The sequence below is a fragment of the Zingiber officinale genome, chromosome 2A, assembly GCF_018446385.1.
Source record: "Zingiber officinale cultivar Zhangliang chromosome 2A, Zo_v1.1, whole genome shotgun sequence".
In the NCBI taxonomy this organism is placed as follows: Eukaryota; Viridiplantae; Streptophyta; class Magnoliopsida; order Zingiberales; family Zingiberaceae; genus Zingiber; species Zingiber officinale.
The window spans coordinates 83,004,538-83,076,626 of NC_055988.1; the positions used below are offsets into that span (position 1 = coordinate 83,004,538).

General features: G+C 38.2%; 1 protein-coding gene across 1 annotated transcript; it reads right to left on the bottom strand.

Annotated features, from left to right (window-relative positions):
• Positions 1-25,540: 25,540 nt before the first annotated feature.
• Positions 25,541-27,211, bottom strand: LOC122039746. The gene is made up of 2 exons (XM_042599207.1): positions 26,217-27,211; positions 25,541-26,139 (listed from the first exon to the last, which is right to left on the bottom strand). The coding sequence occupies exons 1-2, from the start codon at positions 27,141-27,143 to the stop codon at positions 25,690-25,692; spliced, it is 1,377 nt and encodes a 458-aa protein (XP_042455141.1). The 5' UTR covers positions 27,144-27,211; the 3' UTR covers positions 25,541-25,689.
• Positions 27,212-72,089: the final 44,878 nt, after the last annotated feature.

Consider the following 72,089-nt stretch of genomic DNA (forward strand, 5'->3'; position numbering starts at 1 on the left):
TTTGAGTTAGACTAAGGTTTGATAATTAGTCAATTAAATATTTATTTCAATAATTGACTTCCAGACTGTGGCGAGACACTAGGGCTTCTTAGATATTGGATCATCAACCACTTCTAAACAAAGTCTTTTAAAGAAATTTAATATTTAATTTTCTTCCTGAAAATTCTAAGTCTAACTAGTCAAGTGTTAATCAAGACTAAGTCTTTATCTACCCTAGTCTAAGCATATATGATAAAAGCAGTAAATCAAGCATCAAACAAATCTATTTACTAATAAAAATAGTCTTTTTATTTGCTCCCCTGGATTATAGTCTCGATAAAGTCTGTCAAGGTAATGAATTTGATCCTTAGGGATCCAATATTGATTGAGTCTAACTTGATTAATCAGATTGGACTTGGTGACCTATGCTTGGACTAAGTTTCTATTTGATCGATTTACTAATGATAAATACGATCTAAATCTTTGTTTGGCCTTGTATCCAAGTCCAATTCGGTTGTATACAACCCTCTGTTTTCCAAGAATCAAATCAAAATTCTTGGAACCCACGATGAACCGTTCCAACGTGCCTTTAAGTCCTTTAACTTGAGTTTTCAAATTAGAATTTTCTTCCTCAAGTTGTTGGACTTGGTTGAACTTCCACTTTAAACTGGCTCAGTTAAAGGACTTAGGTTAGTCTCCTCCTTAAGAATTGTTACCTCCTTTTGAAGTGACTTGACTCGGAGGTTGAATTTTGTCAACTTTCTTAACAAATATGAAACTAAATTTTGTAATTCATTTATTTTAGTACCAGAAATTAGGGAACTTACAATACTATTTGGCCCTTTGGAAACCGATACGGATCCATGGCTTTTTTCGGACTCGGTTTTCGATTTAGCTCTGATTTCTTATCCAGAATCTATTTCGGCAACGTATGCCTGTACTGGTAGAGCAAGGAAGCTTGCCTGCTCATGTTCTTCGTCACAATCTTTAGAGGATTCAGATCAAGTTGCTTTTGAGGCCTTCCTTCTTCGTTGCTTCTGGTTTGGACACTCCGGCTTGTAGTGTCCCTTCTGGTTGTAGTCGTAGCAGGTAACTCCAGACTTAACCTTCGTATTCGATTGAGTCACCTTCTTCTTTTTGCACATTTTTTGTACCAGTTTTACGAGCTCGGTGGTAATTTAGTCATCTTCTGAGTTCGATTCATCTTCATACTCGGGTTCGATTCGACGCTTGATTTTTAGTTCCCGTGTTCTACATGTTCCTGCAATCAACGCAATACCTTTCTCGGTCCAAGTAGTATTAGTTTGTTCATGAAGTTCAAATTCAGAAAAAAGCTCGTCTAGTCTAATTAAAGAAAATTCTTTGGATACTTTGTAAGCATCTACCATTGATGCCCACAAGGTATTCCTCGGAAAAGTATTAAGGTTATGTTTGGTAGGGTGTAATCTGCCTTGATTACATTACAAAACAGATTATTTTGTTTGGTACAATTTTAAACTTGTAATGTAATATAATCTGGATTACAAAAGGTGATGAAGTTTTGTAATCTGGACTACAAGGCTAACACTATGTAATCCGATTACATTACAAGGTCATTGTTTAACCAAAATTTAAATGTCAAATATACCCCTAATCCATTTTTTGCATCAACCAGTCAGTCACCAATGTCGCTTCGGTCGTCGGTCGCTGCCGTCAGCGACAGGCGACAACCACCAGTCGTGGGCGGCCGGTGGTGATCGACAACCGACGGCCACCACCGGACGTTAGTCGTCGGCGACGGGTGGTGACCGACGACTACCACCGGCGACCAGCAACCACCACCGATAACCGGCGACCACGACCGGCGGCCACCACGGCCGGCCGCCGGCGGCCACCACCGCCCGCCAGCGACCGGCAGCCACCACCGCCAGCCACCGGCGACCAGCGGCCCACCACCGGCCGCCATCGACCGCCGACCACCACCGGCGGCGACCGACGGCCACCACCAGCCGCCATCGTCCGGCGACCACCGCCGGCGGCCATCACCGTCGGTGACCGGCGACCACCATCGCCGATCACTGGAGGCAGTCACCGGCCGCCGACGGCCACCGGCAAACGGCGGCCACCTACCACCGACGGCCGACGGCGGCACCACCGGCCACCGACGGCCGACGGCGGCACCACCGGCCGTCGTCGGCAGCCGCCTCTGGCATAGGTTGCAGGATATTTTTGTCATTTTATAATAATACAAATTACATTCTTTATAAAAAATAATGGACACCAAACAAAAGAATATAATCACCCTTGTATCTTTGATTACATACATTACATTACCGAACGTAGTAATGTAATAAAGATTACATTACATTACAAATTTGATTACATTACAAGCTCTATTACATTATTACACCCAGCCAAATTTGATTGCAATCAAGTAATACCTTTCTCAGTCCAAGTAGTATTAGTTTGATCATGAAGTTCAAATTCAGAAAAAAGCTCGTCTAGTCTAATTAAAAAAAGGTTCTTGGATACTTTGTAAGCATCTACCATTGATGCTCACAAGTTATTCCTCGGAAAAGCATTAAATGCATACCTGATGATGTCGCGATTTTCCATTTTCTATCCAATCGGGTGGAGGTCGTTGAGTAGATCTTGGATTCGAGCGTGGAGTTGACTTGCCGACTCTCCATCCTGTATTTTTATATTATACAATTTATTTAATATTAAATCACGTTTGTTTATCTTAGTATCGGAGGTCCCTTCATGTAACTCGATTAGCTTCTCCCACAAGTCTTTGGCACTTAAGAAGACTAGCAAACCTCTTGTATTGTCTTGTATTTCATTTTGTTATATGTACTTAGAGATTTTAGGATTTAGATTCAAAAAAAATCCTACCGAAATTTTTGTTCACGCTGATCTAATGTTCATGATTTCATGATGTCTATTGTTTCAGAGCCAAAAGAATCTTCATAAATAAACTTTTGATTTTTTTAGCATTGACTACTAACTATGGACTAATTAGCAAATGAATAGTGATGTTGATTATGGCTTTTGGCCGTCTCAATTTATTTGTATTGAAAATTATGATATTGTATATTTACTTGTTTCATGTTTTGATTTGCTATATTGTCTCAACAAATTTAGTTGGTTCGTTAATCTGTATAAGAAAAGCAATTCATTTCATATAATTTGAAGACAAGGGAGAGCAAAGGGCATGCTATTAACAAGAGGATAGAGGAAGACATTATTGAAAGTAAAGTAAAATTAAAACTCATTATCAGTTAAATTAGGCAGAGGAAAGAAAAGTTTATCGAATAAGGTAGGCAAAGAAATCATTTATATCTAAAAGGATTTGGTCCTTGTAATCTTCGTGATAGACAATATAAAGATTAGATTACTTGTGGTGAGATTTAAACTTTTATATAGTTATTTATAGTTTGACTAATTGTTAAATTTACTTGTATGATGTAAATATTTATTTATCTCAATGTTAATTATATGTTGATTAATCAACCAATTAGTTCTTTTTAATATTTTTAATTTATTTGAAATGTATGATTGTTTTTAAAAAGTAATATATAGATAAGAAATATAGAAATAGAATATAATAAAATTATGATAAATTTAAAAACAAAATTATAAACGAATTTATAAATAGAATTGTAAATAGATTTATAAACAAATTAAGATTATATTTGACATGTTATTTAAGACGGATTAATTATGATTTTTTTTTAAAAAAAATAGAGACTGATTTTGCATTTGAAATTAATTTTATTTAGTCACTTAAAAACATATTATAAATAGTTTTTAATCCGTTTATGAAATTAGAGACTGAATGTTTTCATCTTAAAATTAGTCACGGGCTTTCAGTAACATATTTTTGAAACAGAATATTCATCTCAAACTTTATTCAGAGATGGAAAAATGACTTTTATAGATGAATTTTTTCACCTTTGAAGCCCTATTTTTTTTTTGTAGTAAGTTATGTATTATTTCCAGTTAATTATTAGATTGCAACACTTGTATGCATCTGCCGCAACAACAAGTCACATGAGGTGTCATCATTAGCATATACATGAAGGAGATATAATGTTTCATCTCTCTCACTCATCTGTATGAAAACATCTTGATACAACATTTCGATTCTTTGTAATGGTACCACGTAATATAAGATTGATACTTTCAACAGATGAATTTCAATCATTTGGTCAATCTGGACAACAATATTCATCTTAATCATTTACATTAATATCATATAATTGTCGTCATGGATGTGCATAAAAGATGAATTTGTAACTTAGTTATTGTAACTTAGCCAATCATATTAACACCATATTAATAGTACCAAGTTATCGTAACTTAGCGGCGAAGATTTAATTTCCGTCACTAAGTTCATTCGTAACTAAGCGATAGAAAATTAATTTCTGTCACTAAATAACGTCAGCAACTAATATATTTGCGACTAGAAATATGGGTTGCTAAGTGTATTTAGTGACAGATTAGGGAGCAATTATTCAGTTGCTAATCGTGGTATTTTTTTGTATTGAGTGATCACAAAACCTCATATAATAGTATGAAAGCACTTATGATTCTAACAATGATATCGAAGCTAAAGTTATTTGATTATGAAGGGGTGCATCTAGGGTTTTATAGTAGGTGAAGTAGTTAAGATAAATGATACATAGATTATCTAAGGTTGACTAAAATTTTAGGTAGCGTTTAGTTCTCTCTTAGGAATTAGAATATAATGGGTATCATAGTATTGTGGAATGAGAATGGGTATGAGTTTGGGTATCATTCTTAAAAATAATGTTTGGTTAGTTGAATATTTTCAATCAGAATGAACCTAAATTCCTAATTTTACCCTTAGAGGAAAATACGAAAAAAAAATTAGATGGGAAAGAAAGTTGAATGTGAGATAAACATATGATGAGAGAGAATGATAAGAGAGAAAGTGTGATGAGAGAGAAAGTGTGATGGGAAAAAATGAAGAGAGGGAAAGTGTGATGAGAGAAAATGAGGAGAGAGAGAGTGATGTGAGAGATTGAGAAGAGAAAAGGCATGATGAGAGAGAAAGTGTGCTGAGAGAGAAAAAGTGATGGGAAAAAATGAAGAAAGAAAAAGTATGATGAGAGAAAATGAAAGATTGAGAAGAAAGTATGATGAGAGAGAAAGTGTGCTGAGAAAGAAAAAGTGATGGGGAAAAATGAAGAGAGAGAAAGTGTAATGAAAGAAAATGAGAGATTGAGAAGAGAGAAAGTGTGCTGAGAGAGAAAGAGTGATGGAAAAAAAATAAAAAGAGAGAAAGTGTGCTGAGAGAGAAAGTGTGATGGGAAAAAATAAAGAGAGGGAAAGTGTAATTAGAGAAAATGAGGAGAGAGAGTGAGATAGGAGAGAATGAAGAGAGAGAAAGTATGATGAGAGAAAATGAGGAGAGAGAGTATGGTAAGAGAGATTGAGGAGAGAGAGAAAGTATGATAAAAAAAATGAGGAGAAAGTGTAATGAAAGAGAATGAAGAGAGAGAAAATGAGGCGAGAGAGTATATGATGGGAGAGAATATAGAGAAAATGGTAGAGAATTTATGATGAGAGAGAATAAGGAGAGTGAAAGTATGTTGAGAGAGAATGTGTGATGATAGAATGAGGAGAGAGAAAGTATGTTAAGAGATAACAAGGAGAGAGAGAGAGCGTGAAATGAAAGAAAAATTGAATAAATATACTAAGGGTATTTTCATCCAAAACTTAATTCACATTTCCATTCCATCAAAATCCAAGGGAGGGGGTGAGTTTCATCCATACCCAAGTTTTTAGGTTTCATTCCAAAATCTTGTTTCATTCCCATCAACCAAACACAGTTTGGGATGAATCCATTCTCTCATTCTCAAACCCCTAAACCAAACACCCCTTTATTGTGCATAGATTATTTAATAATTGATGAAAACATGAATGATACGTAGATTCTATGGTTGAAATTGATCAATATTTCAAGTCTCGTTGAGAGGTTGAGAGGTCTAATATTTCCATATGGATATCACATCATTTATGCAACCCCTATGGGGTTCTCTATTTAGCATAGAGAAAAGAAAATATAGAGCTAATACAGAGTCATTTAGGGATAATAAAACTTGGGGTATCAGGTACTATCACATATGCATTGTCACATAACATCATTTTAAAGAATTTGATGAATAATTAGATTCATAGATGAAAATTTTAAGGTACATTGTACTTACTCGTGGGAGAAAATTTTATACTTTGAGTTAAGATATTTTATCAGAGAAGATGAATGCAGTTATTGTGTATATATATAAAATTCCTGCATTGATCGTGAAATTTGATTTGAAAATTTAGGACTGATGGAGTGACCAATTGACTAAAGTAGTTAAATGTACGAAGAAATTTCTAAATATATAGAATTCTTCTCGAAACTCTAAAATGGCCCTAGACAAAAGCACAAGTAGGATAATACATATGTTCATCCTTGACTACATGGTCATACTTCAGCTCAATATATGATACATGTTCTAAGATCCCATGTTAAAAGATCAATCACTCGAGTTAGGTCAACATTTCTAGAGATCGACAAGTACATAGTTTGTATTGAGGAGCTCAATGTTCCAAGTATAATCTTCCAAACTCTCATGCTCTCCGCTCTGAGTTCCTCAAACGCTTCCTTATTGAGCTTAGTTTTCCACATTTCTAATTTTTTTATCTAGCACCAAATATTCAATCATTCGGGTTGACTAATTCTAGATGATCGACTTGATCTCATAAAAATTTTCTATCGATTATCAGAGTAAATTTGAAAGTGCTCACAACAGTCAGTCCAATAATCCAACATCTTAGGTTTTAAATCCTATTAGAGGAAAATAACCTACGGTACACTATAGCTAAGAATCTAACCGTGGATATTTGGGAGACATTATCGGCGCTCTACTGTTACACCATAGCCCGAGGCAGTTTTCCACATTTCTAGAAGTTAGGAAGTAAATGCCATCAACTGTGTTGATGAATTCAATTCTCCTACTTCTCCGCTCCAAATTATTCCTTTCATGCTAGTTCCTCGAACTCTCTTTAGGTCTTATCGAGATAGAGGTATTATCACCTACGCGATTATTGGTCACCAATTCCTTTAACAGTTCCTTCACAATCATTACTTTTGCCTTAAGTAAAAGGAGACTGCCATAATTAATGACCAATAACCTATGATTCATGTCTAAAATGATTGTATAGTCCCTAAGTTCCCTAAGATCGTGGTAACAATCACCACATGTATCTAATACGCATAAGCACTCAGATAAGTGTGCCATTTAGAGGCAAATGAAACTATATTGTTTTCATATTTTAATTGTCCAGTACACTTTCAGTAACTTGAGCATCAAAGGAACTTTATCACCAATAATTTTGGATGGCCTCTTACATTTATTTTTGGGCGTGTAATTCAAACCATGTTAAACCTCCACTTTGATAGCTACTAAGTCGGCTGACATTCCCATCGTTATCTTTACCTCAGCATTTATCTTATTAGCATATTTTACAAGCATTAAAGGTATTTTAAAGCCCGTAAATCATAAATTCAACAAACTAGCTAGTCATAAGAAATGCAAGAAGTGAGTTTTAATAATGACATTGTAGGACTCAAATCACACACTTAGCAAACACTGAATGAACAGAAGAAAAAAAAATATTAAAATTTTATTTCAATGCAGTTAGTGATACTGGAGGATAGTTTGACGAGGAAATTATTGCTCTCTGCTAGTGTGACTTTTTAGCTTTTGCAATGCCACTTGCTTTAATTCCTCCATCTCCTTCTAATTCGAGGGAAATACTTCAAACATATTTATATTCTCAGGCATGATCATTTGTAATTTAATTAGCTCTACATCCATAGAGTCATCAAGCAAGTGAGCGTCGTCCCTTCAAGATGGACAGTTGGTTAATGCATGGTGGTATTGTTGTCCTGAGATCTAGGGGTCAAATCTTGACTAATAACCGGGTACCTATCCTCCCCCATGCGCTATTCAATTACCCAAAGTTAGTAATCATCCGTGATTTACCTCTTCCGTATTGACCTCGAAACGAATTGGTTGAGGCACTCGGACAAATGAATTACCTTTTACCATCATAAAACAAGCGATCGTCCTGATAAATATACCTTCTTTGTTGTCATTGCGTCCCTTGCTATTTCATTAGTGCTAAGTATATGCACAGGATCTGCACGTTTATATATCAAACTCGATATTGCACTCCTTGAGCAATCGATCTTTAAGATTGAAGTCAAGGTTGAAAATCAGGGCGTCCTCTGAATAATTTGTTGAAAAAAGGTTACTTTTTCAAAACATCAATTTAATGAATTCAACCAATTATATGAACAATATTTATGACAATTCATCCATGATGTTACTAGTATTATTTATATAAATTAAATAAATTATAGCGTATATAAATTATTTGCCTTCTCACTATCTGCTATAAGAGGCGTCTCCTGAAGTTCCATTGTTCTGTATTTATTCATCAGTTGATTCCAAGGGAACTTTGGCTGGACGAGAACGGCCAGTAGCTGTTGCAGTGGCCGGTGGAGGAGTTCAATCGGCTGAGAAGCAAGCACGTTTCTTTTGCAAATCAGGTCGTGAATCCCGCTGGCTTCTTCCAAGTAAGCAACATCGACATAGTTCAGGCGGATATAGAGGTTACATTCGAGATCAGCAGTTTGGAAAAAGCAGAGGATTTCGACCATTCGTACGTCGGAGATGCCCAAGCTTACTGCGCCAGGCACACCGCCGATGTGAAGGGAGGAGTCGGCCCGTTCGGGCTTTCCGCTCTCGCCGATTCCGCTCTCCAAGAAAGAGCCGCAGTCTTCTTCAAGGTCTTCAAGCACAAGAGGAAGCCTGTTGTTCTCTTCTGCCATGATCCCACCAGGTGAGTGGGCTCTTCAACTTATTCAATGTTTTTAAAATCGGAAAAGGAGGACTATGTGAAGCCCCCTTCTGCAAACAAATGGTCAGGATTAAGCCCATCTAGATCGCGCGGTTAATAAATCACATGAAATCCATGTCTAGTCTACTTTATGATTGACATTTTTTTTTTTTGTCTGATGAGAGCAACTCAAAACGAAATATATGAGATTATGGATTATCGGATCAGTTAGCATAGGTTATGGGTTAATGGAGAACGGATGATTAAATCAGTCTTTATTTGAGGAGTGGAAAAAGAAAGGACTTATTCATACAAAATTAAGTGATTTGAAGTCTATAGAAATCTTAAGGGTGAAAGGAAGACTTTTTATTTTATTTTTAAAGTTGTATAAAGTGTTTTTGGAGAGTTCTTTTTATTAAAATTTGTATCCAGAGAATTTTAAAAAAATCTATTGAAACTTTAGATACCACAAAATTTTCATAGAGTTTTAAAAAGACAACTTTTTAAAACTCTATAAAAATCTAATTAAAATTAAAATTAAACTTAAACTTAACTTACAAATAAAGCTAAAATAAATAAATTTATTTATTTAATGAAGGCGCCTTCGACGTCATTAGAAGGGCGGGAAATTTCACACCCCAACCAACTGAAGGCGCCTTCAGTTGGTTGAAGACACCCTCTATAACCCATGGAAGGCACCTTCCATCAACTTGAGGCGCCTTCAACCCGACTTTTTACCGCGAACAGAGGCTAACGTTGTTCGCGTTTCTTCTTCTCCATTCACGCGTTCCCATCAACCTGAAGTTCAGATGTGTGATTCCAGAAGGTGACTCTACACCTGGTAAGTAGAGGTAAGTCACTGAAGGAGAGTGACTAAGTGAGATGCATCCCCGTTCTAAGGGACAGTAGGTATCGATACAATTTAGGTCTATTTCGGAAACCTAAATTGAGACATTGACTAGATCCTAGTCTCAGGGAGACAAGATCTAATTACTACTCCTTATTATGATTGTGCTAACTTTGTCTTGCTGAGTATACTTTATATTATTAAACTAACGTGTTTTGCAGGATAAAAGGAGCACAAAAAACCTTGGGTGAACAATGCCTGAGGCACCTTTCTACTATTCATGGAAAGCGCCTTCAAGAAGACATCTTTGCACTGTTCATGGAAGGTGCCTTCAGTGCATGGAAGGCGCCTTTCACAGAATAAACTTCAGACCTCATCGCAGATAAGGACCAGGCTGTTTGAGATCAGATTTCTCAGATTGGAGGTGCCTTCAAGCTTATGGAAAACGCCTTCCACAACCTATAAGAGGGTGCTACGCCGAAGGCTTATTACACAACTCCTTTACAAGCTTCTACGCTTCCATTTGAGGCTCCGACTGCTCCGGCTTCCTGCTGCTGCTCTTCTACGACGTTGCTGCACCCAACTACTACAAAGGAGCCGAGCAACATCGAGCTTGATCCAATTATCAACAAGTGTTGGGTAACGAAGTTCTATTCGTGTACTTAATTATTATTTAAAAGGAAAGTGTAGTGTGTTACACTGCTCCTATTATTCTTTTTGTACTCAACCCCATCTTCTGGTGGTTCCAGAAGAGGTTATTAGTGGATTACCCGTCGATAGGTCCGCGAGACCTAGGTCTTGGAGTAGGAGTCATCGAAGACTCCAAACCAAGTAAAAAAAAATCAAATAGTGTCTTTTACTTGCTTCTACTTTTCTATTTTCGTGTTTTCATTCACGCTGCACTTACTCTGTTTTAAAAGAATTTTTTTTGAAAATCACGTGATTCACCTACCCCTCTCACGTGCGACTCGATCCAACACTCTGTCCTTGACAGAGGAATATATGTTATAGGTGACTTCGTTCATGACAAAGGAAATATGTGCTCAATTCACTTCTATATCTAAGTCGGTAGAGTAAGTGGTGACTCCATCTTAGATGGAGGAAATATAAGGCAACTCAGTTCGTCCGAGACAGAAGGTGAATCTATCCCTGATAGAGGATATGTCAGAGGTGATTGTCGGACACAAACAATTTATAGCCGGAGATTTTACGGGGTATTAGCTGAATTTAAATATACCGAATTTAAATTCACTTATCTGTTAAAATGACCTGAGCTGATAATCTCAGGCTGCCAGGGGCTGGTTTTCTGACCACGGAGTGGCTGAGTGAGTAGAGTGTCAGAGCAGCAAAGTCTGAGCGGACTGAAGGTCGACCGGGCCTAGCAACAAGACAGGTCGATCGGGCGAGTAGTGAGACCGACCGGCCGTACAGAGGGAGGACGACCGAGTGAGCGAAGATGCTGATTGGGCGAACGAAGGGGCCGACCGAACAGCGAGGTCGAGTAGGCAGAATGGCCGGTCGAGTGAGCAGCGAGACAGGCTGAACGGGCGAAGAGGCTGACTGAGGCCTACGAATGACGCAGTTTCTTTGAAACAGATTCGCCCACCTCCGGCTGTGCTTCGAGGCTTACTCGGGTCGTTTGTTTCCCAGGATACAACGGCGAAACCACAATCTCCACCTAGCACTGGTGGTTCCGGAGAATTGAGAAATGTTGGAACCCCAAGGTGTTTTGATGTGATCAAACAAGCTAAGTTAGGTCCTGCGTTTGTTTAACCCTTGTGTCTAAGTGTGCAGGAGCTTAGGAACACAGGAAGTCGAGCGGAAGACGCGGCTAGCGAGAAGGACGGCACGGGAGAGAGCCGATGGGCTCGGTGCGTCTGAGGGACGAGGTGACCGCGGAAGAGTACACCGGTGGACGAGAAGAGCGTGCGCGGAGCTCGAGGGACGAGAAACCGGGAAGGAAGGCTGCTCGAGGAGAAGGCCGGAACATGGGTTCGGGTGAGCCCTATTCCGGAAGGCAGAGATCACCCAAGCTAGTGGAGCCGGAGCGAACAGACCTGGACCAAAGACAAGCCGAACTGAGACGAGCTGAACCGGAGCAGAGAGCCTGGACCAGAGTCAACTTTATTGACTTGACAGGTCCGGGCGCCCGGATCAATTCCAGGCGCCCGGACCTCCGGGCGCCCGGGGGTTCATATTTGACCAGATCGAAGCTGATCGCGAGCTGACCGTTGGGGGATAAAATTTATCCCCCCGGGGGCGCCCGGAACCCCTTCTAGGCGCCCGGACCAGTACTATAAATAAAGTACTTTTCTGTACATTCAAGAACAACTACTTGTAATCCAGTGCTTTCATTTGTGTTATTTCTTTCTGTGCTTTCAACGCTGTAAGAGGCTACTCCGCCCAGAGGAGAATCAATTAGTGCGCCTTCTTTGCCTTGGATTAGCAATCCTCTGATTGCAAACCAAGTAATTCCTCTGTGTCTATTTTCTGTTTTAATTAGTCTCTGCTTTTTTAATTACAGGTTCTTTTAATTTAGTTGAATATCCGAGAAGGGTTTTTGGTTTTATCTTGTAGGGTAATTCACCCCTCCCCTCTTGCCGGCCTCCAAAGGGACCTACAAGTGGTATCGGAGCGAGGGCGCTTCAGGAGGACTAACCGCCGATCGAAGCAACAAAGATGGCCGGACCAAGCATTGTTCCACCAAAATTCGAGGGGAACTTCGCAGACTGGAAGCGTCGTATGGAGGTATTCCTAAAAACAGATTTTGAAATTCGGTTTATTATGAAATATGGTTTTGTAGCTCCAATAGATAAAGATGGAAAAGAAAAAGAAGAGAGCGATTGGACAAAGAAGGAGCAGAATGAGTCGGTAGCAAACAGCCGTGCGGAACATCACCTGCTGAGCGTGTTACCGCCTCAAGAGGTCAACCGCATCGGAAACTATTTATCTGCTAAAGAACTTTGGGAGAAGTTCTTGGAACTCCACGAAGGCACGTCCGAAGCAAAGCTCGCTAGAAGGGACATCCTCCGCAACAAACTGATGAACATCCGTCTGGAGAAAGGTGAGAAAGTAGCTGGTTTACACGCAAAGGTAAAAGAACTAGTTATTGGTCTCGAGAACCTCGGTGAAACGGTAACAAACCGGGACACTATACGCTACGCGCTCAACGCGTTTCCAAGAACTCCGGAATGGACATCAATCGTCGACGCCTACTACATCTCAAAAGACCTGGAGGTAAGCACTTTAGAAGAGTTGTTTTCTACTCTTGAATTGCATGAAACCAGGTATGCAGGAACGACAAAGGATACAACCCAGACTATGGCGCTGAACGCAACCCAGAAGGATGAACTCGAGTCAGACTCCGAAGACGATCAAGAAGCATACATGGTAAGAAATTTTAAAAAGTTTTTTAGATCTAATAATTTTAAAATGCAGAATAAAAGGAATCAAAAAGGTGGAAGAAAGGTGCGGTGCTACCAGTGTCAGAAGGAGGGACACCTAAGAGAAGACTGCCCAGAACTCAAAAAGGCCAAAAGGAAGTCTCCCAAGAAACACAACCTAAAAGCAACTTGGGACGACACTTCTTCATTCGAATCAGAAGCTCAAGAATATGTCGGAATAGCACTAATGGCAAGCTGCGATAGACAAAGTATATCAGAACCTAGCATCGATGAAGGGGGAGCGATCTCGGATGAAAGCAGTGAAGTAGGGGGAGATTCAGGCTTCAAGTCCGACATGGTAAGTGAGGTATGCCTCTTACCCCCTGATCAGCTTTACTCTGGTATCAAAGCTATGACTAAATCCATGTATAAATTATAAAATAAAAATACCAAATTAGAAAATGAAATTTTAGAAACAAAGAGAATTTTGGCAAAATCATGTCTTATAGAGGATTTTGAAAAATTGAAAATTGAAAATGAAAAACTAAAAGAAGAAATAGAAAGATTGAAAAAATCTAATGGTTCAAATATTCCTACTTTTAGAAATTTAAATTGGTATTATAGATTTCATCAAAGTCAAATTAGAAATATATCAAAAATCTATATACCTAGGAAATACTTAGTTAATCCTGTAGGTAGGAACCTTTACTGGATTCCAAAAACCTGTTTAACTTAAAATTAAAGTCAGACTTAGCATTTTCAGCAAGGAAATTAAACAACTAATTTCTTTATAAGGCTTTGTCTAAGGAAGTGGTTGTTGCTCCAATAACCAAGAAGGCCTAGTGCCTCGCCACGACCTGGAAGCCAACTATCGAAATGAAAAGTTTAATTGACTAACTGAAAAAGCATTAATTTAAATTACTTAATGCTTTAAAAGAGTTATTCAATTTATGTTAGAAAAATTAAAATTTTAATTTTTTTTAACCTAGAAATTTTTTTTATTTTTATGAAAATTGACTTAGAATTGTTTTCTATGAATATTAACTCAGAATTTTTTTTAAATTAGAAATTTTTTTTTGAATGTTGAGCTAAGTTACAAAACTTAAAATTTTTTTTCAAACGAAAAATTCTGAAAAGTGTCTTTACTAAATATTTTACACTTAAAAGTTCTTGTTTGAATTTACCTTAGACTTGTTTATAACCCCAATTTTTATGTGATCAAAGGGGGAGAAGTATGTTAAGTCTAGGGGGAGGTACTATAATTTTTCAATTGAAAAATATTTGGACTTATTTTAATATAAATTGTTTTTATTGCATATGGTTACCCTAACTTAACTTGGGTTGCTCACATCAAAAAGGGGGAGATTATTGGAACCCCAAAGTGTTTTGATGTGATCAAACAAGCTAAGTTAGGTCCTGCATTTGTTTAACCCTTGTGTCTAAGTGTGCAGGAGCTTAGGAACACAGGAAGTCGAGCGGAAGACGCGGCTAGCGAGAAGGACGGCACGGGAGAGAGCCGACGGGCTCGGTGCGTCTGAGGGACGAGGTGACCGCGGAAGAGTACACCGGTGGACGAGAAGAGCGTGCGCGGCGCTCGAGGGATGAGAAACCGGGAAGGAAGGCTGCTCGAGGAGAAGGCCGGAACATGGGTTCGGGTGAGCCCTATTCCGGAAGGCAGAGATCACCCAAGCTAGTGGAGCCGGAGCGAACAGACCCGGACCAAAGACAAGCCGAACTGAGACGAGCTGAACCGGAGCAGAGAGCCTGGACCAGAGTCAACTTTGTTGACTTGACAGGTCCGGGCGCCCGGATCAATTCCAGGCGCCCGGACCTCCGGGCGCCCGGAACCATTCCGAGCGCCCGGACCTCCGGGCGCCCGGAACCATTCCGGGCGCCCGGGGGTTCATATTTGACCAGATCGAAGCTGATCACGAGCTGACCGTTGGGGGATAAAATTTATCCCCCCGGGGGCGCCCGGAACCCCTTCCAGGCGCTCGAACCAGTACTATAAATAAAGTACTGATCTGTAAATTCAAGAACAACTACTTGTAATCCAGTGCTTTCATTTGTGTTATTTCTTTCTGTGCTTTCAACGCTGTAAGAGGCTACTCCGCCCAGAGGAGAATCAATTAGCGCGCCTTCTTTACCTTGGATTAGCAATCCTCTGATTGCAAACCAAGTAATTCCTCTATGTCTATTTTCTGTTTTAATTAGTCTCTGCCTTTTTAATTACAAGTTCTTTTAAGTTAGTTGAATATCCGAGAAGGGTCTTTGGTTTTATCTTGTAGGGCAATTCACCCCTCCCCTCTTGCCGGCCTCCAAAGGAACCTACAAGAAATACCCGAATGTTATCACCAGGGTTCTGTCGAGTGGAAGAAAGAAACGACAGAGAAGAAGAAGAGGGAAAAGAAGATGGATGGAAAGATTATTTAATCTTTCTTTTCCTTATGTCTTTTCCTCTCATGCTCAAGGCCTTTTATAGGATGCCTTGCGTGAGGCTACTTTTCCATTTGCTAAAGAAACGCCATATGCATTATATTAATATGTGTTTCTTATTTAAGCATTAATGAAAAAGAATAATCCAAGTGGCAAAATGTCGGTTAATTTATTTGGGCGTGCATAGGTCGTGCTCGCACACTAGCAAACTTGGTTCAGTGCAATCCGGACCCTGGATTTGCACTCTCCCTATGCAGCCACACACAAGAGCAAGCTTCTACTCATTTATTTGTTCACAACACACATTCTTGTGAAACAATATAAACCAACCATCAAGCCTTGAAACTTCCAATGTGGGACTAAAATCTTCTTCATAATGGAGTTTCTTTCTTCTTCCCTCTCTTCTCCATTCACTCATTTTCAACAATTTCTTACATGAATGGAGATAAAGTAAGTGATAACATCCAGCAGTTGAGTCAAGTATAGGATAGGTAGGTTTTACCCTTTGGACCCTCCCTTGTGAAGATTTGGTTGCTTACTGGCTGATAGTAGACACGATGTCCTTGAACTATATTGTCGTTTGTGTAAGCAGTGAAAAATCTCACCCAAGACTCTCCCTGATACAACTCAGTTCTCATGAGTGTGTTTGTTCTTGGCCATGAACACGCCTGGTTCTGTGAGAAGCTCTAAGAATTGTGCCTCCAATTCTCTTCGATGCGGCCTCACTTCTTTTTCACATAAGTGATCCCTCAAGAGTTGTCATCTACTCTTCTTGATCATTAAAAGTCCATCGGCTTACCCTGGTCTAGTCACTGTTTCATTGGGCTACCCCCCCCCCCCCCACAGTGTGTCTAGTCAGTGCAGATTAGTTATCCCTTTGAACATAGTTCTTGGGATCTCCAATCAGCATAGGTTGGATGTCCTCTGCACTAATCGCTAACAACGACATCAAGCTCATTCCTCGTGATGAGCTTGCAACTAACTCTCGATTTAACCCTTTGGTTAGTGGATCTGCTAGGTTATCCTTTGACTTCATATAGCTAACAGTGATAACTCCCGTTGAGAGTAGTTGTCTAATGGTATTATGTCTACGACGTATATGTTTAGACTTACCATTGTACATATGACTCTATGCCTGGCCAATTGCTGATTGACTATCACAATGTATGCAAATTACCGGCATAGGTTTCGACCATCTCGGAATATCTTCTAAGAATTGTCGTAGTCATTCAGCCTCTTCACCATATTTGTCAAGAGCTATAAACTCAGATTCCATCGTGGATCTAGTTATTACGATTTGCTTAGAAGATTTCCAGGAAATGGCTGCACCTGCTAGAGTGAAGACATATCCACTCGTAGACTTAGAGTCTTTTATATCAGATATCCAACTTGCATCGTTGTATCCTTCGATCACAGCGAGATATCTTGAATAGTGCAGTCCATATTTATAAGTATACCTCAAGTACCTCAATACTCTTGTTATCCCTTTCCAGTGCTCAACACCGGGATTACTCATGTATCTACTCAATTTGCTTACTGCGTAGGCTAAGTCTGGTTGTGTACAACTCATTAAGTACATCAGACTTCCAATCACTCGAGAGTATTCTAGCTGAGAGATACTTTCACCTCGATTTTTCGATAGATGTTGGCTCGTATCTATCAGCGTTCGTGCCAACGTAGTATCACCTTTAGTGAATTTCTCAAGAATCTTGTCCACGTAATGAGACTGACTAAGAACAAGTCCTTCTGTTGTTCTAAGAATTTTGATCCCTAGAATCACATCAGCTAGGCCCATGTCTTTCATGTCGAATCTTGAGTTTAACATCCCTTTTGTGGATTTGATTATCTTATCATTACTCCCAATGATAAGTATGTCATCTACATAGAGGCACAAAATGATATAGTTACTCTCTGTGGCTTTCATGTAGATACATTTGTCACATTCATTGATTTTGAATCCACATTCCTTCAAGACATTATCAAATTTCTCATGTCACTGCTTTGGTGCTTGTTTCAAGCCATATAATGACTTCACCAATTTACCAACCTTATTTTCCTGTTCTGGCATAGAAAACCCCTCAGGTTGGTCTATGTAAATTTTCTCTTCTAAATCCCCATTTAGAAAGGTTGTCTTTACATCCATTTGATGTATTTCAAGATTTCATAGAGCGGTGATAACTAACAATACTCTAATGGAAGTTATTCTCGACACCGGAGAATACGTATCAAAGTAATCAAGGCCTTCTCGTTGTCGATATCCTTTGATTACCAATCTGGCCTTGTACTTATCGATTGTGCCATCTGATTTCATTTTTTTCTTGAAGATCCACTTACAGCCTAGTGCTTTACTTCCCGGAGGAAGATCCACAAGTTCCCAAGTGTGATTTTGCAAGATAAATTCTATCTCAGATGCAATTGTCTCTCTCCAGTGAGATCCATCAGACGAGCTTACTATTTCTGAGTAACTCTGAGGCTCACTTTCCAGCATGAAAGTGAAAAAATCTGATCCGTAGGATTTTTCTACCCGAGCTCTTTTACTCCATCTAAGCTCAACCTCAACTGGTTCATTATCTTCTTCGCCTTGTGTTTCATATGCTCAGTTTGAGGAGCTAGCATCCTCTCGGGTTTTATATAGAAACACATGCTCGAAGAACGAGGCATTTCTCAATTCGATTATCAAGTTCTTGTGTACCTCTGGTATGTGTGACTTATATACACAAAATCGATATGCACTGCTGTTATGTGCATATCCAATAAATATGCAATCAACAGTTTTTGGTCTTATCTTAATCCTTTTCGGATCAGGTACCAAAACTTTGGCAAGACACCCTCACATTCGTAAATATTTGTAGGATGGTTGTCTTTCATTCCACAACTCATAAGGACTCTTATGTATTTTCTTTTGGGACACCTTATTTAAAAGGTAATTAGCTGTTAACACAGCTTCCCCCCACATGAACTCTGGCAGTCCAGAGTTCAATAGAAGAGCATTCATCATCTCCTTTAGAGTTTGATTTTTCCGCTCAGCAACTTCATTTTGCTGAGGAGTATAAGGAGCGATTGTTTCATGTCTGATCTCATGTTCAGCACATAACTCAGCGAACGGTGACATATATTCACCGCCTTGGTCACTTCGAACCACTTTAATCTTTCTATTAAGCTGGTTTTCAACCTCATTCTTATAGAGAGGAAATTTCTCTATAGTTTCATCTTTACTTTTGAGGAGATACACATAAAAATATTTTGTGTTATCATCTACAAAAGTGATAAAGTATTTATTACCACCACGTACATGTTGGTGTACCTTTTAGGTCACACACATCAGTGTGGATTAGGTCAAGTGGTTTGTTACTTCTTTCAACATGTTGAAAGGATGACCTTATCATTTTCGCTTCAACACAAATCTCACACTTGTGTTTCGGGTCAAGGTGGAATGTAGGTATGCTTTGCATGTTTATTAATCTACGCAACACATCGTAGTTAACATGTCCTAGTCTACCATGCCACAAACATGAAGACTCAAGCATATAAGTGGAAGAGCTTTCATTTTTATTTATCTTGGGCTTAATCGCCATTACATTGAGCTTAAACAACCTATCAGATACATAGCCTCTCCCTACAAACACTCCATTTTTGGACAATACAACTCTGTCCGACTCAAAAACAATGCAAAAGTCATGCTTGCTTAATAGTGATCCGAACACTAGATTCTTCTGAATTTCTGGAACATACAACACATTGTTCAGAGTGAGGTCCTTGCCCGAGGTCATCTTCAACACCACCTTTCCTTGGCCCATGATGTCCGAGGTTGCTAAGTTCCCCATGAACAGCTTATCTTCAGTGACTTCTTCAAAGTCGTGGAGCAGCTCCTTATTGCAGTAGACATGTCTGATGGCTCCAGTATCGATCCACTATTGTCGAGGGTTTGAACCCATCAAGTTTAGCTCGGAGACCACAGAGGTCATCCATTTCTGGTCCCTCGTTCAGGTTGGCCTCCTACTTCTTCATTGGCTTCCTGCACTCCGAAGATTTATGACCTACTTTATCACAGTTGAAGCACTTCCCAGAGAACTTCTTCTTGTTGATGCCTCCTCTGGGTCCTAGCTTGGAAGACTTGGGATTCTTCCGTTTCGAGCTTTGTCTGTGCTCGACCATGTTGGCTTTCACAGTAGCCTGAGAGAACAACTTCCTCTCTGAACTCTTGTTATCTTCTTCGATGAGAAGTCTGACTATGAGTTCCTCCACATTCATCTCCTTCCGCTTGTGCTTCAGGTAGTTCTTGAACTCCTTCCAGTCGGGAGGCAGCTTCTCAATGATAGCTGCCACCTGGAAGGTTTCACTCAGAACCATCCCTTCCGAGTGGATCTCATGCAAGATCACCTGAAGCTCCTGGACTTGGCTGATCACCGTCTTAGAGGCAACCATCTTGTAATCCAGAAATCGGCCCATGATGAACTTCTTGGCCCCTGTATCCTCCATCTTGTATTTCTTGTCTAGGGACTCTCACAACTCCTTAGCCGTTCTCTTCATGCTATACACAGCGTACAGCGAGTCGGCAAGGCAGTTGAGGATGTAGTTTCGGCAAATGAACTCAGAATGAGTCCATGCCTCCACTGCACTGATGGTCTGAGCATCAGCATCCTCAGCATGCTTGGGAGGGTCCTTGGTCAAGAACCGAGCTAGATTGAGCATGGTCAGGTAAAAGAGCATCTTCTGCTGCCACCTCTTGAAGTTCAATCTACTGAACTTATCTGGCTTTTCCCCATGATTGATTGATATAGTTCCAATCGGGACGGAGGGGGCCTTTATTTGTTGAGTCTGTTGCACCTCAACATTCTGTTCTGTGGTCATCTCAACATAAACGAATCTGTTTCAAGATTATCGGACACAAACAATCTATAGCTGGAGATTTTACAGGGTATTAGCTAAATTTAAATATACCGAATTTAAATTCACTTATCTATTAAAATGACCTGAGCTGATAATCTCAAGCTGCCAGCAGGGGCTAGTTTTCTGACCACGGAGTGGCTGAGTGAGCAGAGTGTCAGAGCAGCAAAGTCCGAGCGGACTGAAGGTCGACCAGGCCGGGCAACAAGACAGGTCGATCGGGCGAGTAGTGAGACCGACCGGGCGTACAGAGGGAGGATGACCAAGCGAGCGAAGATGCTGAATTGGCGAACGAAGGGGTCGATCGAGCAGCGAGGTCGGGTAGGCAGAATGGCCAGTCGAGCGAACAAGGAGACAGGCCGAACGGGCGAAGAGGCTAACCGAGGCCTGCGAATGACGCAGTTTCCTTAAAACAGATTCGCCCACCTCCGGCTGTGCTTTGAGGCTTACTCGGGTCGTTTGTTTCCCAGGATACAATGACGAAACCGCAATCTCCACCTAGCACTGGTGGTTGCGGCGAATTGAGAAATACTCGAATGCTATCACCAGGGTTCTGTCGAGTGGAAGAAAGAAACGATAGAGAAGAAGAAGAGGGAAAAGAAGATGGATGGAAAGATTATTTAATCTTTCTTTTCCTTATGTCTTTTCCTCTCATGCTCAAGACCTTTTATAGGATGCCTTGCGTGAGGCTACTTTTCCATTTGCTAAAGAAACGTCATATGCATTATATTAATATGTGTTTCTTATTTAAGCGTTAATGAAAAAGAATAATCCAAGTGGCAAAATGTCGGTTAATTTATTTGGGCGTGCATAGGTCGTGCTCGCACATTAGCAAACTTGGTTTAGTGCAATCCGAGTCCTGGATTTGCACCCTCCCTATGCAACCACACACAAGAGCAAGCTTCTACTCATTTATTTGTTCACAACACACATTCTTGTGAAACAATATAAACCAACCATCAAGCCTTGAAACTTCCAATGTGGGACTAAAATCTTCTTCACAATGGAGCTTCTTTCTTCTTTCCTCTCTTCTCCATTCACTCATTTTCAACAGTGACTTTGTGTCCACCTGGAGGAATTTGAGTGGTGACCCTATCCGAGATAGGAGAAATATCGAAGATGACTCTATCCTTGGCAAAGGAAATATAAGACGACTCAGTCCATTTGAGATAGAGGAAATGTTTGAGGAGACTCTGTCCCTGACTGAGGATATGTCGGAGGCTATTCTGTCTCAACCCGGAGGAGATAGGGGAAATGTCAAAGGCAACTCGATTCCCCATAGAGGAAATATATGTTGTAGGCGACTCTATCCTTGACAGATAAATGTATGTTGTAGGCAACCTCGTCCATGAGGGAGGAAAAGTGCATGCCTCAAGACACCATAGTGTTGCAATTTCTTTCACTTCTTCTAATCCTTTGCCATTGGGAACACACCCTTAATATAGCTAATAAAAATTAGTCTGAATAGTGTACTTATTCAAAACAAGGAAATGGATTAGGTACTGATAACAGTTACTGCTACAAAATGTCCCCGCCAGATTACCTGCATTATTAAATACTAAGGTTAGAGAAACCAGCACACAATCATGGTGAGAATGGTTCCTTATCTGGGAGAATTTGCTGGAGAATACATTGCAAAACCCAATGCCTCGAGCCCGGCACCTTATTCCTGGAGAAGCTCAAGCAGTGCAGCAAACATTTGCCAGATTTCAGTTCTTAAAGCTTAGGTCAGGTTTGAGTTTTTGAATTCAGAATTTGACATGAGATTAAAAACCAGAATAGGAATCTTTCTGGTCTTTCAAATTTTCCTTCAATTCAAAACTTGTAAAACTAAAGGATCTGAATTCTTAAACTCCAGAATTTTAGAGTTAGGCTCTGAAACGATTCAGGGCATAAAATTCATTTTTTCTGAATATGGTATGAAGTTGGTGTAAGAATTGAATTAGAACTTCTGAATCAGAATTGGAATGCCTAAGGATTACTTACCAACAGAAACATGTTCAGTAATCAAATTCCTCCAGGATTCGATAGCATGCACCAAATCAATCATCAAGTGAACCTCAAATTCAGCAAGACTAGAATTATATGATAAAAGCTGAAAGAATCTGTTGGTGCCAATTTATTTTATAATTCCTGAACAACAGCAATAAGAGTTCAGATTCCTATTGTTTTAGTGTCAAATGAGAACCTTTGCTACACTGAAATGTCCAAGACTCTAATCAATTGACCAATAGATTGGATTGACCTTAACTGATTATCCAATCGATTAGCGCACCTTTTGTATTGTGCTTCAAGAACCAATCGATTACCTGATCGATTGCCCCCCCCCCCCCATAGATTATCTAATCAATTATAAAGTAGTAAGTGTAGAGCTCTAAACAAGCTTCGTTTCGCATCTAAAATCGCCCCATTCCAATATTTGAGTCAAAAGTTATGTCCTTCAGAAGTTTGCTATGTCAAAACTTCCTTATTTCATGTCAACTCTCTGTTGGACTTTCGACCGCCAAGTGTTCGGTCAACCTTTGATTTACTTGGACTTTCTCTTTACCAACTTTTCATTAGACTTTCGATCATCAAGTCTGGTACTTTTTGACCCACTTGGATTTTTCTCTTGGCTAACCTCCAGCTAGGACTTCCACCTTGTCTATCATCAATTAGAGTTTTCCCTTGCCTAACCGTAGTTAAGGCTTCCTTTGCCAACGTGTGATTCTCCTTGACCCACTTGGACTTTCCTTTCCTTAACCCTCGAGTAAGGACTTGTCTTACCTAATCTCCAGTTAGGACTTTTCTTCGCCTAACCTCTAGTTAGGGCTTTCTTTTACCTATCCTCCAATTAGGATTTTCCCAGTCAAGTATCTGGTCCTCTATGACATACTTGACTTTACTTTCACACTTTTTTAAGTGTTCAATCAACCTTAATCTACTTGACCTCTTCTCATATATTATCCAAACATCGAAACTCAAGCTTGAATCCACTCGAATTTAGTCAAATTGGTCAAACTTGGCCCAGAGTTAATTGCACTAATAATCTTCCAACATTGTGGTCATAAGATATTATGAATGACCTGTGTAGTTACATAAGATGTTTAAGTTTAATGGGATTGGCCCAATTAATTATCTAAACAATGACGGTAAATTTTTATTAATATTTATAGATATTGTTTATAATGTTAAATTTTATTTATACATATGAGTTTTAAATAATTTCTAATAGAATTTATAAAATTTTAAACCTATTTTATTATAAGTATTTATTTTTTAAATAATATTTTATATTTTTATATAATTTACATTTTTAGAATTTTTTATACATATTTTTTTTATATTTATATGAATTTTATTATTATTATTATATATTTATATTTTTATTAATTTTATATATTTTTTCAAACATTCATGTTATAAAAAAATTAATTTTGATACAATATTCAAAATATAAGAACAATTATATAAACACATTATTAATGGTGTATTAAAATTATATTTAGATAATTAAAATTTTAATTTATATAGTTAAAGAATATTGTTGCAAGTAATTATTTATCAAACACTCAAACTTTACTTGTACTAGGCTTTAACTTCTATTTCCAAACAATATACATACTTTTGCTTCTCACTAATTTCAAAATAATCTCTATAAAAATCACATTTAAATAAGTAAAAGTTCTCCCAAATACCTCTTTATTCTTTTACATTTGTTATAACCTCAATTAACTTACAATCATCGAAAAAAAATCTATTAATGTTCAGCCATAAATAATTATTACCATAGCCGGGTCAATATTGTGAAAGGACTTTAAGTTGGATTTGTGGATATAATATTTATCTAATTTAACTTTTGCTTTCACTTTTACATAAAATTAATTTATGTTTTTTTAAATGTAGATTAGTTACGAGCTATATTGATATTTGTATCTTTAAATGTAGATTAGTTAAATCTGATGTATTTTAAAGACATCAAATTTGGATTTATAAGTATATGTTTTGACATAGAGAATATAGCAAACGATGCTAAACTAAGCTCAAAACCGCATATAATGATATCAAAGTATTTATGATTATAACAATGATATCAAAGCTAAAGTTATTAGAATATGGAGCCATGCATCCCGGGTTTTATAATAGTTGAAGTAAATAAGATAGCTAATACATATATTATTAAGGTTGATGAAAATTTTAACGAGCATAAATTATTTAAAAGTTGATGAAAAGATGGATGATATATAGATTATTTAAGATTAGCCGAAATTTATCAATATTTCAAATCAAGATGGGATGTCTAATTTTTCTCTGTGATGTCTGTGGTAAAAGGTTAAATCGTCATCTTAGCGGTCTTTTCAGGGTGACCCCCACATTTCTTATATTTCTTGGAAAGGGATAAATCACGGAGAGGTTCGTCCAACAGCAATAGTGTATGTATAGAGAGAGGTCGGATGAGTCAACCAACAGAGTATTCCGCCCCTATTGAGAATCGATTTTGAATTTATCTGTGGCAAGCTCACTACATGAAGTGGGCTTCCTTTGTGGATATGATATTATTGATGTAACCCCCATGGGGTACTCTATTTAGCATAGGAAAAAGAAAAGATTTTAAAGAATTGTCAAGTACTATTCCATATGCCTGGCATATAATATCATTTTAAAGAATTTGATTAATAATTAGATTCTTACATGGAAATTTTATGGTATCTTGTTTAACGAAAGAGGTACTTGATATTGGGAGAAAATTTTAAATTTTGGCTTAGGATATTTTACCAGAGAAGATGAATGAAGTTTGCATATATTTCAATAGATTGCTTAAGAAGGAAAAAAAATTATATTAAGGAGTTCAATTATCCAGCTTAGTTTTTCGAGCTCTCCCCTCTAAGGACAGTTCAAGCTCTTCGCTCAGAGCTTAACCCTCCAAGCTCTCCCCTCTGAGTTCCTCAAACTCTCCCTTAGCTCAGTTTTCAACATTTCTGTGTTGATGAATTGCTTTTTCCTAGTTCTCCACTCCAAACAAGCTCAATTCCTCGAGCTCTCTCTAAATCTTCTCAAGATAAAAGTACAACAATGGTTTAATACAACAAATTAAACCAAATCATAAGAAAAAAAACACAAAAATTAGTCATAAGTCCAACAAATCATAAAGCTCGCAAATCATAAGTCCAACAAATTAGTCATCAGAAATGCAAGAACTGAGCTTTAAATAAAGACATTGTATGACTGAAATCAAACAATTAGCAAACACTGAATGAACAGAAGAAGAAAAAAAAAACACTAAAATTTTATTTCAATACAGTTAGTGATACTCGAGGATACTTCGACCAGGGGCTCATTGAAAACTAATATATCGTTGAATTGCTCTTTACAGGTGCGGCTTTTCAGCTTTTGCAATCTTGTCTTTATTTCCTCCTCCAACCGCTTTTGATACAAGAGAAACTTTTCAAACCTCTTCCGGGGCATGATCATTCGTAATTTAATTAGCTCTACATATGTAGAGCCATGAAGCAAGTGATCGTCCCTTGCCATTTCATTAGTGCTCTGTATATGCATAGCATCCACACGTATATCAAACCTGGTTTTGTTGTCATTACATTTCTTAAGAAGCTGAGTCAATATCATCGCTGAGGATCGATCTTTAAGATCGAAGTCAAAGTTGATAATAACGGCGTCCTTTATGTATTCCGGACAAAAAATTCTATCAATTACGTGTTCTGCTGTTAATCCCTGTCAATCAAAGCAAATTTTGTTAGAGCGTGTATAAAAATTAGGAAGGTCAGCTTCATCGATCGATCTTCTCATACGTTTGGAGTTGTGTTAGAATTCAGCATGAGCCAAGCGCCATCGATTCCAAAAGCAGAGTCGAGAATCCTCATCAATGCACTTGCAGGATCTGTCGCCGGAGAGATGCTGAGAAGTAATGACGCGTTCCGGACCTTGGGAGCTTCAATGCGCAGCTCATGGGCGACGTTGACGGTGAGCGACTCAAGATTTGGGCAGCGGACGTTGATGGTGCTGACGGCGCGGTGTCCGAATAATAGGACTAGATGCTTAATGGAGGCGGAGTGGATGCTGAGGTTGCCCCCGTATTCTAAGGAATAGATGAAATGTAGAGTCTCGAGGAAAGGGCAAGAGATGAGGACGGCTTGCAGGAAATCATTCCGTCGAAGGTTGCAACATTCAATTTTGAGGGAGGTGAGAAGGGTGCAAGCGATGGGCGGATGGGGGTGGCCATCAAAGCATCCCACCAAGATTCCGTCTAAGGAGATACTCCTCAGCGACTTGACGCCGAAGAAGCCGCAATTTTCGCCGAAGAAGCCGCAATTTTCCTGGCCGCTGAAATGCAACCATCCGATACTGGAGTTTTCGAGGATGAGATCTTGGACGCCCACCTCGACGAGGTCCTCGACGAGGAGCTGCTCGAGGCGTTTGGATAAATAGGTGAAGTCGTGGAAGACGATGTGGCATTGGCGGATCAGGGCGCGGGGGAAGGTAAAATGTTGGCTGATGTCGACGCCGCCGGAGGGATGCACAACCTCGAGCCGGAAGGCGTCGAGTCGGGGTATGGAGGGGAGGAGGCGGAGCAAGCGGGAGCAGACGGCGGAGAGGGCGACGCGCTGCTTGATGGGGAGGAAGGAGAGGATGGAGATGAGAAGGTCGTTGTGGAGAGAAGTGAGGCGGTCCTCCAGGGCGCTTGCCTGATCGCGCCGGCGATTGTAATGGTCCGTCATCAGGCGAGCAAAGGCGTCGGGATCAAACTGCTTCCGCCGCCTTCTCACCGTTATGTCGCCAAGCGATTTAGATTTTGGATTTAGGGCTTGGGATTTAAAATTTATAATTTAATTTAAGGGTTAGAATTTAAAATTATTTTTTTAAAAATAATAATAATAATAAATCTTATAAGAAAAATTAGTTATTAGATTTAACATATTATTTATTTATTTATATCTATTATTACGATAATTAACCAAAAATTATATTAAAAATTTATTTACTAAGTTTTTTTTTCTATCTCTTGATTTTCAATGTTGGAGCAATTAGGCAATATAATTTGTTGTAAAAAGATTACTTTTCTAAAATATCAATAAAATGAATTCAAAAAAGATGAACAATCTTACTACCTTAGGCTGGCATGCTTACGTTGTACTACTATATGGATCTGTGTATTTTTATCGAGTTTAATTTTATAAGTCTGGTACTAATTTATGATAATTCATCTAATGCTTTTAAAATTATATTATTAATATTATTTATATAAAAAAAGATAGCTCAGTACACGAAGTTCCCGACATACGAAGTCCCAAAAAAAAATCTATTGTACATAATTTTATCCTACTTTTTTATTAGTATTATTTATATAAATTATAATATATATAAATAATTTACCAGATCATTTTATTGGAACTTTCATGACATGTTAAAACATCCCTTTTTCATTGATTTGTCGCACGTCAAAATCAATTGCGATTTAAATATAGTTTTCGGCAATTTAAATTATGTTACTAAGAAAATAACATATTATATAAGATATATATAAATTTGTTAACTATCTAATAAATATATTATAGAAAAAATAAGATATTAAAATTTTTGAAATAGTAATTAAGAATAAATCGCATTTGAACATTTCGTTATTAGATTTAGTTTAGTATTTTTTATTTATTTATTCTTTTACATATATTACAATGTCAATTAACTTATATTAATTGTTCAGCCATAAATAATTATGTCCGATCAATATTGTGAAAGGAGTTTCAGAATAATTTAGATGCAATATTTATATAATTTAACTTTTATTTTTTTAATATAGATTAGTTGTGAGTCATATTAATCAGGCGATTAATGTTGAACCATGGATGTCTGGGAGACAAGTGAACGCCCTTACCACTGTACCATAGCCCCAAGGACTTAGAGACATTAGATTTGGATTTATAAGTAAATAGTTTGACATCGTAAATTTAACAAATCCTACTAAGTCACTATAGGACATACGACAGAACTAGCGATGAAATTAAAATTCATTGTTAATTAACAACGAATTTTAATTTCCATTGCTAATTAGCACCAGAAAAGAAATTCCATTGCTATTATGGGATGAAATTTATTCCCATCACTCAATAGCGATGAAAAACAATTCCGTCACTATTTTAGTGACATATTTTAATTTTCATCGATAAATAGAGACAATAAATAACCCTAATTTTGATTCTGTCTTCTTTGATCTCCCCTGATCTCTCCAACATCCACTCTTCTCCGATCTCAGGCATCCTCTCCTCTTTGATCTCAATACGCTCTACTCTCCCTTCCCTGATCTCCTCTCACTTTTCCATCGCGAGCTTGGGCAGTCACAAGCTTAGCCATCCTGAAATCCCAGGATGACATCCGGATTCTGGAGCAACTCATCATGCTACACCGAAGTATAATATTCTTACAGAAGCTTTGCTTTATCATGGACCCTACATGGTACAAGTAGGCAATAGCTCAGGTTTGCAAATTGCTCACATTGGAAACACATCTTTTCATTCATATGGTCATATTTTTCGCATGCACAACACTCTTCATGTTTTTCTATCACTAAAAATTTACTTTCCTTTCGACACTTTGCTCTTGATAATAATGTGTTTTTTGAATTTCATCATAATCATTGTCTTGTGAAGGATCCCGCGACAGGAACTATTCTACTCTAAGGGGACACTAAAAACGGTTTTTATCATCTTCAATCCACCTTTCTCAAAACCTTTGTTGGAGAACGCACGGATAAATTCTATTGTCATGCACGTCTTGGTCATCCATCTCTACGTCTTGTTCAGAATATTATTAATCATTTTGGTTTACCAACTTCTTTAGCGTCATCATCTCATTTATGTGAAGCTTGTATGAAAGCTAAATCTCATAAACTGCCTTTTGTATCCTCTACTCGCAACTCTAGTCTTCCTTTAGAAATTATTCACTCTAATGTATGGGGTCCTGCTCCTATTCTTTTCAATCAGGGTTTTCTTTACTATGTTATTTTTATTGATAACTTTAGCAAGTTCATTTGAATTTTTCCTATGAAAATAAAATCTGATCTCTTTGATATTTTTTATCTTTTTCAAAAGCATGTTGAGCGTTATTTTGATCGTAAAATACTCTCCCTTCATTCTGATTGGGGAGGAGAGTATCAACCTCTTCATCGTCATCTTACTTCTTTTAGCATCCTCCATTTAGTCTCTTGTCCTCACACTCCTGAACAAAATGGATCCGCTGAAAGAAAACATCGTCTTGTGGTTGAAACTACCTTAGCTCTTCTTAATCATGCTTCAGTTCCACTTAAATTTTGGGATGACGTCGTCCAAACCACAGTCTACCTAATCAATCATTTACCTACTTCACTACTTCAAAACAAGTGTCCATTAGAAAGACTTTATAATCGTTCTCCAGATTACTCCTTCCGTATCTTTGGTTGCACATGTTATCCTTGGCTACGACCTTACTCTAAACATAAGTTAAACTCTTGCTTTCAACAATGTGTTTTCCTTGGTTATAGCAATTTGTATCATGAGTACCGTTAGAGCTGTCAAACGGGCCGACCCGTGACGGGTCAACCATTTGGCGGGGAGGGGCGGGCTGACCCGTCAACTTGGCGGGTTGGGAAATCTCCAACCCAACCCAATCGAAGGCGGGTTGCGGGTTTGGCGGGCTAACCTGTGGGCCTATAAAATTTTTTAAAAAACTTTCATATTTTCGGCAAGCTTCTGCAGCTTGATATGCAACCTTTAAAAGGAAAATGAAAAATTACAGCTTGAGATAAATTCACAAAAAATATTGCTTGAAGAAGAGATTCGTGGTTTTCAAGAGACAATTAGAAAAAATAAAGAAAAACAAAGCAGCGAAGGGTGAGATAGATGGATTGTGGGCTATGCAAAAGTTGATAGTTGTTGATTAGCAGAAGCAAATTTCAATGCTTCAAGCTAAAAAATATTCAGCCATCTATGACCTCAATCACATGATCAATAAAGTTGATAACCAAGTAGAAAAATTTTCATATCTTAAACCATATAGTGTCCTTCTCAACGTCCACGAACATGTGTTTCTCAACCCGCGGGCCAATCCAAGCCCGTAGCGAGCTAACCCACGCGGGACGCGGGTCGCGGGTCTAGGCGGGTCGGCCCGCAACGGGCTTGGGTTGATAAAATTCCAACCCAACCCACTTAATTGGCTTGGCGGGGTGGGCCAACCCAACGGGCCCAACCCAAATTGACAGCTCTAGGTACCGTTGCCTCCATATTTCGACCGGACGGATATATATTTCTCGACATGTTACTTTTGATGAATCTCTTTTTCCGTTTGTAGTTGCTACCTTGGATCCTCCTTCAGATAATCAAGGCACCTTTCTATTATCATCGAGTAATATACTAGAATCTCCACATATTACTTCATCAGGACATATTGAAAGTATAAAGGGGGATGGTATCTTGAGTCCTGCTCCATCTCCATAAATTCCTGTAGATTCAGTGGCTAGTGGTGATACACTCTCTAGTTCTGATTCTCATCCACCTGACCACTCATCTCCGAGTAGCTCTGATGATGATACTCCTCGACGAATGCTTCCTCTTAGTGATATTTATGCACGATGTCAACCAATTTCTACTCGTTATCCTCTTCCATGTGCTCTTATTATATCTTCAAATTTTGGTGAACCTTCTAGCTTTACATAGGCAATCAGAGATTCAAATTGGCGTGCTGCGATGACTACAGAGTTTGATGTTCTCCTTTGTAATGCAACCTGGAGCTTAGTTCCTCATACTCCATCTATGAATATTGTGGGCTCTAAATGGGTTTACCAAATTAAGTTTCGTACAGATGGATCTATTAAACATTACAAAGCTCTCCTTGTTGATAAAGACCTTAATCAATAACCAGGTAGTGGCTTCAATGATACCTTTAGTCCAGTCATCAAAATTACAACTATCAAATTGTTACTATCTATAGCTGTTAGCTCTAATTGGCCGATACAACAATTAGATGTTTCCAATACTTTCCTTCATGGACACCTTGAAGAAACTATTTTTAAGGAGCAACCATCTGGATTCATCCACATGCAACTTCCAACACATGTATGTCAACTTCAGAAATCTATATATGGTCTTCGGCAAGGACCTCGTGTATGGTTTCATCGTTTATCTACCTGGTTTCATACTCAGGATTTTCTGGCTCAAAAGTCAACTCTTCCCTATTTTACAAATGTAATAGAAAATTTTCAATATTTGTTCTGATTTACGTGGATGATATATTAATAACTGGTAGTGATCAAAATGATATTACTACTTTACTACATCTTCTTCGTCAGGAGTTTTTTTATTCTGGATCTAGGTAATGCTCGTTTTTTCCTTGGCATAGAGTTTCTCTCATATTCTGAAGTTTGTCTTCTCTCTCAGAGCAAATACATTACTAGACTTCTACAACGAGCTAAAATAGATGGTGCACATCCTATCTTCACACCAATCATTAAAGGTGGTTTCACTACACCTTCATCCTCTTGTTTAATGTCTGACCCATAGATCTACCAAAGCATTATTGGTGCCCTACAATATATCACTATTACATGACCTGATATTGCTTTTGCTATGAATCGTGCCTATCTATTTATGCATGCTCCTACTGAACATCATTGGGAAGGTGTTAAGAGAATTCTTCGATATCTCAAAGACAATAATCTACATGGTCTTCTTTTATATCGTCAGTCCTCACGAGAGTTGATTGCCTACAGTGATGCAGATTGGGCTGGATCTCTCGAAGATAGACGTTCTACTAGTGGATATACTATATTTCTTGGGCGAAATCTTGTTTCTTGGATTTCAAAAAAGTAACCTACAGTCTCTCACTCAAATACTGAAGCTAAATATAAAGTTATAGCTAACGCAACGTCAAAAATTATTTGTTTGCAATCTCTTCTTTCAGAATTACACCTTTTCCCAACTGTTACGCCCAAAATCTGGTGTGATAATATTGGAGCAACTTATCTTGTGTCAAATCCTATTTTTCATGCTCGTACCAAGCATGTAGAGATTGATTTTCATTTTGTTCGTGAGTGTGTGGTGACTCGACAACTTTCGGTTTCTTACATCTCTACAGAAGATTAAATTGTTAATATATTTACCAAGTCATTATCCAGATAAAGTTTCACCAAGTTAGCACTCAAACTCAACGTTCAAGCACTCCCGTTGAGTTTGTTGAGGGTAAAGACAATATTGGAAAATAATCTTTGATTGATTTCAGCCAATTGAGAATTATTATATTTGGCATCACAATCAAGATCGAGATGAATCAAATAGTAAAAATAATATTTCCAAGTCTATTATATTACTATGTTTATAATTATTATGATTGTATACCATATTTAATCTTTCCATTATTATTTTAGACAACTTGTATAAATGAGTCTATTGACTCTAGCAACAAGATAAATGTATGTTGAAGGCAACCCCATCCTCGAGGGAGGAAAAGTGCATGCCTCAAGACACCATAGCACTACAATTTCTTTCACTTCTTCCAATCCTTTGCCATTGGGAACACACCCTTAATATAGCTAATAAAAATTAGTCTGAATAGTATACTTATACTTATTCAAAACAAGGAAATGGATTAGGTACTGATAACAGTTATTGCTACAAAATAAATGTCCCCGCCAGATTACCTGCATTATTAAATACTAAGGTTAGAGTGTTGAGATGTATACTAAAAGCCTAGTTTTTTATATGAATATTTATTTTAAAATAAGAATCACATTGGTCAAATGTCTGCATTTATGTTAAATGTAGTTGTCCATTTAATTTGTATTGTACATAACATGGTGTGTGGTGCGACACAGAATATCATGTTATCAGTTCCTTATAAATTATAAATAGTAGCTCACAACCAAGATGGAATGGGACAAACCATTGGAATGGTTGTAGTATAATTTGGTATTAGTTTATCTTGACTATAAAATTACACTAGTACACTATGTGTGTATTGAGTAGGATCATTTGAGGTTGTTTCTTTTATACTGACTACATAAAAGAACAAAACCTCTGTTATTATGGATGTGCGTACTCTTAATCCTGATATAATAACAAGCGCGTACACTTATTATTTATTTCTTTAATTTATCAATGGGTGAGATTTATTCCGCTAAATCAATAGGCCCGATAAGTTGGGAAATAATATTATTTATATGGTGTGTTATTGATTATAGAAGGAAATTGTGTCCTAGTAATCTATGTTGATGATGTCCTTATGAGGAGCTCATAAGGATTATCATGTAAACCCTGCAGGTGGACTTAGTCCGGCATGATAATGAAGTTGAGTGGTACTACTCTTGGAACTAGATATTAATTAAGTGAGTTGTCAGTAACTCATTTAATTAGTGGACATTCGATATCTTAAACACAGGGAGATTAATGCACTCATAATAAGAAGAATCCCATAATGTAATTTAGGATTGGTGCGATAGTTCAATAATAACTCTTTAGTGGTATGAGTTATTATTGATGAACTTGAGTTGAGTGTTTATGGCGAACACAGGAAGCTCAAGCTCATCGGGAGACCTAAATCAATTTCTCCTCTCGGTCCCTATTGTAACCTCTATAAAGCCTTGTATCCACAAAGTCCACTTCTTACCCAAATAATGGGCCTGACACATCCTTGCTTGGAGCAAGGGGGGTCGGCCAAGCATTAATTTGGAACCAAGTAGTGGCCGGCCAAGCTTGGTGCCCAAGCTAGGGGCCGGCCATATAAGAATAAAAGGGAGTTTTTAATTTTGTGTTAAAAACTTTCCTTTTATAGCCATCCTCATGGTTTTAAAAGAGAGTTTTAAATTTTAAAATCTTTCCTTTTATAGCTATCTACAAAAGATTAAAGAGAGATTTTAATCTCTTTCCTTATTTGTAGTTATCTATAATGTTTAAAAGAGATATTTTAATTTTGATAAAACTTTCATTTTTGTAATCATGATTTAAAAGAAAAGTTTTAATTTTAATCTTTCCTTTTTTGTAGTCATCTACAATGTTTAAAAGAGAGAGATTAATTTTAAAACTTTCCTTTTGTTGTCATGTACAATAGAAAATTTAAAAGAGAGATATTTTAATTGTTATTAAAATTTTCTTTTTTGTCATGACCAAGGATTATAAAAGAGAGGTAGAGGGTACCTCATGAGATAACACAATTCTTGTTAGAGTGTATACTAAAAGCCTAACTTTTTGTAAATATTTATTTTAAAATAAAGAATCACATTTGGTCAAATGGCTACATTTATAGGCTAAGTGTAGTTGTTCAATTAATTTATATTATAGATAACATGGTGTGTGGTGTCACACACATAAGATCATGTTATCAGTTTATTATAAATTATAAATAGTAGCTCATGACTGAAATGGAAAGGAACAAATTATCTGAACGATCGTAGTGTAATTAGGTATTAGTTTATCTTAACTATATAACTACACTAGTACACTTAGAGTGTATGAGCAGGATCATTTGAGGTAGTTCTTTTTATACTAACTAAATAAAAGAACAAGACCTTGGTTATTATGGAAGTGTGTGCTCTTAATCCTAATATAATAACAAGTACATATATTTAGTATATATTTCTTTGACTTATCAATGGATGAGATTTAGTTCGATAAATCAATAAGCCTGATAAGTTGGGAAATAATATTATTTATAGTGTATATTGTTGATTATAGAAGGAAACTGTGTCCCAGTAATCTAGGTTGATAATGTCCCTAAGAGGAGCTCATAAGGATTGTCATGTAAACCCTACAGGTGGACTTAGTCCGACATGACGATAAGGTTGAGTGGTACTACTCTTGGAACTAGATATTAATTAAGTGAGTTGTCAGTAACTCATTTAATTAATGGACATTCGATATCTTAAACACAAGGAGACTAACACACTCATGATAAGAAGGAGTCTAAAATTTAATTTGGGATTGGTGCGGTAGTTCAATAATAATTCTTTAGTGATATGAATTATTATTGATGAAATTAAGTTGGGTGTTCAGGGCGAACACGGGAAGCTTAATTTCATCGGGAGACCAAAACCAATTCCTCCTCTCGGTCCCTATCGTAGCCTCTTATTTATAAATTATTATACCCACCTTCTTACCCACCCTTAGGTGGCTGGCCAAGCCAAGCTTGGAGCCCAAGCTAGGGCCGACCAAGCCAAGGGTGGAGCCAAGTCAAGGTGGTCGGCCAAAGCTTGGAACCCAAGCTTAGGTGGCTGGCCACTAGAAAATTAAAAGGAATTTTATTTTAAATCTTTCCATATGTGGAAGCCATGATTTTAAAAGAGAGTTTAAAATTTAAATCTTTCCTTTTATAATTTTCTACAAAAGGTTAAGAGAAAGATTAGATATCTTTCCTTATTTGCAGTTAAAAGGAAGATTTTAATTTTGGCGAAAACTTTTCTTGTTTGTAAATCATCCACATGTTTTAAGAGAGATTTTAATTTATAAAATTTTCTTTTATAACTAACCATGAAGGGAATTAAAAAAGGAGAAATTTTTTATTTTAAAAATTTTTCGGAAGCAAATAAGGAAGTTTTAATTTTTGTTCAAAACTTTCCTTATTTGAGGACATGTAGTGGTCGGCCATGATAAGGTTTGAAAGGAATTTTTTAATTAAAATTTCCTTATTAGCCATTGGCAAGGAAATAAGGAAGTTTTAATTATGTTCACAAATTTCCTTATTTGTCATGACCAAGGAATATAAAAGAAGGGGTAGGGGTGCCTTCATTAGATAACTTTTTCCTCTCCTCTCTTCCTTGGTGGTGGTCGGCCCTCATCTTCCTCTTCTCCTTTTCTTCCTCTTTTGTGATCGGCGGCAACAAGCTCTAGGAGTTTTCTTGGTGGCCGGATTTAGCTTAGAGAAGAAGAAGTGAAAGGAGGCTTCGTTTCCTTGTGTCCCTTAGAGCTTGGTGGTGGCCGAACCTCTACATCCTTGGTGGAGTCTTGGTGGCCAAAACTTAGAAGGGAGAAGAAGGAGCTTGGGTGGTTCTCATCTCGGTAGATCGTTGCCCACACAACGTCCGAGATAAGAAGAAGAATGCGATAGAAGATCAAGAGGTCATTGCTTACAAAGAAAGGTATAACTAGTAATTATTTTCCACATCACATACTAGTTTTCTTTGAATGAATTCCAAACACAAGAGACTAGAGATTCTAGATTTCGAATTTGCATTTCGATTTGTGTTTCTTTTCTTTTTCGATCTTATGATTCGATCGTTCTTTATGGTTAAACCTAGGGTTACTATAGGGAGATTGAATATTGAATTTCTTTGAAAGACTTTGCTTAGGCAGTAGTGGATGCGATTGTTAGAGTGTATACTAAAAGCCTAGCTTTTGTAAACATTTATTTTTGAATAAAGAATCACATTGGTCAAATGTCTATGTTTATTTGTTAAATACAGTTGTTCATTTAATTTATATTATAGATAACATAATGTGTGGTGTCATACACAGAAGATAATGTTATCGGTTCCTTATAAATTATAAACAATAGCTCACGACCAAGATGGATAGGAACAAACCATTGGAAGATTGTAGTGTAATTAGATATTAGTTTATCTTGACTATATAATTACACTAGTACACTTAGAGTGTATTGAGTAGGACCATTTGAGGTAGTCTCTTTTTATACTAACTAAATAAAAGAACAAGACCTCGGTTATTATGGAAGTGTGTGCTCTTAATCCTAATATAATGACAAGCACATATATTTAGTATATATTTCTTTGACTTATCAATGGGTGAGATTTAGTTCAATAAATCAATAAGCCTGATAAGTTGGGAAATAATATTAATTATAGTGTGTATTGTTGATTATAGAAGGAAACTGTGTCCTAGTAATCTAGGTTGATAATGTCCCCAAGAGGAGCTCATAAGAATTGTCATGTAAACCCTGCAAGTGGACTTAGTCTGACATGACGATAAGGTTGAGTGGTACTACTCTTGGAACTAGATATTAATTAAGTGAGTTGTCAGTAACTCATTTAATTAATGGGCATTCGATATCTTAAACACAAGGAGACTAACACACTCATGATAAGAAGGAGCCTAAAATTTAATTTGGGATTGGTGCGGTAGTTCAATAATAATTCTTTAGTGATATGAATTATTATTGATGAAATTAAGTTGGGTGTTCAGGGCGAACACGGGAAGCTTAATTTCATCGGGAGACCAAAACCAATTCCTCCTCTCGGTCCCTATCGTAGCCTCTTTTTTATAAAGTATTATATCCACCTTTACCCACTTCTTTACCCTCCTTAAGGTGGTCGGCCAAGCTAGCTTGGAGCCCAAGCTATGGCCGGCCACATGAAGGTTAGATGGGTCATGTACATGTTAGAGTGTATACTAAAAGCCTAGCTTTTGGTATAAATATTTATCTAGAAATAAGAATCACATTGGTCAAATGACTACATTTATGATAAATGTAGTTGTTCAATTAATTTATATTGTAGATAACATGGTGTGTGGTGTCACACACAGAAGATCATGTTATCAGTACCTTATAAATTATAAACAGTAGCTCACGACCAAGATGGAAAGGAACAAACCATTGGAAGGTCGTAGTGTAATTAGGTATTAATTTATCTTAACTATATAATTACACTAGTACACTTAAAGTGTGTTGAGTAGGACCATTTGAGGTCGTTCCTTTTATACTGACTTAATAAAGGAACAAAGATCTCAGTTATTATGGAAGCGTGTGCTCTTAATCCTAATATAATAACAAGCACATATATTTGATATTTATTTCTTTAATTTATCAATGGGTGAGATTTAGTTCGATAAATCAATAAGTCCGATAAGTTGGGAAATGATATCACTTATAGTGTGTGTTGTTGATTATAGAAGGAAACTGTGTCCTAGTGATCTAGGTTGAGAATGTCCCCAAGAGGAGCTTATAAGGATTGTCATGTTAAACCCTGCAGGTGGACTTAGTCCGACATGACGATGAAGTTGAGTGGTACTACTCTTGGAGCTAGATATTAATTAAGCGAGTTGTCAGTAACTTACTTAATTAGTGGACATTTGTTATCTTAAACACAGGGAGACTAACACACTCATGATAAGAAGGAGCCCAAAATATAATTTGGGATTAGTGCGGTAGTTCAATAATAGTTCTCTAGTGGAATGAATTATTATTGATAAAATTAAGTTGTGTGTTCGGGGTGAGCACGAGATGCTTAATTTTATCGGGAGACCAAAACCAATTCCTCCTCTCGGTCCCTATCGTAGCCTCTTAATTATAGAGTACTATACCCACCTATACCCACCTTCTTACCCATCCTATAGGGGTTGGCCAAGCTAGCTTGGAGACCAAGCTAGGGCCGGCCATGGGTATGTTCATGGGTGAATTCATGTGGCCGGCCCTATTAAATAAAAAGGAATTTTAAATTTTAAAATTTTTCTTATGTGGATAATATAATTTAAAAGAGAGTTTAAAAATTTAAATCCTTCCTTTTATAAGATTCTACAAAAGATTAAGAGAAGAGTTAAAATCTCTTTCCTTATTTGTAGATTAAAAGGTTGATTTTAATTTTGGTAAAAACTTTCCTTTTAATTATATTCATGATTTAAAATAAAGTTTAAAAATTAAAAATTCTCTTTTATTAGTTTCTACAAAAGATTAAAAAAAGATTTAATATCTTTCCTTATTTGTAGATTGAAAGGAGATTTTAATTTTTAGAGATAACTTTTCTTTTTGGAAATTATCCACATGTTTAAACGAAAGATTTTAATTTATAAAATTTCTTTTATTAACCAATCAATGAAGGGATTAAAATTATTGGAGAAATTTTTATAAATTTCTAGAAACAAATTAGGAAGTTTTAATTTTTGTTTTAATTAAAACTCTCCTTGTTTTGGGGAGAAGAGTGGCCGGCCATTATAATTTGAAAAGAGAAAATTATTTTAATTAAATAAATTTTCCTTTTCAATGGCAAAAGAATTAAGGAAGTTTTTATTAAATTTTCCTTATTTGCCAAGACCAAGGATTATAAAAGAGGGGGGTAAAGGAGGCTTCAAGGTGAACGACTCTATTCTATTTTTCCTCTCTTTTCTCCTTGGGTGTGGCCGGCCCTTTCTTTCCTCTCCTCTCCTTTGTGTGGCCGAAACCTTCTCATGGTGGAGATAGCTTTGGTGGCCGGATCTAAGAAGGAGAGAAAAGAAGCCTCTTTTCTAGCATCCCTTGGAGCATGGTGGTGGTGGCCGAACCTCTTCATCCTAGGAGAAGTTTTGATGGCCGAAACTTGTAAGGAAGAAGAAGGTGCTTGGTGGTTCTCATCTCGGAAGATCGTTGCCCACACAACGTCCGAGGTTAGAAGAGGAATACGGTAGAAGATCAAGAGGTCTTTCTAAAAGGTATAACTAGTAATTTTTCTTTCCGCATCATACTAGTTATTTTTGGAAATAATACTAAATACAAGAGGCTTACGATTCTAGTGTTTCGAATTTGTTTTCGATATAGTGTTTCTTTGTTTTTTTTTCTTGTGATTTGATTGTTCTTTTCGGTTGACCTAAAGTTATTTTAGGAAATTAAATATTAGCTTTTTATAAAAGGTTTTGTCTAGTCGGTGGTGGTTGCTCCCATATCCAAGAAGGCCGTGTGCCTCGCCACGTCAGTACTGGGAACCAATTATGGAAATTAATATTTAATGGAATTAATAACTTAAGGTGATTTGGGTCGAACGTGTTAAGTTCCGCAGGAGACCCAAGTCAAAACCTAAAAGAACAAATAAATTAAGTTTTGGATCAAACGTATTAAGTTCCGCAGGCGATCCAAAATTTAATTTAAAAGAACACATGGTAGCTAGGAAAAGGTTCAGACCTTTGTACAAAATTTTTGTACAGTGGAACCTCTAGGTTTTCCGAGTAGCAACCAACAGTACATGGCCGGCCCTAGCTTGAACCCAAGCTTAGGTGGCCGACCACTAGAAAAATAAAGGGATTTTATTTTTTAAAATCTTTCCTTATGTGGAAGCCATGATTTAAAAGAGAGTTTAGAATTTAAAACTTTCCTTTTATAGATTTCTATAAAAGATTAAGAGAAAGATTAGATATCTTTCCTTATATGTAGTTAAAAGAAAGATTTTAATTTTGACGAAAATTTTCCTTATTTGTAAATCATCCACATGTTTAAAAGAGATATTTTAATTTATAAAAGTTTCCTTTTATAACCAACCATGAAGAGATATTTAAATGAGAAATTTTATTTTATAAAATTTTCCGAAGCAAATAAGGAAGTTTTAATTGTTGTACAAAACTTTCCTTATTTTGATGGGCATGGTGTGGCCGACCATTAAGAGGGTGAAAAGGAATTTTTAATTAAAATTTTATTATTAACCAATGACAAGGAAAATAAGAAAATTTTAATTATAATTAAATTTCTTTATATGTCATGACCAAGGATATAAAAGAGAGGGTAGGGGTGCCTTCATGAGACACAACTCTCTTCTATTCTTTCTCTCTTTTCCTCCTTGGTGGTGGCCGGCCCTATTGCTTTTTCCCTCTTCCTTTTCTTTCTTCTTCATTGGCCGAACCTCATCATCTCTTGGAGCTTGAAGGTGGCCGGATCTAGCTTGGAGAAGAAGGAGAGAAAGGAAGCATCCCTTGGAGCTTGGTGGTGGTGGTCGAACCTCATCTATTCTTGGAGTATTTGTGGTGGCCGAACCTTGCAAGGAGAAGGAGCTTGGGTGGGTTCTCATCTCGGTAGATCGTTGTCCACACAACGTCCGAGATAAGAAGAGGAATACGATAGAAGATCAAGAGGTCGTTTGCTTACAAAAAAAGGTATAACTAGTAATTGTTTTTCGCATCATGCTAGTTTTCTTTGTAAGAATTCCAAACACAAGAAGCTAGAGATTCTAGGTTTCGAATTTGCATTTCGAATTGTGTTTCTTTTCTTTTTTGATCTTGTGATTCTATTGTTCTTTAAGGTTAAATCTAGGGTTACTGTAGGAAGATTAAATATTAAATTTCTTTAAAAGACTTTGTCTAGTCGGTGGTGGATGCTCTCATACCCAAGAAGGTCTAGTCCCTCGCCATTGTTAGAGTGTATACTGAAAGCCTAAACTTTTGTAAATATTTATTTTGAATAAAGAATCACATTTGGTCAAATTGTCTACATTTAGTTGTAGTTGTTCAATTAATTTATATTGTAGATAACATAGTATGTGGTGCCACATACAGAAGATGATGTTATCAGTACCTTATAAATTATAAACAGTAGCTCACGACCAAAATGGAAAGGAACAAACCATTGGAAGGTCATAGTGTAATTAGGAATTAGTTTATCTTGACTATATAATTACACTAGTACACTTAGAGTGTATTGAGTAGGACCATTAGAGGTCGTTTCTTTTATACTGACTTTATAAAGGAACAAATACCTCAGTTATTATGGAAGTGTGTGCTCTTAATCCTAATATAATAACAAGCACATATATTTGATATTTATTTCTTTAATTTATCAATGGGTGAGATTTAGTTCGATAAATCAATAAGCCCGATAAGTTGGGAAATGATATCACTTATAGTGTGTGTTGTTGATTATAGAAGGAAACTGTGTCCTAGTGATCTAGGTTGATAATATCCCCAAGATGAGCTCATAAGGATTGTCATGTTAAACCCTGCAGGTGGACTTAGTCCGACATGACGATAAGGTTGAGTTGTACTATTCTTGGATTAAGATATTAATTAAATGAGTTGTCAGTAACTCACTTAATTAGTGGACATTCGACATCTTAAACACAGGGAGACTAACACACTCATAATAAGAAGGAGCCCAAAAATGTAATTTGGGATTGGTGCGGTAGTTCAATAATAATTCTCTAGTGGAATGAATTATTATTGATAAAATTAAGTTGTGTGTTCGGGGCGAACATGGGATGCTTAATTTTATCGGGAGACCAAAATCAATTCCTCCTCTCGGTCCCTATCGTAGCCTCTTATTTATAGATTACTATACCCACCTATACCCACCTTTATACCCATGATGTAGGGGCCGACCAAGCTAGCTTGTGGATCAAGCTAGGGCCGGCCAAGCCTTGGTTCATGGGTGGCCGGCCCTAGCTTGAACCCAAGCTTAGGTGGCCGGCCCCCATTAAATTAAAAAGAATTTTAATTTTAAAATTTTCTTATGTGAAAGATATAATTTATTGAAGAGATTAAAAATTAAAATATCTCTTTTAAAAGGATCTATAAAAGATTAAAGAAAGAGATTAGATCTCTTTCCTTATTTGTAGATTGGAAAGATATTTTATTTTTCTTTTTTATAAATTATTCACATGTAGAAAAATTAAAATAATAGAAATTTCTTTTTATCAACCATGAAGGGATTTTAAAGGGAAATTTTATTTTTTAAAATTTTCGAAGACAAATAAGGAATTTTAATTGTTGATTGAAATTGCCTTGTTTGCTCTTATTGAGGTGGCCGACCATGATTAATGGATTAGGAAATTTTATTTAATTTTCTTAATTAATTGTTGTCAAGGAAAGTTAAGGAAATTTTATTGTAATTAAATTTCCTTATTTACCAAAGCTAAGGAATATAAAAGAGAGGGTTGGGGTGCCTTCATTAGACACAACCTCTATTATTCTCTCCCTCTTTTTCCTTGGTGTTGTGGTCGGCCATCCTCTCTCCCTCTCTTCCTCTTTGTGGTGGCCGAAATGTTGGTGCAACCTTAGGTCAAGGTTGACCTGGTTGACCAGACTCGAGTTGACTGGACTCGAGTTGTGTTTTGATGTTTGACGAGTTATGTTTGACAATGGTTGTATCTTGATGTTTGACAAGGATATAAGCTTGGGAGATTGTGGGTGCAACCTGTGGTCAAGGTTGACCTGGTTGACCCGAGGTGAGTTGACCTGACTCGAAAAAGTCCAAGCAGGGGGCTTGGCACGGGAAAAGTCCAAGCAGGGAGCTTGGCATCGGAAAAGTCCAAGCAGGGAGCTTGGCACGGGAAAAGTCCAAGTATGGAAGCTTGGCACATGGGAAGTCGGAGAGGGCTCGGTAGCTCGTTCTCCGGACTGTGGTCAGAGAGGGCTCGGGAGCTCGTTCTCTGGAACGGATGGAAGTCGGAGAGGGCTCGGTAGCTCGTTCTCGAGACTGGTCAGAGAGGGCTCGGTAGGCTCTCTCTGGACCGGATGTGGAAAAGTCCGGTGAGTGAAGCCGGGCAGAGACGGAAAGTCACGGTGAGTGAAGCCAGCAGGTGGGAAATCCTGGGCAGTGGTGAAAATCCTGGTGAGTGAAGCTAGGTGGAAGTCCTGGTGAGTGAAGCCAGGCAGTCGGAAAGTCCTAGTGAGTGAAGCTAGGCAGTTGGGAAGTCCTGGTGAGTGAAGCCAGGCAATTGGAAAGTCCTGGTGAGTGAAGCCGGGCAGATTGAAAACCTGGTGAGTGAAGCCAGGTGAAAACCCTAGTGAGTAAAGCTAGGTGAAAGTCCTGGTGAGTGAAGCCGGGCAAGGGAAAATCCAGATGGATAAAGGGTGATCGGACATCTGGTGTTGAGAAGGTCAAGTAGGTCAAGGGAGTGACCGGATACTTGACACGAAGAGAAAAGTCCAAGTGGGTCAAAGGGATTGACCGGACACTTGGTGGGGAGTCTTAGCAGGTCAAGGGAGTGACCGGATGCTAAGCATGATGTACCAACAGGTCAAGGTTGACCGGATGTTGGTTTGGCAAAAACAAGCTCTGGATCGATCAGTGGATCAATCCAGTGATACACTGGGTATCTGGATCGGTCTGATGACCGATTAGTAACCAAACAGTAGCCTACTGAGTGTTATCTGATCGGTCTGCAGACCGATCAGGAAACAATGATCAGAAGGCAAGAAGCTCGGGAGAAAAGGAAGGGGATCGGTCCCTGGACCGATCAGAGAAAGATCTGATCGGTCCCCAGGACCGATCAGGATGAAGCTGGACCGATCAGGAGCATGCCTGATCGGTCCAGACCTTAAAACCGATCAAGGCTTAGCCTGATCGGTCCCCATGACCGATCAGGAGCTCTGTGGACCGATCAGGATGGAGCCTGATCGGTCCACATCCTAGCAATTGCGTAGCAACGGCTAGTTTCTTCTGTGTCTTCTTCGTAGGTTAAAAAAGAGTTCGAGGGCCTGTACAGTACTACTCCTTCCTTCTTGCCCCTGCTCCTTGCTGTGCTTGAGCTTTGCTGAGCTCTCTGCTTCGTGAAGCTTCGTGTGAGCTTCCCCGGCTGGTCAGTTGCTGCTGTTCTTCCGTGAAGTTGCTGCTTCATCAACGGAAACCAGTCGAAGGCAAGCAAGGTGTTTTACATTCATATTGTTTGTATTTCTTGATGTATTTCTATCTTGTTGTTGCAAGTTATTATGGCGAGGTTTCTCCACCCACAAGGAGTATTTATTAGCCGGTTCTCCGGGGTCTCATCCACCGACGGATTGATAGGCTTCGTCCACCTTGCGGACACGCCGAGGAGTAGGAGTTTCATCTCCGAACCTCGTTACATCGCTGCGTCTAAGGTTTGATCTTCTCGTTCTCGTTTCTATTATATTATTTCCGCTGCGCTAACCTAGTTTGTAGAAAGAAAAGAACGAATTTGGGGTCGGCTATTCACACCCCCCCTCTCTAGTCGCGATCATCGATCCTAACAAGTGGTATCAGAGCGAGGTCGCTCTTCGTTGGATCAACACCTGGGGGAGCACAAGCTAGAGATGGATCAACTCGGAGAAGACATCACGATTCCACCCTTCTACGATCGCGAGGACTTCGCGTTTTGGAAGGTAAGAATGAGGTATTTTCTTATGACTAACCTTGAAAATTGGAGTTGTGTTCAATTAGGTTTTACTCCTCCATTGGATAAAGAAGGAGAACTTTTGGAGAAAAAGAAGTGGACAAAGGAGCAAGTCCACCAATCAACCGTCAACGATGAGGTATTGAAAATTTTTGAATTTTCTTTACCTAATGATGTTTTGTGTAGGATAGGTGGATACAACAATGCCAAGGAGTTGTGGAACAACTTGGCTAAGTTCCATGAGGGGAACTCCACTTCAAGCCATGAAGAGGAGGCAAGTGAGCCAAGTCGCTCACATCATGGAGGCATGGATTTAGAGGTTGAGGGTCACTCAACATCTAAGGATGAAGAGGAGGAGAGTTCTTCTTCAAGTTCGGAGCAAGAAGAAGAAGCTTCTACCTCCGGAAGGGATGAAGGAGAGAGCGTTCAACCATCCTCAACCCTAGGTAACTCAAGCAATTTAATTTCTTGTAAATTACATATAATGTGCTTTGAGTGTAGGGAGTATGGACATTACAAGAGTAAGTGTCCAAGGAGGGTTAGGAAGACTCCACCGGCGCCAAAGGTCAAGGAAGCCGGAGTCCCAACACGCAAGGGCAAGGAGCACGTGGTGTGCTTCCAATGCAAGCGAAGGGGACACTATAGGAGCCAATGTCCGAGGGGGAGGCAATCTCACAAGGACAAGAGATCGAGCACATGTATAGGGGGAGCTAGGGCAAAACCCTAAGGTAATCTCTAAGGCACATTCTTGCAATTCTAGTAGGATGCATGCTAGTAGCCTTATTGCTATTGTCAAGAATGATAAGCATGTTAATTATAGGAATCAATATACATGCTTAGGTGCCAAACATGTTAACCTAGATAAGGATAATACTAGAAATGCCAACCCTAGGATTCATTCATCTAAGGTTAAGGAAAATCTAGGTAGAAACCCCAAAACAACTAGACACATGCCTAGGAATACCTCAAAGAAAAATGAAAAATTAAAAATTGAGGTATTAGAGAAGGAGAATCAAGTCTTGAGGTCAAGACTTGATACTTTGGAAAAGGCTCTTAAGAACTTGGAGAAGTCATCTCTAGGGTTTAAGGGTCAAAAACCAATGTCCAAGGACAAGAAAAGTTTGGGTCACAAACCTAAGTCCCAAGTGGTCAAGCCCACTTATCACAATGTTCCATTCGATTATGGAACAAGACCTAGGGCTAGAAAGACCATCACCAAGGTCACAAGGGGAGTCACCCCTAGAGTGGATCTTGATGAGTCCCAAATGACCAAGGCTTTAAAGCCTAGGAGGGTCATTAGGAGGGTTGCTAGGGAAGTCATCCCTAGTGAATATTTAGTGAACCCAATGAGCTCCAATAGATATTGGGTTCCTAGGAGCGTGATTTCATCACGCTAGATGAGTTAAGGTGTGCCAACCTTACTTGAATAGGTAGTTAACCTAATCATGGCAAAAGGTGGCACTTTAGGAATTTTCAAGGTGTAATCAAGCCTTGAAAATGAAATGGAAAGCTATTCCTAAGGTGATTAGGATGTGCCAATCACATTTGAGGAGTTCTCTAAAGTCAATTGGCACATAGTGATCTAAAAATCTTTGGTATATGATTTTAGGTCTTTTACTCTTAGGAATATAGAACCTATGGCAAAATGATCAAAACTGTCAAAAATGGCAACTAAGGCTAGAATTAGGTATTTCCTATACCTTTACATGTTATTTGTCATACATTGTTTGTCATATGCCATGTCATGACATCATTTTTATTTTATGATCATTTAAAATGTCATGATAATGCTTAAGTTAGTTTAAATGTTATGCTTTATTTAAGTTTCACACTTTATGCCATGACATCATGACATTGGCACATGTTATTATGTATGATATCATTTTATGCCATGTCATCATTTCTTGCATTTATAATCAATGAAATTGATTTAAGGTTAAAAACACAATTTGATATGGAGATCAAATTGATGTTTAGAAAATGCATGAGACCTTAGCCTAAGATAACCTAAACCCATATCTCACATCAAAATTGACTTGGATGTGTTTGATACACCTTAGATGTGTGTGAGATATTAGGATGATGAGTTAGGATCAAGGTGCATAGTTCTTGTACCTAGATGAGCCTAATTCAAAAATTGGGGATCATAGGGAAAGCTTATGTACAAGTCATGTACATATAGCCCAAAGATTGTGGTCCCAAATTAAATGGTTTAAAATCATTTCAAAATTGATTTGAAAAACCTTGATGAAGCTTTTCTAGTGATAGCATTCATCATTGAGCAAATTGATACAAAGTTGAGGTAAACTTGAACTATTTCAAAGTTTTTGAACTTTGTATCTAGATTTGAAAATGGAAGTTATTTTCATAGAAAACTATTTTTCCCTGATAGTATATGTTATGAGGAATGTATCCTCAAAATTTCACAATTTTTGGAATTTTCTGTAATTTTCTAGAGGTTTCTGAATTTCGGGAGAAGAAATCAGAAATCAGAAATCAGAATTGTGGACCGATCAGAGGGGATTCTGATCGGTCCAGGGGTGCCTGGATCGGTCACCGTGACCGATCCAGGGAATCCCTGATCGGTCTGGTGACCGATCAGGGCGTGCCAACTTGCTGAAATTCGACTGGTTGTCTGAAATTTCAGCTCGGGAAGTTGGTATTTTGGATTTCTAAAGGTTTGAAACTCTCCAAGACATTGTTGGTGCAATGGTCAAGGGGGAGTTGACCTTTAGGGGGAGTTTTACCTATTAGTCAAGGAGGAGTTGACTTTTAGGGGGAGTTTTTACTCGTCGAAATTTTTGAGGATGAGTGATATGGGATTATCACTAAGTTAATTATTGACTCTAGTGTCAAGGGGGAAATTAAGAGTTTCAATGAAAGGTATGGGACTTTCATTAGGAAGAAACTCTTGACCTTAATTCACTCTTTTTGATGTGTGTCAAAAAGGGGGAGAGTAGAAAGGAGAATGGAGAATGTCTAGAGAATGTTCAGGGAAGAACATTGGAAAACCTAAGTTATGTTATCGAGTTAACCTAACTTGATTATGGGTTTGATTATGGGTTTTGTCAATGGGTTTTGTCAAACATCAAAAAGGGGGAGATTGTTGGTGCAACCTTAGGTCAAGGTTGACCTGGTTGACCAGACTCGAGTTGACTGGACTCGAGTTGTGTTTTGATGTTTGACGAGTTATGTTTGACAATGGTTGTATCTTGATGTTTGACAAGGATACAAGCTTGGGAGATTGTGGGTGCAACCTGTGGTCAAGGTTGACCTGATTGACCCGAGGTGAGTTGACCTAACTCGGAAAAGTCCAAGCAAGGAGCTTGGCACGGGAAAAGTCCAAGCAGGGAGCTTGGCATCGGAAAAGTCCAAGCAGGGAGCTTGGCACGGGAAAAGTCCAAGTATGGAAGCTTGGCACATGGGAAGTCGGAGAGGGCTCGGTAGCTCGTTCTCCGGACTGTGGTCAGAGAGGGCTCGGGAGCTCGTTCTCTGGACCGGATGGAAGTCGGAGAGGGCTCGGTAGCTCGTTCTCCGAACTGTGGTCAGAGAGGGCTCAGTAGCTCGTTCTCTGGACCGGATGTGGAAAAGTCCTGGTGAGTGAAGCCAGGCAGATGGGAAAGTCCTGGTGAGTGAATCCAGGCAGTTGGGAAATCCTGGTGAGTGAAGCCAGGTGAAAATCCTGGTGAGTGAAGCTAGGTGGAAGTCCTGGTGAGTGAAGCCAGGCAGTCGGAAAGTCCTAGTGAGTGAAGCTAGGCAGTTGGGAAGTCCTGGTGAGTGAAGCCAGGCAGTCGGAAAGTCCTAGTGAGTGAAGCTAGGCAGTTGGGAAGTCCTGGTGAGTGAAGCCAGGCAGTTGGAAAGTCCTGGTGAGTGAAGTCGGGCAGATTGAAAACCTGGTGAGTGAAGCCAGATGAAAACCCTAGTGAGTAAAGCTAGGTGAAAGTCCTGGTGAGTGAAGCCGGGCAAGGGAAAATCCAGATGGATCAAGGGTGATCGGACATCTGGTGTTGAGAAGGTCAAGTAGGTCAAGGGAGTGACCGGATACTTGACACGAAGAGAAAAGTCCAAGTGGGTCAAAGGGATTGACCGGACACTTGGTGGGGAGTCTTAGCAGGTCAAGGGAGTGACCGGATGCTAAGCATGATGTACCAACAGGTCAAGGTTGACCGGATGTTGGTTTGGCAAAAACCAAGCTCTGGATCGATCAGTGGATCGATCCAGTGATACACTGGGTATCTGGATCGGTCTGGTGACCGATCAGTAACCAAACAGTAGCCTACTGAGTGTTATCTGATCGGTCTGCAGACCAATCAGGAAACAACGATCAGAAGGCAAGAAGCTCGGGAGAAAAGGAAGGGGATCGGTCCCTAGACCGATCAGAGAAAGATCTGATCGGTCCCCAGGACCGATCAGGATGAAGCTGGACCGATCAGGAGCATGCCTGATCGGTCCAGACCTTAAAATCGATCAGGGCTTAGCCTGATCGGTCCCCATGACCGATCAGGAGCTCTGTGGACCGATCAGGATGGAGCCTGATCGGTCCACATCCTAGCCGTTGCATAGCAACGACTAGTTTCTTCTGTGTCTTCTTCGCAGGTTAAAAAAGAGTTCGAGGGCCTGTACAGTACTACTCCTTCCTTCTTGCCCCTGCTCCTTGCTGTGCTTGAGCTTTGCTGAGCTCTCTGCTTCGTGAAGCTTCGTGTGAGCCTCCCCGGCTGGTCAGTTGCTGCTGTTCTTCCGTGAAGTTGCTGCTTCATCAACGGAAACCAGTCGAAGGCAAGCAAGGTGTTTTACATTCATATTGTTTGTATTTCTTGCTGTATTTCTATCTTGTTGTTGCAAGTTATTGTGGCGAGGTTTCTCCACCCACAAGGAGTATTTATTAGCCGGTTCTCCGGGGTCTCATCCACCGACGGATTGATAGGCTTCGTCCACCTTACGGACACGCCGAGGAGTAGGAGTTTCATCTCCGAACCTCGTTACATCGCTGCGTCTAAGGTTTGATCTTCTCATTATCGTTTCTATTATATTATTTCCGCTGCGCTAACCTAGTTTGTAGAAAGAAAAGAACGAATTTGGGGTCGGCTATTCACACCCCCCTCTCTAGCCGCGATCATCGATCCTAACACGAAACTCTTCCTTGCTTGGAGCTTTTGCGGTGGCCGGATACTACTTGGAGAAGAAGAAGAAGAAGGAGAGAAAGCTTGCATCCCTTGGAGCTTAGTTGGTGGAAAAAGTTCTTAATCCTTGGATTTTGGTGCTTGGCCGAAACTTGAAGGAAGAAGAAGAAGGTGCTAGGTGGTCCTCATCTTGGAAGATCGTTGCCCACACAACGTCCAAGGTTAGAAGAGGAATACGGTAGAAGATCAAGAGGTCTTTTTAAAAGGTATAACTAGTATTTTTCCTTTCCGCATCATACTAGTTATTTTTGGAAATAATACCAAATACAAGAGACATGCGATTCTAGTATTTCGAATTTATTTTCGATGTTGTGTTTTTTTTTGTTTTTCTTTCCTTGTGATTTGATTGTTCTTTTCGGTTGACCTAAAGTTATTTAAGGAAATTAAATATTAACTTTCCTTAAAATGCTTTGTCTAGGCGGTGGTGGTTGTTCCCATATCCAAGAAGGCCATGTGCCTCGCCATGCAGTCCTGGAAGCCAATTTTGGAAACTAATATTTAATGAAATTAATAACTTAGGTGATTTGGATCGAACGTGTTAAGTTCCGCAAGAGATCCGAGTCTAAACCTAAAAGAACAAATAGATTAAACTTTGGATCAAACGTGTTAAGTTCCGCAGGCGATCCAAGTTTAATTTAAAAGAACACATGATAGCTAGGAAAAGGTTCAGACCTTTGTACAAAATTTTTGTACAGTGGAACCATTAGGTTCTACGAGTAGCAACCAACAGCCATGCAGTAATGGAAGCCAATTTTAGAAATAAATATTTAATCGACTTTGTAACATAGGTGGACTTGGATCAATAATGTTAAGTTCTGTTTGTGATCCAAGTCTAAACCTAAAATAACAGATAAGTTAAACTTGGAATCAATAATGTTAAGTTCTGTTTGCGATCCAAGTTTAATTTCTAAAGAACACAATAGGTTGTTAGGAAAGGTTCGACACTTGTACAAAATTTTTTTGTACAGTGGAGCCAGTACGATATTCCGAGTAGCAACCAACAGCTCCCATACCCAAGAAGGCATAGTGCCTCGCCACGTTTCGTCCTGGAAGCCGATCTTAGAAATAAATATTTAATCAACTTTGTAACATGGGTGGACTTGGATCAATAATGTTAAGTTCTATTTGTGATCCAAGTCTAAACCTATAAGAATAGATAAGTTAAACTAGGAATCAATAATGTTAAGTTCTGTTTATGATCCAAGTTTAATTTCTAAAAAACACAATAGGTTGTTTAAAGGTTCGACACTTGTACAAAATTGTTGTACAGTGGAACCGGTATGATATTCTGAGTAGCAACCTGTTGGTTAGTCCTAGGAAAACGTATTGGTTCCACTGTACAAAAATTTTTTGTACAAGTGTCGAACCTTTCCTTAAATAACCTATTGTGTTCTTTAGAAGTTAAATTAAGAATCGCAGACGGAACTTAACATCATTGATTCCAAATTTAACTTATCTGTTCTTAATGGTTTAGATTTGAATCGCAAGCGAAACTTAACACTATTGATATAAATCTACCTAAGTTATTAATTCCATAAATATTAATTTCCAAAATTTGCTTCCAGGACTGCATGGCGAGGCACATGGCCTTCTTGGATATGGGAGCAACCACCACCGCCTAGGCAAAGCCTTTTAAGGAAAGCTAATATTTATTTCTTTAAATAACTCTAGGTTAACCAAAAAGAACAATCGAATCACAAATTCGAAAAAGAAGAAAACACAAACTCAAAAAAAAGCTATTTCGAAAACTCTAGAATCATATGCCTCTTGTGTTTGGTATTTCCAAAAATAACTATACAAAGAAAACTAGTATAATGCGGAAAACGATTACTAGTTATACCTTCCTTTGTATGCAAAAATAACCTCTTGATTTTCTACCGTATTCCTATTCTTATCTCGGACGTTGTGTGGGCAACGATCTTCCGAGACGAGAACCACCAAGCTCCTTCTTCTCCTAGCTAGATTCGGCCACCATTAATTCTCCATGAGAAGTAAAGATCCTGCCACCACCACCAAGCTCCAAAGGATGCTAGAAACGAAGCCTTCTTTCTCTCCTTCTTCTCCTAGCTAGAACCGGCCACCATGGACTTCCCTTAAGTTGATGTCGCCGACCACAAAGGAGGAGGAGAAAAGAAGGAGAAGAGGAGACCCTAGGGCCGGCCACACCAAGGAAGAAAAGAGAGGAAGAAAAGAATAGAGTCGTTCACAATGAAGGCACCTCTACCCCTTCTTTTATAATCCTTGGTCTTGGCAAATAAGGAAATTTAAATAAAAAACTTCCTTAATTCTTTTGCCATGAAAAGGAAAATTTATTTAATTAAAAATAATTCTCTTCTCAATATACATGGCCGGCCACTTATTTCCCCAAAACAAGGAGAGTTTTAATTAAAACAAAAATTAAAACTTCCTAATTTATCTCCAAAAATTTATAAAAAATTTCTCCAATAATTTTTCCCTTCATGGTGGTTTGTAAAAAGGAAATTTTATAAATTAAAATCTTTCTTTTAAACATGTGGATAAAAAGAAAGTTATCTCTAAAAATTAAAATCTCTTTTAATCTACAAATAAAGAAAGATATCAAATCTTTTCTTAATCTTTTGTAGAAACTTATAAAAGAGAATATTTAATTTTTAAACTCTCTTTTAAATTATGAACATGGTTAAAAAGGAAAGTTTTCTCAAAATTAAAATATTCTTTTCAATCTACAAATAAGGAAAGGTTTCAAATCTTTTCTTAAGCTTTTGTAGAAAGCTATAAAAGGAAAGATTTAAAATTTAAAATTTCTTTTAAAACCATGATATCCACATAAGAAATAATTTTAACAAAAAAATCTTTTTTAATATGATGTGGCCGACCACCTAGACTTGGGCTCCAAGCTATTGGACGGCCACCTTAAGGCTCAACCTTTAGACTTGGCCGGCCCTAAGCTTGAGCTTCAAGCTTGGCTTGGTCGACCCCTATTGGTTGAGTAAGAAGGTGGGTATGTGGTGGGTATAAATCTCTATATACAAGAGGCTACGATAGGGACCAAGAGGAGGAATTGATTTTGGTCTCCTGATGAAATTAAGCTTCCCATGTTCGCCCCGAACACACAACTTAATTCCATCAATAATAATTCATTCTACTAAAGAACTATTATTGAACTACCGCACCAATCCCAAATTACATTTTTGGGCTCCTTCTTATTATGAATGTGTTAGTCTCCCTGTGTTTAAGATGTCGAATGTCCACTAATTAAGTGAGTTACTGACAACTCATTTAATTAATATCTTAGTCCAAGAGTAGTACCACTCAACCTTATCGTCATATTGGACTAAGTCCACCTGCATGTTTTAACATGACAATCCTTATGAGCTCCTCTTGGGGACATTATCAACCTAGATCACTAGGACACAGTTTCCTTCTATAATCAACAACACACACTATAAGTGATATCATTTCCCAACTTATCGGGCTTATTGATTTATCGAACTAAATCTCACCCATTGATAAATTAAAGAAATAAATATCAAATATATTTGCTTGTTATTATATTAGGATTAAGAGCACACACTTCCATAATAACTGAGGTCATTGTTCCTTTATAAAGTCAGTATAAAAGAAACGACCTCTAAATGGTCCTTCTCAATACACTCTAAGTGTACTAGTGTAATTATATAGTTAAGATAAACTAATACCTAATTACACTACGACCTTCCAATGGTTTGTTCCTTTCCATCTTGGTCGTGAGCTACTGTTTTTAATTTATAAAGAACCGATAACACGATCTTCTGTGTGTGACACCACACACTATGTTATCTACAATATAAATTAATTGAACATCTACATTTGGTATATATAAAGGTAGACACTTGACCAATGTGATTCTTATAAATGTTTATACAAAAGCTAGGCTTTTAGTATACACTCCAACAATCTCCCACTTATACTAAAAGACTATGCTGCCATAAATGCTGCCATACATCTGATTCCCATCCATTCAACATGCCCATCAAAAGATCTTGCCTAAAGGGCCTTAGTGAAAGGATCTATAGGTCATCATTTGATGCAATCTAGGCGGCAACAACTTCTCCTCGTTTATACGATTTCTCATATTGGGTGGTACTTGCGCTCTTTTGTGTTCACTTGCCTTATGGACTCATGGTTTCTTCGAGTTTGCTACTGCACCATTATTATTACAATAAATTGTAATAATCTTTGGACAAAGCAGAAATCATATCTAAGCCCATCTTGAAGTTATTGAGTCACTCAGCTTCTATGGCTGCCTCTGAGGCTGCCACATACTTAACTTCCATAGTGGAATCTAAAAAGCACATATGCTTAACACTCCTCCATAGTTATGGCTTTACCTCCTAAAGTAAACACAAAACCCCGAGGTTGACTTACTACTGCCCCTCTCTGATTAGAAGTCAAAATCCTTGTTACCCATAGGGATCAAATCATCTGCCTTGTAAGCTAGCATATAATCTCTTGTGCCTCTAAGGTACTTCATTATATGCTTTACCGCAGACCAATGTCCTTGTCCAGGGTTACTTTGATGTCTACTAACCATGCCCACGGTAAAACAAATATCCAGTCTCGTACACAACATTGCATACATTAGGCTTCCCACAGCCGAAACATAATGAACTGCCTTCATGTCCTTTATCTCCTTTGATGTCTTCGAAGACATCTCTTTAGATAAAGCTACTCCATGCCTAAAAGGTAAGAAACCTTTCTTGGAGTTCTGCATGCTAAACGAGCAAGGATTGTATGAAGCTCGGGATAAGCACAACATTCTTTTCTTGCGATCCCTTATGTCTTTGATCCCAAGAATGTGTGCACATTCTACTAAGTTCTTCATATCGAATTGTTTGGACAACCATACCCTTACTTCTGACAACACTTTGATATTGTTTCCAACTACCAAAAATATTATCTACGTATAGTATAAGAAATACCACTACGTTTCCATCACACTTCTTGTATGCACAAGACTCATTCGATTATTAAATAAATCCATAGGCCCGGATTACTTTATTAAATCGAATGTTCCAAGACTTTGAAGCTTTACTTCAGTCCATAGACTAATTGAGCTTACATACTAGATGCTCTTTTCCCTTTGCAATGAACCTCTCTGGTTGCTTTATATGGATGCATTCTTCAAGACTTCTATAAAGGAAAGCTGTCTTGGCATCCATTTGCCTAATCTCATAATCTATATGAGTAGCAATAGATAAAAGAATCCGAATAGACTTAAGCATGGCTACCGATAAAAGGTTTCCCTTTTTCAACAAGCCTTGCTTTGAAATTTTTCACTTTCCCATCTATCCCTTTTTTCTATTGTAGACTTATTTTCACCCAATGGCTTTTACACCTATTTGGTGATTATATAAGCTCCCAGAATCTATTAGAATATATATATTCTAATTCTGTATTTATTGCTCTTTGCAAAGATACTTCCTCTTTATCTTGGAGTGCTTCGTCATATGTCCGGGGATCATGTTCACGTCTACCAGGGATCAAGTCCAAAGACTCTCCCAAAGCATGAATCTTTTAGGTTGCCTAACAACCCTCCCACTATGACGAGACACTTTCTGCAATTGTGTATCATTTGTGATACGTGTTGTAGTTTCTTGTGATATTTCATCTTGTACAGTTGGTACTAGATTAGACGTGTCCTTTATTATTTTCTTAAGAACAATTTTACTTATGGGCTTGTGGTTCATTATATAGTCCTCTTCTAAAAATCGGTCATTGATGCTAACAATGACCTTCTGATTTTAAAGACTATAAACCTACTTTCGTTTATCTAGGATAACCCATAAACAAATGAACTCTTGTCCAACTTATCATTGTCTCTCTTCAACATATGTGTTGGACTACCCGAATCTGAATATGCTTCAAAATAGGCTTACACCTATTCAGCAATTCTATATGAGTAGAGAGTTCTGATTTGGAAGGTACTATGTGTTGGACCCCGTGGTAGTTTTGATGTGATCAACCAAGTTAGTTAGGTCCTGCGTTTTGTCTGAACCCTGTGTTTGAGTGTGCAGGAACTTAGGAGCGCTGGAAGTCGAGCAGAAGACGCAGCTAGCGAGAAGGACGACACGGGAAGGGAGCCGACGGGCTCGGTGCGTCTGAAGGACGAGAGAGCTGCGGAAGAGTACTCCGGTGGAGCGAGAAGAACGCGTGCGGCGTTCGAGGGATAAGAAGCCGGACGGAAGCCTACTCGAGGAGAAGGGCGGGAACTGGGTTCGGGTGAGCCCTATTCCGGATGGCCGCAATCACCCAAGGAGCAGAACGGGAGCAAGTCAACTGGAGTTGACTTGTCAACGGTTCGGTCGACCGAACCCCATGATCGGTCGACCAAACCCTAATCCTCAGAACATCAACCGCTGGTGACACGTTAGAAGCCACGTCAGAAGCCACGTCAGCAAGCCAACCGTTGGGGAACTGATCGGTCGACCGAACCTCTTGATCGATCGACCGAACCAACGTTTATCCAGAGATTCAGTCGAGCGTTTTGATCGGGCCAGCGCAGAGGAAGACCGTTGGCCGATCGGTCGACTGAACACAATGATCGGTCGACCAAACCTAAGCTCGATCCACAGAGACTACACCTGGACGGAAAGATGGGCAGGTACAGCAGGTTCGGTCGACCGAACCTGGGGATCGGTCGACCGAACCTGGGGATCAGTCGACCGATCCCTCTCGAGTCAAACCTGATCCCGAAGATCAGGTTAACAGATAGGCTCTAAAACCCCTATATAAAGGGGGTCTCGGGTAGCTATTGAAACAACGAAATAGTGAACGAAATTCAACTCTTGTATTCTCTAGTTAAGCAATAGTTCTGTGCTCTTCAAAGTGTAAAAGACTTCTCCGCCTTCAGAGAAGGAGTTTTCTTACTGCGTCTTTCATCACCCTAGATTAACAACCCCCTTGGTTGTAACCAAGTTAACACTCTGAGTTCTATTTCTTTTCTGTCATTTTGTTGTTAAGTGTTGCTTTATTTTAAGAGTTGAAATTGCTTGAGGAGGGTATAGTTTCACTTGCAGGCAATTCACCCCCTCTTGCCGGTCTCCGCTGCAACTTCAAGTGGTATCAAAGCCTGACAGCCTCAGAAGGACTAACCGCCATCTGAAGCACAAAGATCATAACAATGGCCGACACGAACATTCATCCCCTAAAGTTCGACGGAGATTTCACTACATGGAAGCGAAAAATGGAGGTATTCTTTAAAACAGATTTTAATATTTTAATTACTATGAAATATGGTTTTGCAGCTCCTAAAGACAAAGAAGAAAACACGTGGAGCAAGAGGGAGCAAGCCGACTTCGTCGCCAACGGAAAAGCTGAATTCCACCTCCTCAGCGTTCTGCCACCTCATGAGGTAAGCCGAATCGGAAGCTACAATTCAGCGAAGGATCTCTGGGAGAAATTTCTGGAGCTTCACGAAGGTACCTCTGAAGCGAAGCTGGGGCGGCGCGATATCCTCCGGACACAACTAACAAACCTCCGGATGAACAACGGCGAGAAGGTAGCGCAACTCCAAGCAAGAATCAAGGAGCTGATAATGCAACTAACAAACCTTGGAGAAGAAGTAACCAACCGGGATTCCATCCGATACGCGCTCAATGTCTTCCCGAGGACTTTAGAATGGGCGTCCTTAGTAGATGCTTACTACATCTCTAAGTACTTTGAGGTAAGTAGTTTAGAAAACTTATTTTCAACTTTCGAACTTCACGAGTCTCGACTTACAGAAAAACCAGTAGAGAAGTCGAACCTCAGCATTGCCCTACAAGCTGAAAAGGACGATCCCGACTCCGAAGCGTCAATCGACGAAAATGAAGCTGCGTTAATGGTAAGGCGTTTTAATAAGTTTTTTAGATCTAACAAGTTTAGATCGCAGTCAAGTAAGCGTCATCAAAAAGGAAGGACAGTCTGGTGCTACAATTGCAACGAAGAAGGGCACATCAAGGATGATTGCCCAAAATTGAAGAACAAACAGAAAGATAAGGAAAGAAGCAAGAAGCCAGCTCGACCCAAGCACAGAAATCTGAAGGCAACATGGGACGACTCTTCATCCTCGAGTCAGAAGTCGAAGAATTCTCGGGACTAGCACTGATGGCCAACCATCAGCTAGAAGAAACATCTAGCTCAGAAATAAGCATTGATGAAGGGGGAAGAACATCAGAAGAAGAAAGCAGCAGTGAAGGGGGAGCGTCACCAGACCAGGTAAGTAAGGCATGCAATCTAACCCCGACTCAATCTTTTAAATTTATTAAATCTCTTTCTAAAGAATTAGATAAATTAGAAAAAGAAAATGAAAATTTGAAATCAGAAAATGAAAATTTAAAATTGAAAATTGAAAAATTGAAATCTGATGCATGCTTAAAGATAAATGTTTTTCCAAAATCAAAACTTAAAATTTATGGAAAATTAAACTGGTACATAAGAAAGCATCAGGTCAACTTAGGAAAATTCCTAAGAATTATATACCCCCTAAGTTTTTGACTAATCCTGTAGGAAGGAACCTTTATTGGGTTCCAAAATCTATGTTAAACTAAGCTCTTAAAATTAAAACCTTTATAGAGAGAAAATTAAACATTTTCCTTATGAAGGCTTTGTCTAAGGAAGTGGTTGTTGCTCCAATAACCAAGAAGGCATAGTGCCTCGCCATGACCTGGAAGCTGAAATATTGAAACAAAATGTTTAATTAACTTTCTGTAAAAGCATTAAAAGTAAAATTAAAATGCTTTGAAAGTGCACAAACATTTTTTTTACTTTTCTAAGTTTTGGATCTTTTTTGAAATTTTTTTCTAACTTAGAAAATAGATTTCTAAATTAGGAATTCTTTTTGAAAATTCTAATAAAAAAAATCATATTAGAAATTGCTTCCCCGGTTTTTGCTGTGATCAAAGGGGGAGAGAAAAGTACAAGTTTAGGAGGAGTTAAGGAAATTTAAAAGTTTAAACTTTTATTTCTAAATAGTGTTGCAATTTTACTTATTGCAAAACTTATGCTTAATATGCTAGTTTAGTAATTTTTCTTTAAAATTATTTTTTTGTGTATGTTTTACCCTAACTTGAACTTGGGTTGATGCATATCAAAAAGGGAGAGATTGTTGGACCCCGTGGTAGTTTTGATGTGATCAACCAAGTTAGTTAAGTCCTACGTTTTGTCTGAACCTTGTGTCTGAGTGTGCAGGAACTTAGGAGCGCAGGAAGTTGAGCAGAAGACGCAGCTAGTGAGAAGGACGACACGGGAAGGGAGTCAACGAGCTCGGTGCATCTGAAGGACGAGAGAGCTGCGGAAGAGTACTCCGGTGGAGCGAGAAGAACGTGCGCGGCGTTCGAGGGACAAGAAGCCGGACGGAAGCCTGCTCGAGGAGAAGGCCGGGAACTGGGTTCAGGTGAGCCCTATTCCGGATGGCCACAATCACCCAAGGAGCCGAACCGGAGCAAGTCAACTGGAGTTGACTTGTCAACGGTTCGGTCGACCGAACCCCAATCCTCATAACATCAACCGCTGGTGACACGTCAGAAGCCACGTCAGCAAGCCAGCCATTGGGGGATTGATCGGTTGACCGAACCTCTTGATCGGTCGACTGAACCAACGTTTATCCAGAGATTCAGTCGAGCGTTTTGATCGGGCCAACGCAGAGGAAGACCGTTGGTCGATCGGTCGACCGAACACAATGATCGGTCGACTGAACCTGAGCTCGATCCACAGAGACTGCACCTGGACGGAAAGATGGGCAGGTACAGCAGGTTCGGTCGACCGAACCTGGGGATCAGTCGACCGATCCCTCTCGAGTCAAACCTGATCCCGAAGATCAGGTTAACAGATAGGCTCTAGAACCCCTATATAAAGGGGGTCTCGGGTAGCTATTGAAACAACGAAATAGTGAACGAAATTCAACTCTTGTATTCTCTAGTTATGCAATAGTTCTGTGCTCTTCAAAGTATAAAAGGCTTCTCCGCTTTCAGATAAGGAGTTTTCTTACTGCGTCTTTCATCGCCCTGGATTAACAACCCTCTTGGTCGTAACCAGGTTAACACTCTGAGTTCTATTTCTTTTCTGTCATTTTGTTGTTAAGTGTTGCTTTATTTTAAGAGTTGAAATTTCTTGAGGAGGGTATAGTTTCACTTGCAAGCAATTCACCCCCCTCTTGCCGGTCTACGTTGCACCTTCACTATATTCACTTTTGTTTTCAGAGTATATCCTTAAAATGAATTTGGTAATTTTCTGAATAATTCATCATTGATCTAATTATTCCATAAGAGCCTTATACCTTCTTTCTACTACACCATTCTGTTGGGGTGTACCAGGTGCAGTTAGTTGGGATTGAATCCCGACTTCTAATAAGTGACTCCTAAACTCTCCTAAGAGGTACTTGTTACTACGATCTCACCGTAGTGTCTCGATATTTTTACTTTGACATTTCTCCGCATCAGCCTCGTACTCTTTGAATTAATCAAAACACTTAGACTTGCGATGTATCAAGTAAAACTATCTGTGTCTCGAATAGTTGTCTATAAAATAGACGAAATATTCGAAACTACCTCTTGTCTGGATAGTCATAGGACCACACAAATCAGAATGAACCAATTCCATTATATCTTTGGCTCCATACCCCTTAGACTTAAAAGCTTCTCGGTTAGTTTTCCTTCCAAGTAAGACTCTCAGGTTGGAAAGATTTCCACTACCAATGAACCTAAAAGTTCATCAGCTACCAATGAATCCTACTGTTATTAATTTCTATTTATTGCATCGTGAGAGTTATTGGATTTATAAATTATCAACCAATGTACCAGAACAGATAATTTTCTTATTTTTCTTGATAACAACTTTGTTATCAAAATAGACACAATATCTATTCTTTAATAGTTTTAGAAACTGAAATTAGGTTCTTTCCAAACTTAGTACATAAAGACAATTTCTGAAAATCCATATTTTATTCCTATCAGAGGATAAACATCTCCCACTGCAACAGCTACTACTTTTGTAGTAGTGTCCATGTAGACAGTGATTTCTCTTCATATAGTTGTCGGGTTTCCTGGAGCCCTTGCAATGAATTACAGACATGATAGTGGCTCCCGTATCTACTCACCAGGTACCGGTAGATAACACCACTAAACATGTTTCAACAACTAATGAACCAAATACACCTATATTGTTCTTAGTTCTAAGAGGACAGTCTACCTTAATGTCCAAGTCTTATTTCCAATCATAATAATTGGGACAACTAAGTCTATTCTATAGTGTAACAACTAGGCGATTGACTAACATTTGAAAACCTAAGAATCATAAAAATATTTGGTCAAGACCAACATCTCAAAATCCTCATGAATTTTGTATGCCACGATAGTGTGGATGTATACAAATTCTAAAAGGAGATTTTATCCATTAATTTTTATTATCTTGTCAACCTATGACAAATAAAATTAATAGTTGGTCTGTCTTTGATCAAATATTTGGTCAAGACTCTAAATTTAAAATAATATTGATTCCTCAAACAATACTATTTAAATTTGCCAACACCTCAAAACACCATGAATTTTACATGCCACGTTAGTGTGGACGTATACAAAATCAACATTTGTAAGAGGAGGGATTTACCCATTGACTATCTTGTCAATATAACTTTTTGACGAATAAAATTACCTCAAACACCATGAATCTTGTATGCCATGTTAGTGTGGACGTATACAAATTCAAACATTTGTAAGAGGGGTTTATTAATTTTATTATCTTGCCAATCTAGTTTTATGACAAATCAATAGTTGGTTTCCCTTTGGTCACACAAGCGATAGTAGTGACTCCGTTGGGGAGGATACTATTAAATGTGTCTAAGTGTATATCATTACTTGATACTAAGTCCATTAAATAGAATTGTGCCCCTTCAGTTGGAGAAGATCACACACATTCTAAATAACTTCCTATAACCATCCATTAAGGAAGTTTGATCTAGTGATCCTCAAACAAACTCATCCGTTGTGGAGGGAGACACTCAGAGCCAACACGCAAGCTTGTTGCATCACTTACAAACTAGTAATGGAGACCGTGGGATTAATATACTAATCCCTCTCCCACTTAGTTATTTAAGGTGAGGAATTTTAACCTATGCTAGCATACATTACATGCACACACACATCACAGTAAATAAAAGCAATAAATATGGAAATTATTTTTACAATTATTATGGCCTTTTTTTGTCACTGTCTTCCGTGCGCTCCAACCCTAGCTGCTGCCATCTTTAGCCACCGCCATCAGGTCGAGTCGTCGCATCCATCTTTCTTATTATTCCGCTGCGCCTCTGGTGCTCCAAAAGTACCACGCCTTGCAAGAATCCGATCCGCGACAAAAATAGAATTTTACATATATCGATCCTATATTCCACGAGGGAATGTACATGTAATCTAGATCGAAAATAAATTCTAAAAATCCTAGGGCTAATACAGCTCCTGCTGTATTAGTTACATACAATCATGCACACACAAAATAATGCCCTTGACATGTCCAAGGGTCCAATCACACACAACATATATAAGCCATAATAGTTGGAGCCTGCAACCACAAAGTTAGCACATCCTACTATTATCCTGCCTAAATTATGTATGACATGTGCATAACCTAATTTGAAAACCAAACACAGAGAGGCAAACCCTAGCTCTGATACCAATTGTTGGTTAGTCCTAGGAAAACGTACCAGTTCCACTGTATAAAAATTTTTTGTACAAGTGTCAAACCTTTCCTTAAATAACCTATTGTGTTCTTTAGAAGTTAAATTAGGAATCGCAGATGGAATTTAACATCATTGATTCCAAATTTAACTTATCTGTTCTTAATGGTTTAGATTTGAATCGCAAGCAGAACTTAACACTATTGATTCAAATCTACCTAAGTTATTAATTTCATAAATATTAATTTCCAAAATTGGCTTCCAGGACTGCATGGCGAGGCACATGGCCTTCTTAGATATGGGAGCAACCACCACCGCCTAGGCAAAGCCTTTTAAGGAAACCTAATATTTATTTCCTTAAATAACTCTAGGTTAACCAAAAAGAACAATCGAATAGCAAATTCGAAAAAGAAGAAAACACAAACTCAAAAAAAAACTATTTCGAAAACTCTAGAATCATATGCCTCTTGTGTTTGGTATTTCCAAAAATAACTATACAAAGAAAACTAGTATGATGCGGAAAACAATTACTAGTTATACCTTCCTTTGTATGCAAAAATAACCTCTTGATTTTCTACCGTATTCCTCTTCTTATCTCGGACGTTGTGTGGGCAACGATCTTCCGAGACGAGAACCACCAAGCTCCTTCTTCTCCTAGCTAGATTCGGCCACCATTAATTCTCCATGAGAAGTAAAGATCCTGCCACCACCACCAAGCTCCAAAGGATGCAAGAAACGAAGCCTTCTTTCTCTCCTTCTTCTCCTAGCTAGAACCGGCCACCATGGACTTCCCTTAAGTTGATGCCGCCGACCACAAAGGAGGAGGAGAAAAGAAGGAGAAGAGGAGACCCTAGGGCCGGCCACACCAAGGAAGAAAAGAGAGGAAGAAAAGAATAGAGTCGTTCACAATGAAGGCACCTCTACCCCTTCTTTTATAATCCTTGGTCTTGGCAAATAAGGAAATTTAAATAAAAAACTTCCTTAATTCTTTTGCCATGAAAAGGAAAATTTATTTAATTAAAAATAATTTTCTCTTCTCAATATACATGGCCGACCACTTATTTCCCCAAAACAAGGAGAGTTTTAATTAAAACAAAAATTAAAACTTCCTAATTTATCTCCAAAAATTTATAAAAAATTTCTCCAATAATTTTTCCCTTCATGGTGGTTTGTAAAAAGGAAATTTTATAAATTAAAATCTTTCTTTTAAACATGTGGATAAAAAGAAAGTTATCTCTAAAAATTAAAATCTCTTTTAATCTACAAATAAGGAAAGATATCAAATCTTTTCTTAATCTTTTGTAGAAACTTATAAAAGATAATATTTAATTTTTAAACTCTCTTTTAAATCATGAACATGGTTAAAAAGGAAAGTTTTCTCAAAATTAAAATATTTTTTTCAATCTACAAATAAGGAAAGGTTTCAAATCTTTTCTTAAGCTTTTGTAGAAAGCTATAAAAGGAAATATTTAAATTTTAAAATTTCTTTTAAAACCATGATATCCACATAAGAAATAATTTTAACAAAAAAATCTTTTTTAATATGATGTGGCCGACCACCTAGACTTGGGCTCCAAGCTATTGGCCGGCCACCTTAAGGCTCAACCTTTAGGCTTGGTCGGCCCTAAGCTTGAGCTTCAGGCTTGGCTTGGCCGACCCCTATTGGTTGGGTAAGAAGGTGGGTATGTGGTGGGTATAAATCTCTATATACAAGAGGCTACGATAGGGACCGAGGGGAGGAATTGGTTTTGGTCTCCCGATGAAATTAAGCTTCCCGTGTTCTCCCTGAACACACAACTTAATTCCATCAATAATAATTCATTCTACTAAAGAACTATTATTGAACTACCGCACCAATCCTAAATTACATTTTTGGGCTCCTTCTTATTATGAATGTGTTAGTCTCCCTGTGTTTAAGATGTCGAATGCCCACTAATTAAGTGAGTTACTGACAACTCATTTAATTAATATCGTAGTCCAAGAGTAGTACCACTCAACCTTATTGTCATGTTGGATTAAGTCCACCCGCAGGGTTTAACATGACAATCCTTATGAGCTCCTCTTGGGGGCATTATCAACCTAGATCACTAGGACACAATTTCCTTCTATAATCAACAACACACACTATAAGTGATATCATTTCCCAACTTATCGGGCTTATTGATTTATCGAACTAAATCTCACCCATTGATAAATTAAAGAAATAAATATCAAATATATGTGCTTGTTATTATATTAGGATTAAGAGCACACACTTCCATAATAACTGAGGTCTTTGTTCCTTTATAAAGTCAGTATAAAAGAAACGACCTCTAAATGGTCCTTCTCAATACACTCTAAGTGTACTAGTGTAATTATATAGTTAAGATAAACTAATACCTAATTACACTACGACCTTCCAATGGTTTGTTCCTTTCCATCTTGGTTGTGAGCTACTATTTTTAATTTATAAAGAACCGATAACACGATCTTCTGTGTGTGACACCACACACTATGTTATCTATAATATAAATTAATTGAACATCTACATTTGGTATATATAAATGTAGACACTTGACCAATGTGATTCTTATAAATGTTTATACAAAAGCTAGGCTTTTAGTATACACTCCAACACAACCAACAATTCTATTCCCTCCTCTCTTTTCCTTGGGTGGCCGACCACTTTTCCTTTCTCTTCTCCCTTTGGTTTCTCCCCTAAAGGTTGAAGGCAATTGTCCTCTTTCTTCAAGATAGGGCCGGTGGTACAAGAAGAGGAAGCTTTCCACCCTAGGGCCGGCGGCAAGAGAGGAGGTTTTCTTCCTTAGGGTCGGCGGCAAGAGAGGAAGCTTATCTTGTTGTGGTCGGTGGCTTGGAGGTAAGGAAGAAGAATAGAAGGAAATTTCCTATTTTGGCATCTCTTGGTGGCTCGAGAGTCTTGGAGGAGAAGAAGTGGTTCGGGTGGATTCCATCTTGGTAGATCGTCGCCCACTCGACGTCCAAGAGGAGGAGAGGAATACAACAGAAGATCAAGAGGTATTTTGTCTACAAAGAAAGGTACAACTAGTCTATTATCCCGTTGCATACTAGTTAGTTTTTCTTTGTATGAATCCTGAAATACCAACACAAGGGGCTAGCGATTTTATGTTTCGATTTTGTGTTATCGATTATGTGTTTCGATTTTGTGTTTCGATCTTGTGCTTTTATTGAGGTCTCTTTAGTTAAACCTAGGTTTACTGTAAGGAGTTTAAATATTGAATTTATTTGAAAGGCTTTGTCTAGGAAGTGATGGATGATCCCATAACCAAGAAGGTCGAGTGTCTCGCCATATTTAACCTGGAAGCCTATCTTTGTAATAAATATTTAATCAACTTCTGTAATATGGTTTAACTTCTGAAGAACACATGAGTTAAACTTGGAGTAAAAATGTTAAGTTTCATTTTTAATCCAAGTTTAACTTCTGAAGAACAACTTGATTAATAATGTTAAGCATCGTTTGTAATCCAAGTTTAACTTCAGTAGAGCACATGGGTAGTTAGGAAAGTTCTGTGCTTGTATAAATTTTTGTACAGGGGAAACAGAACGAAACTTTGAGTAGCAACCAACAATTGGTATCAGAGCTAAGTTTATGCCTCTGTGTGTTTGGTTTTCAGTTAAATTATGCACTTTTCATACACATATTTAGGCGGGATAATAGTAGGATGTGCAAATAGATTAACTCTGTGGTTGCAGGCATCCTAGTTCCAACTATTATGGCCATATTGTGTTTGTGTGTGATTGGACCCTTGGACATGTCGAGGGCATTTTATGTGTGTGCATAATTATAATTATTAAATACAGCATGAGCTATATTAATTATTAGGATTTTACATTCTGTTTGATCTAGATTACATGTACATTACTTCGTGGAATATAGGATCGATAAATGTAAAATTTTATTTTTATCGCGGATTGTATCCTTACGAGGCATGATATTATTTGAGCACCGGAGGCGCAGTGAAAAAGGAAGCATGATGGATGCGATGACGTAAACCCTTTGGCGGCAACTTGTGTTGGTGGCATACGAAGGGCAACATTGGATGAGGGCATAATCGTTGGAAAATTATTTTTCTTATTTATTACCTTTTATGTTGTGTGTGCTTGTGTGTATGTTAAAATTCCTCATCTTTAAATAACTAAGTGGGAGAGGAATTATTTAAATTCCACGGTCTCCATTACTGGTTTGTAAGTGATGCATTCAAACTTGCGTGTTGGCTCTGAGTTCCTTCCTCCACATCGAATGAGTTTGTTTGTGGATCACTAGATCAAACTTTCTTAATGGATGATTATAGGAAATTATTTAGGTGCGTGTTATCTTCTCCAACTGAAGGGGCACAATCTTATTTAATGGACTAAGTATCAAGTAATGGTATACACTTAGGCGCATTTAATAGTATCCTCCCCATTGGAGTCACTGCTATTATTTGTGTGACCGAAGAAAAATCAACTATTAATTTTATTTGTCATAAAGTTAGATTGACAAGATAATAAAATTAATGGGTAAAAACCCCCTCTTACAAATGTTTGAATTTATATACGTCCACACTAATGTGGCATACAAAATTCACGGTGTTTGAGATGTTGGTGAATTTAAATAATATTGTTTGAGGAATCAATATTATTTTAATTCTAAAGTATTGACAAAATGTTTTGTGATTCTTAGGATGACCTTCAATCTCCTTGCTATTATATTAAAAGAGAACAAACTTACTGGTCCCAATTACATTGATTGGAAATGAAAACCTAGACATTGTCTTAACTGCTGAAGGCTATAAGTTCATACTTTTTGAGATATGTTCAAGCTTGCCTAATAGTAATTCTAGTGAAGAGGATATTGAGTGTCATAAGAAATGGGTCAGGGCAAATGAGATGGCGCGGTGTTACATTTTGATTTCTATGTCAAATGTGCTGTAACATCAGCATCAAGCCATGCCTATTGCTTATGACATGATGCGCAATTTGAAGGAACTCTTCGGACACCAGAATCAAGCTGATAGGTAGGACGCTATGAGAAACTTGATGGCAACCACCATGACTGAGGGGACACCCGTGAGGGATCATATCCTCAAGATGATGGCTTATTTAAATGAGATAGAAATCCTTGGAGCTGGAATCGATGGGGAAACCCAGGTCGATATTATTCTCCAAACACTGCCCAAAAGTTTAAGCAGTTCCACCTGAACTACAATATGAACAAGAGGGTTTATACGTTGGCGGAACTTCTGATAGAACTTTAAGTAGCAGAAGGGCTATTTCATCAAAGTTCTCAAATTCACATTGCTGAGAACGTTTCTCCTTCTAAACCGAAAGGCAAGAAGAAGAAGAAATAGCCTCTGAGGCAGCCATAAAAGCTGTATGACTCAGAAACTTCATGATGGACTTAGATGTGATTCCTGGTTTGCCCAAAATTATTATAATTTATTGTGATAATAGTGGTGCAGTAGCAAACTCGAAGGAACCACAAGTAGATAAGGCAAGTAAACATATAGAGCACAAGTACCACCTAATACGAGGAGAGGTTGTTGGCCCCAAGATTACATCAGTAGATAACCTGGGAGATCCTTTTACCAAGGCCCTTATAGCGAGAGCTTTTGATGGGCATGTTGAGAGGATGAGAATCAGATGTATAGCAGCATAGTCTTTTAGTATAAGTGGGAGATTGTTGGGATGTATACTAAAAGCCTAGCTTTTTGTATGAACATTTATTTTAAAATAAGAATCATATTGGTCAAATATTTGTATTTATGTTAAATGCAGTTATCCATTTAATTTGTATTGTACATAACATGGTGTGTGGTGCCACACAGAAGATCATATTATCAGTTCCTTATAAATTATAAATAATAGCTCACAACCAAGATGGAATAGGGCAAACCATTGGAATGGTTGTAGTGTAATTTGGTATTAGTTTATCTTGACTATAAAATTATACTAGTACACTATGTGTGTATTGAGTATAACCATTTGAGGTTGTTTCTTTTTACACTGACTGCATAAAAGAACAAAACCTCTGTTATTATGGATGTACGTACTCTTAATCTCGATGTAATAACAAACATGTATACTTAGTATTTATTTCTTTAATTTATCAATGGGTGGGATTTATTCTGCTAAATCAATAGGCCCGATAAGTTGAAAAATAATATTATTTATATGGTGTGTTGTTGATTATAAAAGGAAATTATGTCCTAGTAATCTAGGTTGATGATGTCCCCTTGAGGAGCTTATAAAGATTATCATGTAAACCCTGCAGGTGGACTTAGTCCGGCATGATAATGAAGTTGAGTGGTACAACTCTTGGAGCTAGATATTAATTAAGTGAGTTGTCAGTAACTCATTTAATTAGTAGACATTCAATATCTTAAACACAGGGAGATTAATGCACCCATAATAAGAAGGAGCACATAATGTAATTTGGGATTGGTACGGTAGTTCAATAATAACTCTTTAGTGGTATGAGTTATTATTGATGAACTTGAGTTGGGTGTTCAGGGTGAACATAGGAAGCTCAAGCTCATCGGGAGATCAAAACTAATTTCTCCTCTCGGTCCCTGTTGTAGCATCTATAAAGTCTTGTATCCACAAAGTCCACTTCTTACTCAAATAATGGGTCGGACACATCCTTGCTTAGAGCAAGGGGGACCGGCCAAGCTTGGTGTCCAAGCTAGGGGCCGACCATATAAGAATAAAAGGGAGTTTTTAATTTTGTGTTAAAAATTTTCCTTTTATAGTCAGCCTCATGGTTTTAAAAGAGAGTTTTAAATTTTAAAATCTTTCCTTTTATAGATATCTACAAAAAATTTAAAAAAAAAATTAATCTCTTTCTTTATTTATAGTTATCTATAATGTTTAAAAGAGAGATTTTAATTTTGATAAAACTTCCCTTTTTGTAACCATGATTTAAAAGAAAAATTTTAATTTTAATCTTTCCTTTTTTGTAGTCATCTACAATGTTTAAAAGAGAGAGATTAATTTTAAAATTTTCCTTTTGTTGTTATGTACAATAGGAAATTTAAAAGAGAGAGATTTTAATTGTTATTAATTTTTTTTTTTTGCCATGACCAAGGATTATAAAAGCGAGATAGAGGGTGTCTCATGAGATAACACAATTCTATTCCCTCTTCTCTTTTTCTTGGGTGGCCGGCCACTTTTCCTTTCTCTTCTCCCTTTGGTTTCTCCCCTAGAGGCCGGCGGCAATTGTCCTCCTTCTTCAAGCTAGGGCTGGTGGTACAAGAAGAGGAAGCTTTCCACCCTAGGGTCGACGGCAAGAGAGGAGGTTTTCTTCCTTAGGGCCGGCGGCAAGAGAGGAAGCTTATCTTGTTGTGGTCGGTGGCTTGGAGGTAAGGAAGAAGAAGAGAAGGAAATTTCCTATTTTGGCATCTCTTGGTGGCTCGAGAGTTTTGGAGGAGAAGAAGTGGTTCGGGTGGATTTCATCTTGGTAGATCGTCGCCCACACGACGTCCAAGAGGAGGAGAGGAATACAACAGAAGATCAAGAGGTCTTTTGTTTACAAAGAAAGGTACAACTAGTCTATTATCCCGCTGCATACTAGTTAGTTTTTCTTTGTATGAATCCTGAAATACCAACACAAGAGGCTAGCGATTTTATGTTTCAATTTTGTGTTATCGATTCTGTGTTTCGATTTTGTGTTTCGATCTTGTGCTTCTATTGAGGTCTCTTTAGTTAACCTAGGTTTACTGTAAGGAGTTTAAATATTGAATTTCTTTGAAAGGCTTTGTCTAGGAAGTGGTGGATGATCCCATTCCAAGAAGGTCGAGTGTCTCGCCATGTTTAACCCAGAAGCCAATCTTTGAAATAAATATTTAATCAACTTCTGTAATATGGTTTAACTTCTGAAGAACACATGGGTTAAACTTGGAGTAAAAATGTTAAGTTTCGTTTCCAATCCAAGTTTAACTTCTGAAAGACAACTTGGATTAATAATGTTAAGCATCGTTTGCAATCCAAGTTTAACTTCAGTAGAGCACATGGGTAGCTAGGAAAGTTTTATGCTTGTACAAATTTTTATACAGGAGAAACAGAACGGAACTCCGAGTAGCAACCAACATAGAGAAACCAACACACAATCATGGTGAGAATGGTTCCTTATTTGGGAGAATTTGCTGGAGAATACATAGCAAAACCCAATGCCTCGAGCCCTGCACCTTATTCCTGGAGAAGCTCAAGCAGTGTAGCAAACATTTGCCAGGTTTCAGTTCTTAAAGCTTAGGTCAGGTTTAAGTTTTTGAATTTCGGATTTGATATGAGATTAAAAACTAGAACGGGAATCTTTTTGGTCTTTCAAATTTTCCTTTGATTCAAAACCTGTAAAACTAAAGGATCTGAATTATTAAACTCCCAGAATTTTAGAGTTAGGCTCTGAAACAATTCAAGGCAGAAAATTCATTTTTTTCTGAATATGGTATGAAGTTGATGTAAGAATTGAATTTGAACTTCTAAATTAGAATTGGAATGCCCAAAGATTAATTACCAACAGAAACATGTTCAGTAATCAAATTCCTCCAGAATTCGATAGCACCAAATCAGTCATCAAGTAAACCTCAAATTCAGCAAGACAATAAATGTATGATAAAAACTGAAAGAATTTGTCGGTGCCAATTTGTTTTATGATTCCTGAACAACAGCAACAAGAGTTCAAATTCCTATTGTTTTAGTGTCAAATGATAACCTTTGCGACACTGAAATGTCCAAGACTCTAATCAATTGGATTGACCTTAACCGATTATCTAATCGATTAACGCACCTTTTGTACTGTCTTTCAAGAATCAATCGATTGACCCCCTAATAGATTATCCAATCTATTGGTAAGTAGTAAGTGTAGAGCTCTAAACCGTTTCACATCTAAGATCACCTCATTTCGATATTCGAGTCAAAAGTTATGCCCTTTAGAAGTTTGTTATGTCAAAACTTCCTTGTTTCATGCCAACTCTCTGTTGGACTTTCAACCACCAAGTGTCCGGTCAACCTTTGATCTATTTGGACTTTCTCTTTGCTCTTTGACCTACTT

What these genes read in the sequence shown, in the direction of transcription:
- LOC122039746 (XM_042599207.1), bottom strand. Translation starts at nt 27,143, where the DNA reads ATGACGGACCATTACAATCGCCGGCGCGATCAGGCAAGCGCCCTGGAG. An exon ending in ATTCTAACACAACTCCAAAC is followed by an intron (nt 26,140 to 26,216) that starts GTATGAGAAGAT and finishes TTTGATTGACAG; the next exon opens with GGATTAACAGCAGAACACGT.